Below are 72,089 nucleotides of genomic sequence, written 5' to 3' on the forward strand. Positions count from 1 at the left end.
ACGGGGATCAAGGGCCTAAGTTTGTGGACAGCACGGGATGACGGCAAGCAGGGGTGTCACAAATATATATATATATATATATAGTACTAGAAAAATTAGTTATAAAAAATGTAGTGAATAAGTGTAAGAGGCATAAGTGAACCTTTGTCACACTATGCAAAGTTTACACAAATAAACATTAAAAACATGAAAATGATTGCATTGAAAATTGAACATTAACAATGGTGGGTAGAGTTTTGGAACTTTGGGAGCAAAGTGCAAACCAAGAATAAGTATAAGAATTGCAAATGAAACTTTGGCATACTAAGTGAAGTTCAAAGTTTTAAACCAATAAACATTAAAAAAATATGAAAATGATTGCATAAACAATAAGAATGGTGGGTGGAGGTTTGTGGTCAAGGGGGGCACGAATAAGGCCTCCAAAATCTCACAAACCTTCATTACGAATGCAATCTTAAAAAAAAAATCACCATTTTGTGTTTAAGGATCGAGTTTCTAAGTGGGGGCTATCGGAGACTCCTAGGTGTCCCTGGTATGTCCCACAATCCCCAATGTCTTGGTGGCGGAAGTGTTTGGCCGGGGGACATCCCCACCCCATCCCTACGTTCCAGAGACGCCCTTATCCTCGAAACAGCAGGAAAATGTGGTGTGGGGTGGGGTGGGGAAGGGGCAAGGGGGGAAATGTGCACATCCCCATGTTTCACTAATAATGCCACAAATCTTTTTAACATTTTTTGCATAAGAGTCATCATTGCACACAAACAAAATCAACATATTGCTTAATGCCATGGTTAGCCATAAAAATTGGACGGGCCTCACAACACATTGTAGGATTGAAGGATTAAAACTGAGCACATTCTTACAAGTTGTACAATAGCTAAAGAATACATAAAAAATTACACATGGTTAAGAAATAATTTATAAGTAAGAAAAAAGACATTAATAAACTCTATGTACTAGAAATTAAAAAATGGAGAAAAAATAAAAGAATCACAATTAAAGAGTTGCATGCAGGGTAGATATAACTTTTTAAATTCCATGGGTAGCGAAGAGCACGGAAATGACATTGGCCACACGGCCTGTGGGTATAAAACGCTCAATTCCTTTTTGCCTTGCACTTAAAAATATTAGTTCATTGATTTTTCACTGCCACCCACCCAATTAAATAGGCTAATGCCTATCGGCATATTTAAAATTTGGCAAATAAAGCTTGTGCCATCAACATGTTATCCTCGTAAACAAATTGGTGATTCCAATCACTATCAACGTGCATTTTAACCATAAAATACCTTTTCAGTCTAATAATGCTTGTTTTGAATGCTCTTTCAGCATTGTGCAACAACTGTATTAAATAACATAATTGCAAAAGTCAGAACAATAAACTCTACGCATGCATAAGTTCCACCTCACTATCTGGTTGTTCCAATAATGAATTGCGCAAAGGCAATTCTTCATGCCATAGAGGAAGCTTATCTCCAGGATAGAAGTTTCGTGTCACCCCATCAGAATTTATCTGCACACAAAATAAGCTTGTAAACTAAAGCTTTGCGTCGATCAATGGAATGTGAATGATATTATGTATATTTGTATCATAATCCAATCATGGCATATTTAGATTCCTATCAATGAACTAATAGAAGGTTAACAAATCAAATTTTCTGTAACAACTTGACTCAACTGAACTTTGTAACAGTTAAAATTAAAATTAAAATTTGTTTCGAGTTGAAACAGAATACTCACCACAACAGTTCGCACAACCCCTCCACTTGCTCCATCTCTAGCTATTGCCAGAGAAACAGCTTTTACAACGAGAGCCTGGAAAAGCAGAAAGTTAATTGTGATCTTTGCATCATAAATGTAGAAGTAAACAATTTGAGAATACTTTAAGCTAAACAACAATCATTTGTCACAATGATTACAAAATATCTAAAGCAAAACAAAGCAGCCTGCAATACCCTTCAACACCTTTATTACAAGAATATTTTGATATCAATTAATAGAAAGTCTATTCAAGTAATGTACAAAGTATAAAACCATAAACTTCACGTCTGCAAGTTGTAATAATTCGGTGTACGTGGATAAGGCATTTTTTCTCAGGGAAACGTGACATAACATTCATGAAGACAAATGCATAAAAATGGGACAGACTTCAGTCAGCAAGAGAAAACAAAGAACAGAAATTAAAGCAAGATAACACTCGATCTGAAAATAAAACTATAGCATTCATCAGAAAAACATATCAGACAGGTTAAAAGGCCCCTGTAAGAACCGAATAAAATAATCCAACAGAGATGAAAAGAGAATTCCCACAAATACAACACAACTCCCATTAGAAAAATCAAATCCAATATAAGCCATGAAGCATCAAACTCCTAGCACAGTACCATTGCAGCAACGTATATCGTATGTGTTGCTGGATACTTCATCTGAAAGTTCACTGTACAAATTTCACTTCCCATGCATGAACAGGGTGAGCCACAGACCATCTAGACTTGGTTCTAACCTCAGTGCAGCTCCAGCCTAGGCTAGGGAAACCCGGTGAGAACTCTCAATGTTCCTAGAAACATGCATTTAAAAAAATACCCAGAAAATGATTCCATTGAAACAAACCAACCCACCATATAAGTGAATTTTTGAAGGATGGCTAAAAGCGATAAAAAATATGAAAAATGGTATGTGCCATGAAGGACCCTGTAAACTAAAGCCCTTAAATTTGATCGTTTTGCACTCTAGTTTAGAAAGCAAAAAATAAAAAATGTTATGCCATGTGCCAGTCGAAAAAATCTCTCTTTTTCCCCTTTATTTGTCTCGATGTAACGAAAATAATAACATTTTATTTATTAATTTGATCAAATTTCCACAATCCATAACTGAATCAGTGAGCTATTTCTAGATTTGATTGTGTGTAGCTTTTTGGCATCAACACTTCGGATCACACTATGTGATCCATCATCAGCATTAAATAATAATTTTTTGGCATCAACACTTCAGATCACCCTCTGTGATCCATCATCAGCATAATATGAATTTTCCAGCATTTTTTAGTTTCTCAACTATCAATTAACAAATGTGTTCTCAAATCTATAGTTGCTTTTGTATATTTTGTGCAAATTATAGTTATTCTTATATATTTTTTATGTAAATATTGCACACAGCCAAACCCAACTCTACCGAACACAGAACAAAACACCAGTGAAAACCACCAAACTTGAACCAGCAACATAGCTAAATTCCTTTATACAGAAAAAAAGAAGACATGGTGTCTTTAATGATTTATGTCGAAAAGGGATCTCCCACCTTAATTCTTGTAATCACAGACGTGTTACCATGATTGAAGAACCTAATGAATGACTGTCTAACCAAGACACAAGTAAACAACACAAAAGACTTCAATTAAATTGCAGAAAGATAATACATCACAGATATCTCTAGACACACTATTACACCATGGTGCAAGGCCAAACTCTTTCATCACAAACTTAGCATCAATATTTAATATAAAGGGAAGCCGTCCAAGGGGTTCAGATCAAGTGGCTAAACCATTCAATTTTCATTGTGGAGCCCCAAGTTCGAAGTCCCAAAATGACATCTAAGGTGGAATTCTAAGTAGTTTTCCACTTTTTGACTTCTAGTAGTATTCTCGTAGAGAGCTAAGTACTATATTGCTCATAAGGAGCTAAGCATTTGTATCAATTGACTTAGATGCCTGCTTGAGCTATATCTGTAGACTATCAGAAACATTCTTTTAAAAACTAAAAATAGTTGAAGCGACTAAGTTGACTGACTACAAAGGTACTTACTTCAAATAAAGGGGGACTGTTACCATGTGATATAGAAAATAGAAGAGTTTCCCGTTCATTGCTTGTATTTCCTGCAACAGCCTCTTTATCAAACCTCTCATCTCTTTGGGGCCAAGATAGTTTAAAACACCAGAGATTCCAATGCTAATAGCCTATCATCTACATATTCAAATGGTTATCTACTATTTTGAATATAATTGGAATGCTCTACCAGATCACAACCCCACCTTAAAGGCCATGAGAAAAGAACGATTTGGCAACCATAAAAAATAGTAATTGCTGTAGCTTGATCTGTAAACCAGCAAAGGCTTTTTTTTCCGCAGATCAAAACTGGTCACGGGCAAGGTTTACAAAGAGCAAAGGGTAGGGCACAGCTCAAAATCCGTAACTAGAGTTTGTGAGCTATGTAGTGGCAGCTAGGGCAAGATAAGGGCTAGGTTTTTAAAGGAATGAAGCAAACTAGCAAGTTTTGCAAAAATAAGCTACATTTACAAGATCTCACCTAGGGTTTTGAAATAGGAATGGAGTTAAACATCAAGAGAAAAGGAAAAGGTGAGGATCCATTCTAGACATATGACATCAGTCTAAGAGTGTTTTACTAATTATAGGGAACATAATTTTACAGTTCAAGTTGCACATGGTGATGATGCCAAGTTTCTAGTAGTATAAGTTTGTACTTCCCTTCAACAATAGTCAATTCTGTACATATTGATGATGTTTTGTTTGGTTTTTATCTCGGAAAGAATTTGCTTTCATTTTCAGTGCTGGAGAGCAAAGACCATGATATAGAATTCAAGGATCGGCAAGTTCTTATCAAACAAAAGAATCTGGCCTAGATGTTGCACACGTTGTGGGGATTAGAAAAGGCAATCTATATAGGTTACAAGGTGACCATTTCTATCAGCACTGATGAGTAACATCAATGAGTTAGAACTTTCTAGCTTCCAAGAAGTTGTAAATCAGCAAGTTTGGCAAGATGCCATGGTGCAGTACACCTCTACTACAAACAATGTATGAGACATTGTGCCAAGACCACAAGAGAAGTCAATTGTGAATCAGTATTGCAGTTTGTTAAACCTTTTAACAACTCGAAACCACATAAAACATGAAGAAAACAATCATCAAAACACATACACCAGATTTTGGTGGAAAACCCTTTCGGGTAAAAAACCACGGCATCAAATGGCTTTCATTAACATAAATGGACACCAACCCAATGGGCACCAACCCTAATTACATAGAAGAGCACCAACTCTCTGTTTTGCTGAAGCACCAACTCCAGAAAGAGAACACTCTTAAAAACAAAATTCAGTGAGATTTTTCTGAACATATACAGCACTTCTTTTACTAGCAAGAGATATACAACATCCCCAAAATTTAAGATATTCAGTAACAATACATTAAACACTCTATAACAGACTTTTCAATAGCAAACCTCCTAAGAATCTTGATTCAATATGAAGCCACAAATACCAGCATTATCAATAGGATTTCTGCCTTTACATCTGTCTACACCAATAACCGCACTTTTCTCTTCTCATATTACTTGAATCCCCTTTTTGATCTCCACTCTCAGCACTACAATGAAACAGCTCCAAAATTATTTTAAAGTATCGCATCCATTACTGTCCCACCTCTCCATATGGCATATCAGCTATTGTTCTTTTCGCAACAACAAGCACTCAACCTGACTCACCTTCCTCATAAAATATCCTCACCACATTCAAAAATGGCTCTCCAACTTCAAAAAGACAACAACCGCTTTGAAAACAGACGCCAACCCTTCTTAAAAAAGTAACTTCTTTCTACAAGCTCTTCCTCCTTCAGAAAAATATATCACAAATACAATCGAACTCCAAATTTATTGATTGTCCCATGAACTCATACGTGCTAGCCCCCCCAAAAAAACGTCTACACCACCACTTAATACGCCACACATAAATACGATTTATAAAAATTACTAGCTGAACCAGGGAACAACATGAACACGACTCAACATAAAATCATGACTCACAGAAAAATGTCTTTTTTAGCCGGGCACTATATATGTATTAAAAACAATATCAAGCACTACTTACAGCCATATCTCCACAAAGGATAAAGTCGTGTTTGCTTTTACTTGTAGATAGATCCCTGACACACACCATCCGTTACCTTTTTCCCTTACGGCTTAATTCATTCAATACCTTTTTGTCATTAAAGGCTTTGTGCGTTAAAAAGCTGACCCCCAATGTTCTTCTTGTCATTAAAGGCTTTGTGCGTTAAAAAGCTGACCCCCAATGTTCTTCCATAAACACAATATCACCGTAACATCAAATACGTTAATTTTCCAATTTATCGAAAGGCTGAAAAATATTATTGAATACATTTTTATTGACAACATACACCGTAGCTCCACTCCCATAACTTTAACCTCTTTAACACATCATGATCAAAAAGGAATATTGAAGTCAAGCCATTTTTGGAATCACTAATTGTAACGGCATCCTTCTTTAAAGGCTTTTCACGAGTCAACAATGGCATGGCAGCAAATCTGATGTAACAGCTGACACAGTGACAAGTAGGCACTCACATTGCTGAAGCAGACATATATGAAGCTCAAGCTAACAGCCAAGCAAGCAACTGAAGCAAGTCAAGCAGCTCAAGCACATCAAGTAGCCCAAGCACCTCAAGCACCTCAACCAAATTTGAGAAGATCTAATGAATAAACAGCAGCTCAAAACACACTTCAAACTCAATCCAATATTACTTTGAGTAATCCTCTAGCCTGACAAAAATCACTTTCATCAATGGCAAAATGTCGAACAGATTGAACATTGCATTAGAAATTATCAATTATGAATAATAGAATTAATTATTAAGTATGAATCGGGAATTAGTTCAGTAATAATTGATAATTGTTGGAAATATGACAGCTCCCAAGTAGGGGACATTAGAAGAGGGAGTGAACTATGTGAAAACTTTTGCTCCAATCACCAAATACACTTCCATTAGAACAGCTATGACTTTAGTTTCATTTATGGGATGGAAGATACATTAGATGGGTGTTAAGACAGCTTTTCTTAATCATTGAGAAGGAGGTGTACACAGAGCAGCTTCAAGGCTTTGAGGTAAATGGGAAGGAATCCCATGTGTATGCTTAAGAAAGCCTTGTATGGACTCCAACAAGCACTGAAAGACTGGTGTTCTATGATAGATGAATATCTAGCATGTATGGCCTTCACCAAAAGTGAAGCAGATCCTAATCTATATTATATAACTGTTTGGAATGATCTGTTTATTTTGGTGTTATATGTTAATGATTTGTTTATTACATGTGCAAAGCAGCTCATTGCAAGGTGCAACACAAATATATCTACCGAGTTTGAGATGAAAGACATCAGCTTGATGCATTACTTTATGAGGTTACAGTTTTAACAGAGACCAAGAGAGATTTTCCTTTAGGCAGGGTAAGAATGCAGTTGAGATCCTGAAGCGATTTTGGATGGAGAATTGCAAACCTATAGCCACACCTATGATCATTAATCTGAAGAAAGTATCAACTTCAAATTCAGAGGTGACTGATCCCATGTACAGGAAGTTGACAGGTTTCTTGATGTATTTGGTCAACACCAAATCAGATATATGTATTGCAGTGAACACCTTGAGTCAGTTCATGGTGGAGCCTAGGCAAGAGCAATGGGAAGCAGCAAAAAATCTGCTCACATATTTGAAGGGCATGGTGGAGTATAGTCTGAGATACCTTGGAGATAGTTAAGTGAAGTTGCAGGGGTATACAAATTCTGATTGGGCAGGTAGTGCAGCAGATAGGAAGAGCAACTCAGGGTGTTACTTTAGCTTGGGTTAAGATATGGTATCCTAGTTCAGCAAGAAGAAGACTTCAATGGCACTAAGCATAGCAAAGGCACAATACAGCAACTAGTATTACTACTTGTGAGGCCATCTGACTTTGCAAGTTACTTGCAAGGTTGTTTGAATAGGAGTTGGACCCCATGGTCATTTACTATGATAGTCAAAGTTGTGTGAAACTCTCCAAGAATCCAGTGTTTCATGACAAGTCCAAGCACATAGAGATCAGATATTACTTCATCAGAAGGGAGCAGTTAAACTCTAGCACATCTCCACCGATCAACAGGTAGCTAATATTTTGACCAAGCTTTTAGCAAAAGAGAAGTTTGACGCCTTTAAGAGACAAAACTTGGATTGGTGTAAAATTCCTTCCTTGCTAAGAGGGAGCCAAGAGTTTTTAGGCTCAGATAAAAACTTCTGCACCAGTCCAACATGAACATGGACGGAAAAGCTCAAGTGGTTCAAATTAAGTCTATTTCACATTTCACTATGAAGAAATAAAGTGAAAGTCCTTTATTTAGCTAAATAAGTCTAAAGAATATTTAGTGATTTAATTAATATTTAGTGATTTTAGACTTGTCTTCCGTCCTGTCCTTATAAGGGATAAGGATGCTTCCGTAATTAACACTGATTTTTGGAAGATTAGATTTTTAGCTAAAATAGTATAAAGATAGGAGCAAGATAGAAGAATGTAAGGCTTCAAAAAAAAATTTGAAGGACTGAGAAACTTAAGTTGTAACATGCCAGAACAACTTAGTACATGTTTATTTCTGTGCAACTATGAATAAAATCAATTGTGAAGATTTGCATGTAATTTTTTCCAAGGAATGAAAGAATAATTCAAACGTGTAATTATCTGTGTATGTTTCTGCATTTGAAGTTTTCATTATTGTGCAATTTATATAATGTTATCAAGCATTAGGGCATAATCACCAAGTATTTTGAAAAACTTTCTTCACTTTGATGTTGTTGTGAGATAAATTTATCAACAAGATTTACACACACCAAGAGATTTTCTTGAATTTTAGTCCATGTTCAAAAAACCTCGAAGATTTTAATTTGTGGATCTGAAAGGAAAATAAATTTGGCTACATGTAGTAATGAGAAAAAGAGTACATTGTCAAAGAAAAGCAAATAGGAATGTACATAACAAATGAACTAAAAAGCTTAAGGCTTATTAAAGCATCTAGGCATGAGTTATCAAAGCAAAGACTGGATTCAAGGGTGAAGCAAGTGATTGTGGGCAAATCAAATAATCCAATATTAAAATCCAAACCAAGTTAATGCAGAACTTCTTGTTTTCCTTCCAAATAATTATTTATGCATAATTATGGTTAGGCATACAAACAACTAAAAACCCTTCCAAGAAATGGACTAAGTTCACCCAGAAACAAAACAGAAATGTATAGGGGTATAGATAATGGATGGGGAAGCCAATTTTCAAAAAACTGGGCATGGTTACTAAGAGGTGCAGAAAATACAAAATATTTGAATATATGTAAATTTTAGAAAACTAAAAATATTAATATACAATACGCAGTGCATATATAAATTTAAAATGATACAAAATGAATGAAAATTCTATTTAAAGCAGACAAATGAGAGTAGGATATAAGGGTTAGTCAATTAGAATTATATCATAGTGACAGAGGTGACTCTGACATAATTTTTATTTTTGTTTTTGTTTTCCAATGGGGAGACTTGTTCATTTCAGTTGGTCAAATGGGAGACTACGGAGAGATGTACAATGACATCTTTGGGAATCAAGAGGTATCTCCATAATCATCAATGTTATCAGAGAATTTCTCACTTCAACTGAAATGAGCAAAGCTTCTCCCTCAAAGACAGAAATTTTGGTATGTCAAGATAACAGGTATTCATGTTTCTTAGTAGATTTTCAATAGTGCAATAGCATAGGCCAAGATTTAGAAGAAAACTTTAAAAATCTGCAACAAATGGATTAAGGATACAAAAAATAATGAAATGGTACATCAGAACAAGAATTGGAAAAGATTGACCATCACATCTTGAGTGAAAGTTGGAGCACTTACCACCTTGATGACCAAGGCACAAAGGGGGAAGCATGCTCCACGTAAGTATGTGGTAGCAATGCTCAATTTAGTGATATATAGCAAGTGTAAAAAAAGGGGAAAGAAATGACGATAGAAGATCAAAGAGAAGATGAAAGCAAATACAGAACCTTATCAATACTCTCAATGTCACCATCATTTAATAAATGGCATTTTTCAAAGAATGACACAAAGGATTAAATAGAAGAAGCAAGCAAACACAGCTATATCAACACTAATTTTCATAATCATTTAAAAAATGTCATTTATACATAGATGACACATGGAGGATCAAATAGAACAAGCAAGCATAGTTGGAGGTATATTGACACTCTCAATGTCGTGATCACTACAAACCAGCATCTCCCCTTCCAGTCCAAAATGACCTGCCTATGATCTCTAATTCCAAAGACCTTTCCAAGTCACGTCCAGATATTATTAATTTTATAATGTTTTAACTTTGTATGTTAACTTAAAAACTTTGTTAACTCATTTATCCAACAAAAAATAATTTAAACAGGACCTATTCAACTGAAATTGAAACCACCTATATGCACATATATGGAGACAACCACATGGTGCTAAATAGAAGCGAAACTCAAGTTAGCAGATACCTCAGCCTCTTCCTTGCTCAATCCCTCCTTCCATGCCTGGTCAAGGAAACCATACAAATAGCTTGAACCAGATCCTGCAGAAATGAAGGGAACACAAGGAAATGTCAGCACTTATCAACTCAATATCAAAGATCAAAAAGAATAAATTTAAAGAAATCAATGCAAACTTATGACCGAAAAATGAAAGTGTTGGCAATCTTATTCTAAAATATTGAGACAACCTTAAGTTTTGGACAGCAGTAACAAAAAGGAGTTTTCAGCTCCTAGAAGAGAAGTTAATATCCCAACATGCATTGGCATTACCAGAATTTAACATAGTATTTCAAGTAGGCTGTGATACAAGTGAGACAACCATTAGGAGAGTATTATGTCAAGAAAGTAAATTCATAGCCCATTTAGCCAAAAGAAAGTACTCTGACTGTGATCAAGAGTTTTGTACATTATTCAGGTACACAAAAGTTGGAGGCACTACTTGCTTCCAAAGGAGTCCAAACTATACATCAATCATTAGGCATTGCAATACAGTAAAAGCCAAGGGAAACTTAATCAAAGATATATGAAATGTATTGAATTTCTACAAAGTTATTCAGTTTTTGTAAAATAGGAGTGGTAAGTCTAGTTGAGTGGTATGGTTGTTGTTGAGTAGAATAAGGATTAAAGTTACTGGTTTTGATGCAATGACACAATTATATGAGAATAAAACAGATTTTAAAGAAGAATGGACCACATGTAAGAGCCCAATAGATCAAGACAAAACACCATGGTTGAATTACTTCATCCAGAAGGTACCATTATTCAAAAAGAAATGCTTATGCATACTTTGAGTATCCATAAAGGAAAATTTAATAAGAGAAAAACACACTGGAGGTTTGACAAGCTTACTCAACTACTTGAGGGTAAGCAGGCCATGTGGATGGAAGGCCCTCTGGGGTGGACGACCTGGATGGAGGCCTTTCAAGAACATGAGCAGACATGATCCGGCTTCGACACAACATTACCTCACCCATGATCTGGCTTCAACAGTACATACTGCAGATATATGCATAATTTTGTGTAAATTTTGTGTATAGTCCTATATAGTTTTCTGGATCTGCGATCCATATGTACACTCAGCTGTAGCTAGTTGGACACTGGAAATGACAGTTTTTTGTACCGGTTTTCTACCTATATGCAATATAAAAAATAAAAAATAAAAAAAGCTATTTTGGAGTGGATGAAACATTTAAAAAGTTGAGAGAAAATTAATATAGGTCTAAGACAGGCAAGGACATGACAAGAGAAGCCAAAATACAGGAATATACAAGCCATTACCTATTCTTGTAAAGCCATGGGAGGAGGTGAGTATGGACTTCATTCTTTGTGCTAGCTTAGGCACTAACTTAGGCCGAATTTGCCTACAATAATTGAATAAACAGAAACACAGCTAAAACTCCCTTTCCAAATTGTACATGGGTACAACCCAATGGGGTTAGACACTGTTGTGACCATTTCACACATCGCCCCATTAAAATGGGGACCCCCTCTTTTTGCTCGTTCTGCTTGTTCTTTTTCTGTTCTTTTTAGGGTTTTGATAGTTTGTCAGTTGTCTGGATTTAGGGTCAAACCTTAGGGTTTCCGTTACTGTCCTTTCAGGCCAGAATCCAGTTAGTCCTGAGAGCTTTTTAAGCTTCCTTTTGTAGGATGCAAATTTTGAATGAAATGAATTCGCCAGAATGGTCTATTTTCAATTGGAATTTTGAGTGCAGAGTCTTAATTTGTCTAAGTGTTGATGATGAAATGTGAATTTTGTCCAATTGAGGAATTTTGACCAAATTTTGAGTTTTTTTTTATTTTTGATCCTGGGCATGGGGAATGATTTGTTTTTGCCTTGGGAAGTGATTAAACTTGTGAAATCTTGATATTTTGGCCTGTAGGAGCAAAATCGCTCCTGTCCCTCAGTGAAGGACCGGAGCTCGTTTTCAAATATCTTATTGTCCCTACAGAGTCGAGATGAATTTCGAATTGGAAGTGATAAAGAAAGGAGTGATCTTTCCGTTGAATATAAATTGAAGAATTTCACGAACACGGAAATGCCTCAGGGAAGAAAATCGCTCCTGTCCCTCAGTGAAGGACCGGAGCTTAAAATCAAATATTGCTTTGTCCTTGCAGGATTTTAACGACTTGATGATTTGAAGAGGTCCAAGGGGATGTGTTTTATCAAATGAATATAACTTGAAGTGCCGTCGTGAAGGAGAATGACCCAAATATGCAAAATCGCTCCTGTCCCTCAGTCAGGGACCAAGGCGAAATCCATTGTAGCTCCCGTCCCTCTCCAAGGGACCAGAGCGAAATCCTTCATAGGGCATGTTCTGGGCAAAGATCAAGCAAGTTTTATGTTTGAAGGCAAGAAAGGAGGTGAATTGAACCTGTTGAAGACAAATTGAAGATTACCAAACGTCAACAAGGGACCCAAATGCCCAAGTTCGCTCCTATCCCTCAGTCAGGGACCAGAGCGATTTTTGTCTTAGACAAATTTCTTGCCAGGTTACAATGAATTCCAAGGCATGGATGAGTGAGGAGGTACGTTACGAACCCGTTGAAGATAATTTTTGAAGATGATAAAGTGAAATGAAGCCTACAGGACCAAGATCGCTCCTGTCCCTCTCCAAGGGACCAGGGCGATACAATGATAATGTTGCCTTTTCTTCAAGTCCAAGGCACTCCAAGTTCGGACATATGGTGGCAAGGACGTTTTAAAGCGTCTCAATCAAACACAAGGCATCAAAGGTCACTAAATTGAAGGATTTGCACTAAAACACCTAGTTCGCTCCTATCCCTCAGGGAGGGACCAGAGCGAAATTCTCATAAATGCCTAGATTTCAAAAGTTTATCAAGTATCAAGTGATTAAGACGAATCAAGGGACTTTATTCTGCACGATAAAAAGTAATTGCAAGTTGGTCGAAATAAGGACTAGCTCAAAACCTTGAAGTTCGCTCCTGTCCCTCTCCAAGGGACCAGAGCGATATCTATTATATTTGCCAAATCTTTCCAAAATCACGTTAAGTCAAGGTTTTGCAAGGTCGCACAGGGTCAAAGGTATCTTTTGAAGATGATATACGAAGGTTCCAAACGTCAAAATGCTATCAATTAAGCCAAGGAACTTATATCGCTCCTGTCCTTTGGACAAGGACCAAAGCGATTTTCATTAAAACACTCATGCTCCTTCAAAATCAAAACAATGCAAAGATAGGCAAGATCGAGGACGTCATTTGGAAGACTCTGAACAAGAAACAAAGATTGAAAGTTTGCAAATTTGAGCCAGGACACCAGGATCGCTCCTGTCCCTCTCCAAGGGACCAGGGCGATATTTGCTAAAGCACTTGTTGTCATTCGAAGATTATGTCAAAACCAAGTTGCAAAAGGATTGAAACGTCTTTTGAAAGGTGATGAACGAGGAGTTAAAGTCAAGAACGAAGAATTTCAAGCTAGAAGACAAGGATCGCTCCTGTCCCTCTCCAAGGGACCAGGGCGATAACCTTCCAAACATCAAATACGCCTTGTAGAAGTCAAGTGAGACAAGCGTGGAGTAAAGAAACAATGTTATTATTCACCTTATGATGAAAATTTGAGATCGAAGATATAAGATCAAGGAGAAAACATCTAGATCGCTCCTGTCCCTCTCCAAGGGACCAAGGCGATAGTAGTCATAAAAGGCATTTGTTCACACAAGCAAGACACTTTAGCTCGAAATCCCTAGCGAAAATGCCAAGTTCAACGTGGAGATGAAGACTTTGAACATCAAAAATGCAAGAATCAAGACCAAGATGATGGATCGCTCCTGTCCCTCAGTCAGGGACCAGGGCGATGAGGTTTGTAATTTTCCACTCTCCAAATTTTGGCGCTCAAACACATTTTTGAATTTATTTAAATGCTAGGAAAATCGATATTTAATTAAAAGCATTTAAATAGCGCATGGTATTCATTAATTAATTGTTTGTTTTTTTTGCCTTGTAAAGGAAAATCGAATTTATTGATAATAAACGAAGGCATTTAATAATTAATTATTAATTATTAATAAAAAATTAAAAAAGAGCGCTTGGTTTATGAAAGTCGGCCTTCTATTTTATTTAAAAATTGTTTTAAATTGCCTTATTAATTACCAAGTCGGCCTTAAGGTGAATATGAGGTGAGCGCTATAAAGGGAGGTGAAAGACTTTTATTTTCACATTATCATTTTATCATCTCACATGCGATCTTGAGGGAGAAGTGCGAATTGTGTTTGAAGAGTGCGAATTTCATTTCAAGCAAGGTGGTGCGAATTTATATCCAAAGGTGGCGCAAATATTATCCAAGGAGGTTCGAATTTGTCCAAGGCATTGGAGATCACATCAAGGACATATCAAAGGTGGCGAAGTTGCTAACTTGAGGAAGAGATCACGATGAAGACCATCTAACATCAATTTTGCCTAGGCGATTTTATTCATTTTGCATTCTAGAGTTAATTCTCTAGTGAGGTATGGCGATGTGGTTTTATTGTTTTAATTTTAGATCGTCATAGCTTAAATTTTGAATTTTGTATTTTGAATTCCAGTTGCTCGATCGTTATTTAGGAAATGATAACTCAAAGACTTATCATGAAGTTTCCTAAAAATAATCTAATCTATGTTATATATTGCAAAATCATGTTTCTAATTTTGAAATGTTGTGTAGGCATCAAATGGAGATCTCATCAAGGAAAATCAAGCCGAATCAAGGACGATCTTCGCCGGGACGATCAAGCCAGGACAGGGGCGACCTCTTTCAATCCAGCATTCCAAGGCGAGGTACATCATCATCCTGCACATCAAGGACACAAGGAGTTAGAACAAAGGCTCGTTGAAGAAGTAAATAGTTCCAGATGAATTAATTAAAGCAAGCTTCTCAACAACATCAAGTTGAATATCTACCAAGTTACAAGTGTCAAATGAGGTGGCATCCTAGTCATCATTTCTCCAATCAGTGAGGTCCACCTCAGCATGTCCAGATTCAATGTACTTAACTCATGGAAGGTGGCACAAACTCCGATGTACCTACCCCGGCTATCCATTGGTCGATTTTTCTAGAGAGGACATGTGTCCAAGCAATACAATTTTATCATTGGTCAAGCATTAAATGTTATGTAATGGTTGTAACAAACCCTAATTAGGGTTTTCATTGTTGAATCTTGGCCATTGATCTTGAATTGATCTAAGCCATCAAATTGTATTGTGGGCACTATATAAGCCCTGACATTTCATTTTGTAAAGAGGTTAGATGAGAGAATAGAGATAGTTAAGAGATTAGAGAGATTAGAGTTTAGAAGCAATTTGTTTTTGTAGCAAGATTGAGTTTGAGGAAAGGAATTCAAGCAATTGTTGTACATGATGACTTGGAAATCAATGAAATATTGAAGTTATGGTGTTTTGTTGCAATTTTCTTGGTTATCTTCATGGTTGTTCAATTTACTTGAATCATGCTCAATCAAAGTAGTGTGTTAATTTGAAGGGCAAAGTGTGAGACTTGATCTTTGGTAGGATTCGTAATCCAAACCACTAGCTTCTTGCTGATTGTAGGAACGCCTTGTGTGGTCGACTGGAGAATATCTGAATCACTTAACTTTCAATCATCATTGTATCTTGGATATGTACCTTCGTGGTAGTGTCTTTGATCTTTGATGCGTTGAAAATCATTTTGTTACCTTAGAAGATCGCATCAATTTCAATTGAGTTGTTATTTTATGGCGAAATTGAAGTTGGTAGAATCTTGCCAAGTCTTGTCCACATGAAGTCATTCTTAGGGTTAGACTAGATTAGACTCTTTGCAAAACCCTATCCTTTTGTTATTTTTTGAAAAGCTTCTTAGTTTAGTAAAATTTCAGGCTTTCGGAGCATAAGACCCCTTGAGGATACAGCAAATCACATCATACCACGGCGAGCTTGTCCACATGTAGAGACCCTACTAACCAGAACATTGGAGTCATCCTAACTGATCCTTCATGCGAATCTTCAGCAGTTAGAGACTTTATTCAAGAGAGGATAAGATGCCTTTAGGTATTTTATTCTGTGTATGATGGTGTACAAAACACACGTCAACAGACACCTCAAGAGATACTGCTGATTTAGACAGGAAAAGTGCAGCAGCAAAAGACTTCGGTGAATATACACATGTATTGCACCAAAAAGACAATAAAAACTTGAATAAGAGTGCAGAGGAATACAAGGAACATGCTGACTATATAAGTAGAGAGTACGAATTTCAAGATAAAGATCTTGTATTAGCACATTTGCAGAAGGAAATATATCCTCAAGGAACACACAAAAAACTAAAATGGAAGACAATTGGATCAAACAGGGCCTTGGGGAAGTTTGCAAAAAACACCTATGAGTTGGAGCTCCGTGGAAGTATCAATACTCTACCAATTTTTCATATTAATGATCCATATTGTTTTCATGTAGGGCAGAATTATGAAGAGGAAAGTGAAAATAATACAAAACAGAAGAAAGCATGGGTTCAACAAATGCCAAATAAATTAAAGGATGAGGTAGAAGCCATCATTGATTTTAGCATAGCCAAAAAGGCAAGAGAGCAGGAGTACAAGGAGTACTCAGTTAAGAGAAAGAATAAGACAATACAAGAAGTCACTTGGATGCATGAATCGGAAGTAACTAAGCAGGAATTAACAGTTTCAGGATTATTCAAAATAACCATGAGTTGCAAACTCATAGATAATTTCAATCTACACAGTGTGTATGATGCAATAGCATCCAAGCTTCTAGCAATCCTACACAACAAAAAATAATTTTCTTTTCTTTCCCTTGCCAATTTTGGGCTAGCTTCTTGTTAACTTTGTTCTGTTCCAGATATGTTCATTTTCTGCTGATCTTCCTCAAAACTAAATAAGGTTGGGTGCAATTTCAGTTGTGCACTTATTATTTAAACTTTTTTAAATTCTAAATTTAGTTCATGGGAGGTGGGCACCTCTATGCTTGACATTGCATTTCTGATTGCACATCTGCCTTTTCTATTTTTAACAAAGTAGCCGGATGCGCCATGCCCCTCCTCAAGCACGTGTACCGCCCTACCTGATATGATATGGGTACAATATGGATTGGATACCGTACACATGTGTGCCCAAATAGCACTAATTTTTCAGCCATATTGGATACAATGTGATTTGATTTTTTAAAAGTTTGATGTGAACCTTCCTATATTCAATTTAAAATACCTTCATTCATGCAATTTTATTTTTTTTTCTATTTCAGTGAGCCTTTTCTTGGGTCTTCTTTTAACGCAACTATACTATTTTTTTAACATTTTAGTTTTTAGTTTTACAGATTATAAATATTAATTAATTACAATTTTATGTTTATATTTAATATTTATATTATGTTGTTTAAACATTAAAGATTTTTAAAAAATTCTTTCAATATCAAATAAAATTCATTAACATATTTTTAAGTGCTTATTCTTTACTAAATTATTAACATTTAAATTAAAATATTACTTTAATTTGTACTTACTTATTTTATTATGGTATTTAAATTTTTATTAAGATTTAAAAAATTAAATATGAAAAAAAATTTATTTTAAAGTCTACATTGTTATTGTTTATTTAGTTCTTTATAATTAAATTTTAACATTTTAACATTTTTAGGTATTTTTCTTCTTTATATTTAAATTTTACTTCATTTTATTTTAATTTATATTAAAATGACATTAGTATTAATTTAATTATAGGTCTTGGTTTGTATATTTTTTTGTATATTGTAAATTGTTGAATTAACTTATAATTATTTATGTAGCAATTATTTGTCTATGTTGCTTTTTAAGTAATGAAAATCTCCTCTAATAACATTTGTGGCTCCTGCTCCACAACTCCGCTCTACTCCAATCCATATCCGATACCATGTCCATGTAACTTTGATTTTTAATCCAATCCCCACTAATTTATTTCATTAAAGTGGTATCTAGCACTTACCTCCACCTTAGCTTGGCTGCAATCTCTAGCCCACAGCCTTTTTCTTTATGGATGCTACTATTAGCGGTTCAGCATAACCTCTGGCTGGCATATGAAACTTGGAATTGTCAGCTTGATGAAGGAATCATTAAATTTCAATAAGGAAAGAAAAAGAAAGAACAGATTTTCTTTTTCATTTCAGAATGATTCGTGTGAGAAGTTCAAAAAGGAAATGGCTGTGAAGTCTAGTTGTTAGGTTTCTTATCACATTTTTCTGTAATTTTTTGTTAGCTTCAAAGGAGAAATGATGGCCTTTTTGGTGTTGAGAATTTTGTGAAGGCTGTTATATTAAAGAAGATATGATAGCATATTAGTTTACCTACCTGTGTTCAAATTATTCAACAGTATTTTGGCTTTCAAGGCCTGTGTGCCTGTTGTGTAATGGTTGAATCCGAAAGGGACTACAAATTTTATTCGATTCTGGTTGTGACCATGGCTACAAGTAGTCATGAAGTCTTAATTTCTTTATGATTAGTTATTGTCTGGCTTCATTTCTATGCAGTAATTTATCATATAATTTGATGGGTGAGTGTGCCCTGATTGTTTTCATTTCCCTTTGAAAAAGGAATAGTTGACATCCACCGCATACTCAGTCTGCCCTTTAGAGGACACTCAAGTCTGACTGGATCATTAACTAGTAATACGGTCTATTTTTGTGAGTACAGTATCTGGTTAGACTCTACATATTGTACCAAATTTAGGTTTAATTACTAACCAAAATGGATTAAGACTATTTAATCCCAGTACATCGTGAAACTTGCTACAAGCACAAATTCTGAACATGAAGTTTGAAGGGGCAGTTGCTGAAACTTGAAGTCCTTGTTTCCAAATAAATGCAGAAAAGGAAAAATGCATTCAAAACCATAGTTACGAGACTCAGACTCGGCTCAGACTCAAAAAGAATGACTCGAATGCAAGCTCAGACTCGGGACGGTGAAAAAACTCGGTGAAGACTCAACAGAGACTTAGCAAATTGAAAAACCCAAGAAATTTACAGATTTTTAAGGATTTAAAACTTGTTTCATGCACCCTGTTCAGGTAATTGCGTGATTTATTAAATGAATGAAGATGTACATATAGCAATTACAAAGACGATGTTTCTATTACGAAACAATCATGAACTGAAGAAATTAGAAACTATCTAATATGTACAATATATTACATTAACGACCATTAACTAAATATTTATAAAGATATTATTCTAATACCCTTCCTTAATGGTCAATCTGTCAACTACACCAAGTTGCTCGTTAAATTTTACAAACTTGTCCAGGCTCAAAGACTTGGTAAGAATATATGTTGTTTGATCCTATGTCGGAACATATAGCAATTGAATTGATCCGTCTTCAACCAACTTAGGAATGCAGTGACAATGAAGTTCAACATGCTTGGTTCTCTCATGGAAGACCGGATTCTTGGCCAATTTGAGCACCCCTTGATTGTCACAGTAAAGGGGAGAAGGACCTGCTTGAGACATCTACATGTCTGAAAGCATCCTCCGAAGCCAAACTACCTCACAAGCTGCCTTAACCGTTCCTCGATACTCTGCTTCTGTCGAGGAAAGAGCCACTGCATGCTGCTTCTTGCTAGAGCATGTGACTACACTAGATCCCAAACTGAAAAAATTCCCAGATGTTGATTTTTTGTCATCAATGGAACCTGCCCAATTCGAGTCTATAAAACCAACGAGTCTAGGATCATGACTTTTGCTGTACAGAAGACCAAAATCAAAAGTGCCCTTCACATAACGCAACACACGCTTTGTTGCTACCCAATGATTAGTCTTGGGGGCTGTCATGAAGCGTGAAATGTAGCTCACTGCAAAAATTAAGATCAAGCCTAGTAGCAATAAGGTAGATAAGACTGCCCACCAGTTGCTTGAATGTTGATTCATTCACCACAAGTGAATCTGATTTGGTTGTCAGCTTCGGCCCTTTCTCCATAGGTGTGGATGCAAATTCGCAGTCTTGCATCCGAAACTTGTCCTATAGACCGCAAGCATACTTTGACTGAAATATGAAGATACTACCTTCAATCTACCAAACTTCAACACCTAAGCAATAGTGCAAAAAGTCCCAAGTTTGTCATGTCAAAGGACTGGCACAAACTCTATTTGATCTGCAGGTCATCAACATTGGCAACAAGAATAAGAATATCACCACCAATGTTTTTGACATACAAATTAGAATCAAATGGACTCCTCTAAAAGCCATGAATTGTGAGGTACTTGTCAATTTTGATATACCAAGCTCGAGGAGCCTGTTTCAGGCCATAGAGTGCTTTCACCAATTTGCACACCTAGTGTTCTTTTCCAGCAACCTTGAACCCCAGAGGCTGCGTCATGTAGACTTCTTCCCACAACTCACCATTGAGGAATGCACTCTTAACGTACATCTGATGGACTTTCTAACCAAACTAAGTTGCTAAGGCAAGGACAAGCTGAATGATGCATTTTTGTCTCGAGCTCACATGTTTATCATCTTGGATTCTCGCCAAAAACCGCATTCAAACAATGTCATGTTAGGTTTTTCCTTCTCCAACTCGATCCAAATCCGATTTGATTCAATCTGCTTTCCTAGGGATATGATCTTCATGACATCGATCAACCAGCAAAGCTTCGCATTCCAATGTGCATTTTCTAAATCTGGAGGTCTGCACCATGCTTTTCTGCTTTTCTCTGTTATACACCATTAATGGCTTTGTTGTTTCCTTCAGCAAATGGGTATGAAGATCAAATCTATTTGCATACAAATGAGATGCTGAAAGAAGTATACCAGATGCAAGGCTGAGTTGCCAGATTAACAAGTTGACAGACAACATGTATTCACAAGATTGAGGTTGAACCGGTAAGGGTTTGTACCAGTAAGAGGGTTTGCTGGATTATCAAGTGTGAACCGACCCAATGTCGGTAAGTTGAATGCTGAGTTGGATGCCAACATGTGCAATACGCAGGTGCCAAGTGGCAAGAAGGCAGAAGTCGGTGAAGGTGTTTATATCATCGAGGCATGGTAGGTGTTTTTACTCTTGAGCATTTAATATGGAGCCCGTGTGACCCATTTCTTCATATGATCTTGTCGGATTTTATTGACCTTCTCTTTTTCTTTATGATTTGATCCATCATTGTTAACTATCTTGTTATTGTGCTATTCAATGGGTTAGCTTTGTTGGAATACAATGAATCCAAGAACACTAAGAGGGGGGCGTGAATCAATGTTCTACTGGTAATATAAGATTTTACCTTATTACAACATACACATATAAACCGGTAAATGAAAAAATATATAACCTAAAGTAAATAAACCATCCACATGAATGAACACCATAACACTGAATTTTATACGTGTAAAACCTCATATGATCTTGTCAGATGTTCAAAAAATTGTTCAAACACAATCAAATCCAAAAACATTAAATTGATAGTTACATTGATTGTGGAGAATCTTTGCCGCTCATCATTAATCGATCTTGACTGTTGGTCTCTCTCTGGATTTTCTATAAATTTAGGCTCTCATCTCTCATTCAGAAAACTTGGAGATTTATCTTTATTATGTTTCCCTTACAATTTGGACCATGTTTAGGACTCTCACCTTAGCGCATACATCTTCATGCTTGATTGAGACCTACTTATGCCCCCACAATGCAACAATGGTCATATCATATCATTTTAACTTGTTGGACCCTTAATCCTGGCCCAAATATGGGGTAGAACCAGGGCCTCATTAGGACCATGGTGCCATGCCATGGTCCTCCTTATTTGGGGCACAATTTAAACCCTCTGCCTTATCTTGAAAATGAGTGGGAAACCTTCCTCTGTGTTGGCCTATGTCAGAAAATTAGCATAATTGATGATGGGAGAGTATATAAGGAGGTCTTCCCCTCTCATTTTGGATATATGGCAAAATTGGGAGCACTACAATCAAGAAATCAAGCATTCAAGCATTAAAAGCATTGAATTATTCATCATCAATGGTTACATATTCTTCATCTATCTATTGTGGAGCAACTTTACATCATTCCTATGCATGCATGTGTGTGTGATTAGGGTTTTGTCATGTTCAGGCCATTTCATATAACATATGTGATTACATTCAAAAACAAAAGAATCATTATCATTGTACCCCCTAGCAACAAGACAAGCTTTGTACTTGTCAAGGGTTCCGTCAGCTTTGTACTTAGCTTTATACACCCATTTGCAGCTAATGGGCTTCTTCCATGGAGGAAAATTAGAAAAGACCCAAGTGTTATTCTTCAAACGCCTATGGTGTTCAGCTTCCATAGCCTTTTCCCACTCGGGAATTCCTTTAGCCAAAGAATATGTTTGGGGCTCAAAAATACTATGAATGTCAGCCATGAGAGCAAAATTGACTGTATTTTGTTGCTTGCACTTGTTTCTGGATGATCTACCCTCAATGAGCTCATCAGCATGAAGATCACTTATGCACTTAGCCCACCATTTAGGTCGAAGAGTAGAAGGACCAACATTAGATGCAGGAGGAATAATTGGAACGAGATTTGGAACAGGTTCAACAAGTGGAAGATCATCGTCATTCAGAGGAAAGTCAACTTGAGCATCATCAAATTCAGATTCTGCATCGTCCCTCCCATCAAGTGAACCAAATGGAAGATGGACACCCAACTCAGTAGCCTTCGAAGGCTGATCCTCAGAATTCTGCACAGACAAGGATAGTTGAAAAGGTCCTCGTTCTTCATCAAAGACAAAATCACGACTAAAGATGAGACGATTAGTGTCTACATCAATAATCGGTAAGCCTTGTGGTTGTCACTGTACCTTGTGAACATAAGTTTATGACTCTTGGAATCCAACTTGGAGCACTTGGTATCTAGAATCCAAACATATGCTAAAGAGCCAAAGACTTTCAAAAAGTGGTTAAGTGGCGTTTGATGTCGTGCGTATCACTGAAGTTGGAGGAAGTGGTAGAACAAAACTCCCCCCCATTATCTAGCCTAAGAGTGACTATGGTACAGCCTAACTCTTTTTCAACTAAGGCCTTAAAATTTTGAAATACAGTAAACACATTTGATTTCTGTCTAAGAAAGTGCACCCACATTTTACAACTGAAATCATCAACAAAAAGTAAGAAATACCCAGACCCAATAACAAAGGGTGTATTCGTTGGTCCACATATATCAGCGTGAACCAACTATAGTACCTTGGAGGTTTACCATGAATCACCATCCTTGCATGGTGTCCTGTGCTACTTCCCAACCTGACAAGCTCCGCAAACTCGCTGATTTTGAGTCTGAATCTCAGGTAAGCTATGAACTAAATCCTCCCGAACAAGCTAAGAAAGATAGTGAATGTTTAGGTGATCGTACCGCTGATGCCAGAGACTATTGATAGAAGATGATTTAGTTGCAAAGGCATGCTCCAGAGAATCACCCGTATACACAAGTCTGTATAGACCATGATCCTCGATGGCAACAGCGACAATAGTGCGAGTCGCACAATCAAAAATCGAACACTTGTGTGAACTAAATACCACATCAAGTTGAGGACAGTGACGCATAATCTAGCTCACGGAGAGAAGGTTTAGTTCCATGCCAAGAACATAGTATACATTGAGGAAAATAAGATTCCTCCCACCAAACTAAATCTAAACATTGCCCTTGCCAACAACAGTATACTCTTCTCCTCCAAAAATGACTAAATCAGTGAAAGCTGAGAAGTTTGTGAACCAATCACGCCGATGAGTGAAGTGTCGAGATGCACCGAAGTGTATGTACCAAGCAGAAGACTTCACATGATCTACAGGTCTTTTCGCCATGAAGCGTAAAAGGCAAATTCTTTCTACTTCGAGTGCTCTACAACACTAGCCTCAGGCTGAGACCCTCCCTACTTCCACTGTTCGGAAGCCAAACAATCTCGACAGTCCTTTATCAGGTTACCATACTTGTGGCAATAGTTACACTGGACTTTCTTCTTCTTCGAGCTATCTTGAGACTAACTAGGGTCTTTCTGCTAAGAGGACTAAGATTTGCCTTTATCCTTGTGAAAGGATTTGGCAATGAAGGCTGGTTATGCGGAGGACGAAGTGGCACTGCTACCAAATTGTTGTTTCCAATGATTCTATTGCAGAAGTTTAGTGCACAACTCTGGAAACTTCAAGGCAACATTAGTTGAAGTAATGTTGAGTGTTTCTATAAAGTGCTTATAGGATTTAGGTAGACTCTTCAAGGTGATGACTACCATATCATCTTCCTCCATTTTCCGACCAATTGCTTCCAGCTGATCTCGAATGTCCTTAATCTTCGTCAAATGTTCCTGTAAGGACATACGCTCATCCATCATGATAGAAAATAGTTGGTTCTTCAAAAAGAACGCACGGCTATTGTCTAATGTCTCATGGAGATACTTCAGAATAGTCCAGATCTCTGCAGTTGTCTTGTCGGATGGCACTTGAGCCAGCTAATCATCAGTAACTGAAAGTTTAAATAAGCATGACCGCTTCCCGATTGCGCTCATCAAACTTATCCTGATCTTGTCCAGCCACGATAGAACAAGACTCTTTACCCAAAACGAGATCATCTAAGCGACGATATTCAAAGATCATTATCATCCGCTACTTCCATGTGTTGTAATTTATGTCGTTAAATTGTTGACTGCCTTCCAACATTATGTTGGTCAAAGACGCCATCTTGCACACTTTCCAACACAGAAAACCAAATTCACTAAAGAGGCAAAAAATTGATTTGTGAACACAAAACTTGAGGCACAGATTCCAATGCAAAAACTGAGGCAGGTTCAAGTACAAACTTTGAGACTAAAATAAGTACAGCTAGCACAAATCCGAAGGTACGAATTTCAATAGACCTAGAAAATTCCGACGAAGACCCAGAAAAGTATGGGAAAAACCCACAAAGAAAAGTTTTTTTTTTGCTGTCAGTTCTAGGTGTAAAAAATACACAAAGGATCGCATAAATAAAACCCTAGGCTGATCGTAACAGAAGCCAAATCAAAGAAAAACATGGTCGAAAATAAAACTGTCACCTCCAAGAATCCGCAGAAAAAACAAACAATTTTTTCATTGTTTAGAAACCCTAGACGATACGAACACAAGCCGTGATGCGAAAAATAAACTCGTGGATTGTAATAAATGACAGGTCTCAAAGCCTTCCGCAAACATGCAAACACTCAAAAAATAATTCGCATGGGCTTGCAGAATGAAGAAAAATTTGCGCACTGGGTAGATGAAACCCACAGAAGAATTTTAAAAAATCACAAACTGACAAAAAACAGGTACAATTTCGCGGCTAGCATAAGCAAGAAAAAACGCGATGCAAGAGGCAGACGAAATTTGCATGGGCTCGAAGAGTAGAACACAGTCGCGAAGTCAAGTTGCAGGTAGAGAGGAGGGTCGCACAGGAGCAAACAAACTAATCCAACCCACAAACAGGCTCACAAAAAAAAAATAACAGAAACGACTTTGTGTTGGTTAGAAAACCCTACGCAACACACAAAGTCGTCCAACTGACATTCACGATTTTGCACAAGAAAATCTGCAAAACTATTTTCGATTTTTAGAAAAAATTTCACTTCGAAAAAAAAATTTGAGAGTAATTTTGTTTTACCTGCTCTAATACCATGTTCAAGTAATTGTGTGATTTATTAAATGAATGAAGATGTACATATAGCAATTACAAAGACAATGTTTCTATTACGAAAAAATCATAAACTGAAGAAATTAGAAACTATCTAATATGTACAATATGTTACATTATTGACCATTAACTAAATAATTATAAAGATATTATTCTAATACACCCTTTATTAAATAAACCTTAAAGACACAATAACACCATCAAATAGAAACTAATTTGACCACATACACAAGTATACATCAATCACATAAGTATAAAAGCAAATTGTAGCTGGAGGAATTAGCACTTAGATATATAAATATTGTCAAATGTATACAAAACTCATGGAATATGAAATCCATGACATCAAAAGTTCCAAACAAATATCAAAACAATAACTAGAAGACTATGGCTAAGAATGAAATGATTATTTGTTATTCACAAAGGAGATGAAAACTCCTTAAATAGAGAATACAAGCGATGTTTCTATAAAAGAAATGATTGAGAACGAAAGACAGAAAAGAAACTTGCTAAAACTAACTAGATGACAAACATATAGAATAGAAAGATACCAACTAAACTACTTAAATGACATACATGACTACTATAACTAAATATTACAATATTACTTCAATACTCTCCCTTAATGGTCATTCTACTAACTACAACATTTGTCCTGAAATTTTACAACCAGCCGATACAACCCATGATCTTCGATGCTGACCGCAATGGTTTTCTTCTTGACCTCAAATCTTTGGCTGCCTTCCAACATGATATTAGGTAACGAAGCCATCCCTCCCGTTATCCAAAGACACACAAACCAAGATTAGCTTCTCAAAAAACTTCAATTTTTATTGATTAAAAATCGGCAAAAAAAACCTACGAAACCCGGGGACGCGTCCCCTACCTGAAAACCCCCGTCCCAGTCCCAGGGACGTTTCGGGGACTTGGGGACGGCCAGGGGACGTCCCCCCCCCGTCCCCAAATTGTCAAAATTTTGAGGGGACGTCCCCGAAACGGGGGGACGGCTTCCCTAGCTGTGGGGGACGTCCGTACGTCCCGGGGACAGCTGGGGACGGATTGGGGACGTCCCAGCCGTCCCGGGGACGGCCAGACGTCCCCCACATCTAGGGCTAGGGAAAAATATTAAAATAAAAAATGTCGTATTTTCAATTTTTTTTAATGATGTTTTTTGCGTAATTGAGGGAGTGAAATATCTCATGAAGGGTTTTTTGCCAATAGAAAAATAACACCTGATGCCTATATAAAATAATAAAAGTATTTTTGGCCTCGCGGGGTGCTGCCCCTCGACCCCGCCCTGTATCGCGACAGGGAGCGCGCAAGGGGCGCTGCCCCTTGATCCCGCAAGGGGCGATGCCCCTTGACCCCAAGTTGGGGGCGCTGCCCCCAAACCCCCATCAAAAAATATAGTGGGGAACTGCGCTGATGGAAGTAGTGAAAATTTAACCTTTGAGTCTGATTAGGCTCCATTATGTATTTTATTTCTTTAATATCTATTATGATATGCATATTGACAATGTGAATGAATTGAAATTCTGAATTATGAGTGCATATTGAGTATTGAGTCTATTGATAATGTTGTATGTTCGATGTTTGCATTCTAAAATGTTTTCATAGTATCATACACATGCTATATCCATGTTTTCATATGAATATAATGTATAGATGCATGCTTTATCCATGTTTTCATATGAACATTTAGAATTTTCCTATATATTTTAAATTTTCCCTATATTTTATACAGCCGTCCCCTTTGCCGTCCCCCCCGTCCCCAAATTTGGGAAAAAAATTTGCCGTCCCAGAAACTCGTCCCCCCGTCCCCCCATCCCCCCGTCCCGGAAACTTGGGGTAACATAGAAAAAAACTGAACCCTACGATTTTGTTCAAAAATCGTCAAAAAAAGTAGTTGTAAACTTGTAAGACAGCACTACGATTTTGTGGAAAAATCGTCAAACCCTCGATGTGATGCTAAAATCACACACGATTTTATGAAAAATCGGCAAAAACCTTCATTTGTATCAAAAAAACAATAAGAAACCATGATTTTGTCTTCAAAAACTTCTGGAAAATGTTTTACAGATTTTTAGGAAAGGAACCCACAAATTTTATTACAAAAATCAGCCAAAAAAACTAAAACCCTCGATTTTATTTTTCGAAATATTGGGCAACAAACTTCTAGAAATTTTGAATTTTTATACAATAAAATGATAATTCGTTGTTAACAAAGGAGATGAAAAATCCTTAAATAAAGAGTACAAGCGATGTTTCTATAAAAGAAACGATTGAGAACGAAAGACAAAGGAAATTTGCTAAAACTAACTAGATTACGAAAGAAAAACTTCTTAAAACTGACTAATTGACTTACAGAATAGAACGTTACTAACTAAACTACTGACCATTATACCTAAATATTACAATATTACTTTAATACAAAGGAGCCTGCATCCTTCCTATAAAGGCGTCTAAGGTAGGTACTAGACAATGTAGCAGCCATAATAGTTTTTTAACTATCAATATGCAGAGATTTGCAACAAGGGAGATATTATTATGTAGATTTTTATGATCATGATTCATCATTGGCCTATTACTTGCTTAGACTTATAGTTTGATGGGGGTTTGTGAGCAACACCAAAACAAGGTTGAGGTTAGCACCCCTCATGAGGGTTTGAGGGTGAGAGAGAGGTAGAGAAATAGGTCTAGATCTTAGGGAAAAAGGAGAGTGAGATATACTAGAATAATACTTTATTATTTTATTATTAATGCTCAATATTATAAACTTAGTGTAAATATTTTAATAAGATCTTGCTCGATCTTATTGGCAGTTTCTTTTTAGAAACTTGCCCTCTTGTAATTCTTTGTAATCCTATTTATTGAGCATTTGCTCATTGTTAATGTACATTCAATTTTTTTAGGGTTTGAGGGTGAGAGAGAGAGGTAGAGAAATAGGTCTAGACCTTAGGGAAAAAGGAGAGAGTGAGATAGAGGTAGAAAGAAAGGATAGAGAAAGAGTGATAGGGAGAGAGATAGGTCTATATTTCAAGGCAGATAAAGTGAGTGAGGGTGAGAGAACAAGAAAATGTTGATAGGAGCCTGCTGATTACTGAAATTTGACTGTCGGAAAATTTATAAGGCCTTCTAAAACCTAGAATTTGCATTATAATACCTAGAGATTTGAAACCACTCTCAAACATATTGCCAATAAATACATGAAATATAACAGAGATTTGAAATGTGACTTATACTCAGATGTTATATTTCATGTATATTCTGATGAAGAGAATGAGACTAACTTGAAGACAAAGATGGTGAGTTAAAGTTATATTTCATGTATATTCTGTGGGCATGTCATAAACCAAAAAAGCATTGAAATTGGAAATTTCAAAAAAATAGAGTCTGGCTGAGTCCATGTGACGGGACTCACCCAGACTCGGCAAGTCTGTCCCAAACTAGACTGAGTCCTAGTTCGAGCCCCTGGGACTCACCAGGCTTGAGTCGAATTGAGACTTTCCAAGTTTGGGTGAGTCCATGCAAGTCTCATTTCTATGAATCAAAATAAATTTTAAAAAAAAAAATGTGTAAAAGTTTAAACCTCAGTTCCCAGTTCAGGTTCGAGTTTGGTTATGGGTTCTATGTTTGGGTACTGAATACAACAATATTTTTTCCTAGGTTCAAGTATGGGTCATGTTAACATGAATATAAAATTTTATATAATATTTATCTATAATCTTATAGTTTTTAAAATATATAAAAATAATCGTAATTTAAAAAGGAAAAAAATATTGATAATTCATTTGTTTAAAATCAGAAGGCAACATTATTTAAAATTAAACAAAAAAAGGCCCAATAAAGAACAGGCCGTGATGTTTAAAAGGACGATTTCCATAATCAAAATTGTTGCAAGCCTCTTGCATCCAAATTTCTTATGAAAACAGAAAATTGATTTCTGAAATGAGGATAGATCAATATCAAGCTCTGATCTTGGTAGGGACAACAGTAATGAAATCCACCAATTTCCTGATATTCTTAACCCTAAAACCAACTCACCAACTCTTGAAGTAGCCAAGAGGCCTGAGATATGATTTTGTTCGTCCACAGCAAAAAACCAGAACACAGCATCCAATTCATGTGTTGTTTCTGTTAAACCCAGAACACCTATTGAACTAAAAACAGTTGGAAAAAAATATAACACAACCAAACACAATTCGATGATTTTTTTGTCATTTTATTTTTTTCCGATAATGCAGGAAAAAAATCAGTAAAAGAACATTGACTGCAACTTATTAAAAAAAAATGAGAAACTGGACAATTGGCAATCTCTACGACTAATCATAATTTTTTCACAATTTTTCCACGATGGATGACACTACTTCTCGAGGCATGCTTTATGAAAGCATGGACCATTCTAAAGAAGCTATTAAAAAAGCACTCAATAAAGTAGAAGCGAACTGCCTTCAAATATGTGATACAATTGATTCCAAACAGAAATCAATGCACACCCTTGTGAATGCAACAGCTTGCTACTTGGAGCCTAAACTATTTCATATAAATAGACAAAGTGATAGCAGAGCTATGGGTAGGCATCATGAAGCCAATTGGAGGTTTGAACCATATCCAACAATTGCAAGTAAAATTAGAGACTAGTGTTAGAAGTATAGGTCAGAAGATGGGATGTTTTGATTAAAAGCACCCAAGTATGCCATGTCATGTGTTCACATTCATAGATACAAATAGCAAGGTTCCTATGAAGAAAACACGTGTAAGGTATAGCACTTTAATGTTCCAATATTGAGAAAGAGAAGCTCATCAAACAATGAGAGTAATTAAATCTTCTTAAACACCATTCATCCTAAAAATTTGAACAAGTTATTTGGAAGGTTGGGAGATCTTGTTTACATTAGCAAAAATTTGCAATTGTTCATGAACAAAGTGACAAAAGACTTCACCTCTTCTTCACAACTCCACTTTCCAAAAGGCATAGCCCAATGCAGACAATCCTAATTTTCTTGGTGATGCATCTAGTGATGGTGATATTCAGCTAATTCAAGAAAGTGCTCTAGATGATTTTCAATATTGTTTATGCTTTAGACTCTTGACTCTTGACTTCAAAAACATATCTAAAATTGCAATTTTGTAGGTCTTTTTATGTTTAAACTTCAATCATCTTGTAATAGTTTACAAGTTTGGAAATCATTTTATATGATTTTCAAATCTATTTAGTGGCATTTGGCTATTCTGAAAATCTTGTGGATTTGTTTCCTAGTTTGAAACTTTTTATTTTTTGAAAATATATAGGTTTATATTTCTTCAAACTTAATCATGATCTTTTTTTTAAACAATTGACGAATTTGTTGTGAATTTTTTGCTTGCTGAGCTCAAAAAACAGACCTTGTGAAAAAATACATTATGAGTAGTATGAGTTGCCACTGAACAAATAACTTTTAAAACTCAGTATTTGTTTCTAATGCATTTGCATTTCTTGTAATCCTGGTATTTGCTCAGAAGCTATTTTCCAAGCCTCTACCTGATTGTGGGCGTTGTATTTTTCTCTTACAAATTTATATGACCTTGATTGCTTCAAACCACTCCGTCCTTGTACAGCCAATTTCATACCATATAATTGCAAGGACTCTGCCCTACAGCCAATTTCATACCATATCATTACAAGCACTCTGCCCTACAGCCAGTTTCATACCATATAATTGCTTGCTCACTGTGTCAAACAGAAGCTAACCCAAGCCACTGATTTCAGATGATGGTCTCTATGAGTAAATATATGCAATTGCTGTCACAGAGCTCTGAGGTGAACCAAAGGAGTTTCTCTCTCCCTCAAGCAAAAACAAGGAGAATTGTTTGCTTATACTATGTAACTCTTTCCACTATGATAGTATGAAACATTATTCCAACTGATTACAAAATATCAGATTAATCTGTTTCTAATATGAAGTATAGATAGTCCTGCAGTTGCTAGTGGGTAAACGGATCACCGGAAAATGATAACAAAAAAAAAGAAAAGAAAAAATATATCCTACCTCCGATAGCAAATGGTTGCTCTAACATTGTCCCACCAAGAGGTACTGCAAAAATTTTTCCACCATTATATTTGTCCCACCCACCAACTATAAGGCCGGTCTCGAGCATGCTCTGATAAATTGCAATAAGCATCACAAAACATATTATACTTCATCAGTTCAAGTACATATTGAGAACTCAAATGTATTCCATCATGAAATATAATTGACGTTTTTATCAATTGGAAAGAGAAGAAAGAGCATCCATTTTATTGTCACATTTAAAAAATACAAATTTTGAACATCTACCAAATATGTGATAGGAAGCATGAAGAATCAAGTTTTCTTTTGAGTCCCAATGATCCATGATCAGTTTCAATAAATTTCTCTGTAAAAAAATTGCAGAAAATAAATACAGACATGAACATACAATTTCAAAACACCTAGAACTTCTCAGTTTTTTTCTGAGCACAAAAAATGCAAAGAATAAATCCAGAAGCAAATCTACAAGTTCTACACATTCAAAACTTTAGAAAAGTCTGAGCACTAATCTGTTATTTCAAGACTGCATGTGGTTGTGCACAGTTCAAAAAATTCATCATGATAATAAACATATCAAGGGTGCAAGATTTTTAAAATGTTTAAATGTTTGTCTTTGAAAAGCTAGGAAATTTAAGAACAAGATTGACAGATACTGACACATCAAATAACACAATGTCACGTACTCTAAAATCCTGAGCTATTAGTAGTTGGTTTTAAAATATTATCTAGTATTAATTAATGTCACTTGGAAATTTGCAATCCAAACTGAGAAATGGACAAGATGAAGAATGTAATACTTTAATGCAATGAGGGATTTTGCAAGTTTCTAGACCGCTAGGGACTTTCGGATTCTGAATGACATTCGAGCATCATGAAGAATGTTGCAATGATGCATGGAAGCCTCATCTTTAGTAAAAAGATCTCAAAAAACCCATTTATTATTGTCACGAAATGATGTACGAAAGGATGGAATCTCAATAATAAGTAGAGCTATTTTGAGTTTTGGAAAGGAATTGTCTTTTCCAATATAGAATCATGCAATTTCCAAGGCATCATAACACCAAGCATGTACCACAAAGGGCAGGGAGACCCTCAGATCTCAAAGTATATTGAAAAAACACAATAGAAAGAACATTATTTTGCACTCCAGTCTCTGGAAATGTTAAGTGAGGTAAGCAACTACGGAGAGTCCAAAAACAAGAACAAAAATGAGCACTGCATCTTTACTCAAATGAAAATTGGTCAATTTCTAAAATATAACTCAGATCTGGATATTTGAAGCAAGAAACCATACTCATTTCTGAGTATCAATATGTGAAAGTGAAAACATTACTTGTGGTAGTTTACTAATTTGTTTGATTCAGCTCAACCCTCGAGACTAAATAATGTCCAGGTATCATTTTCAGATTATAACAAATCCAAAACTAGATAGTGTACATCTATCAGTTAACTGGAAACTGAACAACCTCTTTCAAATAATTATATAAGTGTCTTGACAACAAAAATGTTTCCACACAACTGATACAGAAAGAAAGGGCACTTGAGCAATATCAAGAGATTGACAAAACAGAATACTCATGAACTAGACCAACAGGGAGCAGTAAAGCTCAGGGCCATGAGAGACAATGAAAAATCATAATGGGTCATTGCATATCTGATTAAAACCAATACTATTTAATTTTATCCAAGCTTGCAAAACTCCCCAATTACTCATAAAAATCACGAGTAAAAGCTAGCCAACTGGCCCAATAAAAACTCAGTGATTTTTGCTTGAAAAACTCGTGAGTAAATGAAAAAAATTGCGATGTTTCCTTGAAAAACTCATCCAATTTCATATAATTTAGATTTTCTCATAGTTCCATGGAGCTTCCTGACGGTGGGGAGGATGGGGGGAGGGGTTTTGGGGCTGGGGGACCAGGGGCCTAAATTTGGAGACAGTGAGGGGACGGCAGCAGAGCGGTGGTGGGGTGCAGTGCTGATATAAAAATAGAGGTGAGTTGAAATCTTCAAGGCAAAATCTGCAATTTAACATCTTTGTGAATGCCCCATGAAAGGCCAACTAGTTCTCATGTAGTTAAAGGTTGCAATCAGTATGTAATGGCATATGCCATATAGCAAGTGACCCGGTGGTGTCCCCAGCAGAGGTGGTGGTGTTGTGGGGGGGGACGTTTCCCCCAAGTGCCCAAGTCTTGAAAACGTCCACCTACAAGGGACATGGGCTTTTTCGAGGGCGGGGGGGGGGGGGGGGGACACTTCCCCATATAATGCTAAATTGTGTTGCTTGTAGTTAAAAAAATGACTTTCATTGGTGATGAAGGTTGCCCCCAACCTCCCACAAGGGGCACTACCCCTTGACCCCGTTGGGGCCATTGCCCCTAGACCCCCATGAGGGCCACTACCCCTCAACCCCATTAGGGTCTCCACTCCCAAATCCCTATTATTTATTGGATCTGTCAAATAAGAAACTTGATTACAATGAGGAGGTGAGGAGGAATCGGGATATAACTCTTGAGTGTGCTTACTTAGAATTTATTATTGCACAACTTGCCAAAAATCTCTTTGGATGGGGCAACTCCTACGTATGACATGGTTAGCTATTCATGGCCTAGTAAGTGCACTTGATCCAACTCCTCTCCAAGATGCAATCTTAAAGGCCCCACAACTCAAGACCACAAAAACGAGGGATAAAAGTTACTACAAAAACATATCATAAAAAGATAAAACCTTCTATAAGAAAGATCGGTATCAAAAAACATTTCCTCCTAAAGATAACCATGAAGAGCTTCAAAGAAAAAAAAAGTGTTTCCACTACAAGGAGAAATGGGAGCATGGACAAATTTGTAAACATGAAAGAGTTTCAAAAAAATTGTGTTACAACTGTAAGTGGAAATGGGAGCCAAGACATAAGTGTGGGAAAAGAGGCCAAGTATGCAACATAGATTCATTATCTGAGGAAGAAGCATGGAAAGAAGAGAGGGAAAACCCAAGCAAAAAAAGAAATTACGATAAGGAAAATTATGGAATCTTAGCTGCAATCTCAAAAGCATCCAAGTACCACCCCTTTCGAATTCATAGTGTTCCAAAGGGACAAAAAGTATCTACCCTTGTGGATATAGTGGGGCAACACACAACTTTATGGACAAAGAATTGGTTACAAAAATGAATCTAGAAACAGAAGATTTTGAGGGCTTTATGGTAGCCTTGGTTGATGGATCCACTACCCCATGTACAATAAAGATTCCACAGCTAAGAATCACCATGGGAAAGCACCCAATCAAAGAAGACTTCTACATTGTAAACATGGGAGACACTAATGAAATCTTGGGCGTCCAATTGTTGCACTCTTTAGGACGTTTCTACTTGGACTTCCAAAAAATGGACCTTCGTTTTCAACATAATGGACAAGAAGCCCCCTTACATGGACCATCTGATAGATCGTAGTTTCCTCCAAAAGGAAAGGAAAGAACCTTTAGACATGGACAAGTGGAATGAGCCGCTCAATGCATGATTCTTGACAAGTCTTCCTCCCAAGGCAATGCCATACACATTGACATCCAACCCATCCTAAAGAAACATAAAAGGTATTTGGCAACATCCCACTAGGACTTCCTCCCAAAAGGGATTTTAAACACACCATAGAACTTGAAGAAGGGGCTAAACCTATAATCACTACACCCTATAGGCACCCCAAAAAATTTAAATAAGAAATTAAAAAAACTATTGAGCTGCATGAAATGGGTCACATTCTGTTGGTGTTGGAAATAAGCCACACTCGAACCGACGATGGACTGGTCCAAGAGGGGCCAGTAGCTCAGTGGTAGAGCACTCCAACAACATATGGAAGGTCCTAGGTTCGAGTCCTAGCTGGTCCATGTCTCAACATTGTATCAGAGCCAGGTCCAGGCTGGGAGCCCCAAGCACACGAGAGGTGTGGCTTAAGGGGGGGTGTTGGTGTTGGAAATAAGCCACACCCGTACCGACGATGGACTGGTCCAAGAGGGGCCAGTAGCTCAATGGTAGAGCACTCCAACAGCATATGGAAGGTCCTAGGTTCAAGTCCTAGCTGGTCCATGTCTCAACACATTCAACCTAGTTCTAGACTTATTCCTCCTTCGTTACTAGTTAAAAAGAAGGATGGCACTATGAGGATGTGCATAGATTATAAAGCCTTGTACAAGAAGAATATAAAAAAGCTATTATCGTATCCCCAAAGTTGATAAACTAAATGATGAACTTCATGGAGCAAAATACTTTTTCTAAAATTGACATATGGTCTAATTACCACCACATTAGAATCAGGAAAGAAGATATCCCTAGAACCCCTTTAGATGTCATTATGGACACTTTGAATTCTTAGTCCTACCCTTTGGTTTAACCAACGCCCACACAACCTTGTAATCAATCATGAATCACTTATTCAAGAAACAACTAAGAAAGTTCATATTGGTATTCTTGGATGACATTTTGATTTATAGTAAAACACGGGAAGAACACCTTAAGCATATTGATGAAGTCCTAGGAATTCTTGAACAAGAATAACTATATGCTAAAAACTCCAAATGTGAATTTAGGTTAGAAGAAATCCTATACCTAGGACATAAAATCAGCGCACAAGGGGTAAGTGTGGATGAGGAAAAGATAAAGGCTATAAGGGAATGGCCAAAACCAAGAACCCTAACCCATCTAAGGGGATTTTTGGGCTTATACGGCTACTATCGATGTTTTGTCAAAGGATTTTTTGAATTGCTGCTCCACTCACTAACTTAACTTAAAAGGGAACCTTCACATGGAACAAAGTAGCCCAGCAAGCTTTTGAAAGACTTAAGGAGACCACGAGTTCTTGTCCCGTTCTAGCCGTGCTTGACTTTACATTACCCTTCAAGTAGAGTGTGATGCTTCCAGAGAAGGCATTGCAACAGTATTCATGCAAAACAAACACCCAACTGCATTCAAAAGCTGCAAACTAATATTAGCTGAAAAACATACTCCATTTATGACAAAAAAATATTAGCCATTATGCATGCACTGGCCAAATTTAGGCAATATTTAGTTTGCGGAAAATTCATTGTAAAAATTGATCACAACAATCTAAGGTTTTTCCTATTTCAAAAGAATTTAAATGACCGTTAACAAAATGGGTCAACAAGTTGCAAGCTTATAATTTTGACATAGAATACATGAAAGGGAAGAACAACATTGTCATTGATGCACTATCCCACAAACCCTACTTATGCTCCATAACAACCATATCTGCAAATTGGAAGAACTAAATTATTGTTGAATATGCCACAAATCCACAAGCAAATGATGTCTCCTAGAAGGAACTCTACCAAATGAAGCAACGTTAATGGAAACGGCACACCCCAACCCCTGGCACATGTACTATCATATGTGGTACAAATATGGAAACGGTACGAACACCGTACCGCAAAAAAATGTTTCAGTACGTTTTGAGAAACTTGTCATTTTTTTATCCGTGCTGGATTTAGCAAGTAGATTTCTAAGGAAAAATTACTGATTTGAGTTTATAGAAACTTGATCGAGAGAAATTTAGGATTTTTTTTCTATAAATGAACATGGAACTATGTGAATCATAAGGCAATTTGGGAGTTCTTTCTGTAAATAAACCTATGTGCATTTTAAGTTATAGCCTTCCTATGCGTGTGTTTTAAGTTGTAGTCTTCCTCTGCATGTGTTTTGAATTCCAAACTTCTTCTAAGTGTAATTTTCATGTCTGCATGGCACGCTCTTCTTCCTCCACTCGCAATCGCATACAAATAGAGAAATGTTCATATAAAGATTGAAACTTTGTTATTGCATTTAAATTTTATTTAATTGATTTGTTATTTAAATTTTATTTCATCAATTTATTTTACAATGTTTGTATTTTAATTTTTTTATTTATATTTAGCTTTTTTTCTTTATTCATATTGTTTATTTATATTTAGTTTTAATTTATATTTATATTTAAAATTTACTTAATTGTTAAAAGTAACTTTAATTTTTATTTTTTACTTTTTTTGATAAGTCGCAGCCGAAGCGGTAATTTTGGCTTTTCCCTGTAGCTAAGAACCAATCGAGTAGACTCAAACCCAAGACCTCCCATGTAGGAGGCTCACAGCAAACCACTGCATTGTGGGGTCATCCCCTTTATATTTTAAATTTTTTACTTTATATAGTTATCTAGTTGTTTTTCTTTATTAATTATTTTATTTTATATTTAGTTTTAAATTTTTTATTTAGATTTAAATTTGACAATTATTGTGCAAATAATTATAGATTTTGAGTTTGTAATTTGTATATTTTTATAAAATTAAATTGTTTTAATTTATATTTAGAATTAAATATTATTTAATAGATTTAATAGTAACTTTACATTTTTAATTTTTAATTTAGATTTAGATTTTTTCTTTATTAGTATTTTTAATTAATATTTAGTTTTAATTTGGATCTAAATTTGACAATTATTGTGCATATAATTATAGATTTTTTATAACCAGAAATTGTATTAAATAAATGTGCATGTGTTTTTTATGAATGTTGTATCCTATCATATCCAAATGAGAGGTCTCGAAAAATAGCCATATCTGTATCGGATATCATACCCCTATTGGTATATGTATTCGTGTCCGTGCAACTTTTAAATGAAGAAAATAAAGTGGTGGAAGAACTTATTTTATACAAAGAGGATATATCTTGTACCAGGATCAAAGATAAACAAGAAAATCATTAAAGAATACCATGACAACAACAACCCCTTAGCCAAACACCAAGCATATTATAAAACCTATAAGCAAGTAAGAGAGATATTCTTGGAAAGGTCTCCAGAAAGACATCCTAAAACATGTTCAAGAATGCATGACGTGCCTAAGAACAAGGTAGACCTATCCAACAGGCCTCCTACAACCCCTACTCGTATCCTATCCACAAACTATAAAGCTCTCTAGATACGCGATGTGTTCTTCAAGGAGATTTTCAAACAACATGGTTTACCCAAAAACATCGTTAGTGACAAAGATAGCTGATTCCTTAGCTTGTTTTGGCAAGAACTTTTCCGACTAGCAGGAACAAAACTCACAACAAGTATAAGTTGCCATCCACAAACTAATAGGCAGATAGAGATTGTCAACAAATGGTTGGAAGGATACCTAAGAAATTATGTTAAGGGACAGCAAAATTCATGGATCAAGTGGTTACACCTCAAGGAATATTGCTATAACACCACACATCATATGTAATAGGAATGAGTCACTTCAAGGCCTTATATGTATACGAGGCAACTTCATTGGATATCTAATCCTCCCAGGAAGTCATGTACTAGGAGGCGAAGACTTTGTGCAACAAAATGAAGACATTAAGAACACACTTACAGGTAATCTACACCAAACACAAAATCAACAAAATATATATGCTGATCAAAGAACTGAAAGAACATTCTTAGCTGTGGACTTAGTTTTTCTAGGGTTACAACCCTGTAAGCAATCGTCAACCAAAGTAGTGCCAAAAAGCTTAAGCCTAGATCATATGGGCCATACAAGATCCTAAGAAGGATAAGAGATGTTTCTTACAAGTCGGAGCTACCGGCAAATAGCAAGATCCATAATGTCTTTCATGTGTCTCTATTCAAGAAGGTGCTGGGACAGCATGTTACTCTATATTTAGAATTACCCCCACTCGATGATGAAGGCAAGTTAATATTGGAAGAAAAAGAGGTTAAGGAATAAGACTATACCTAAGTATCTGATTAAATGCAAGGGTCTACCTAAAGAAGATGGCACTTGGGAACGAGCCAAGATCTTTGATCATCCAAATTTAAAATTGCTTGAGGGCAAGCAATCTCGGGAAGGGTGGATTGTCATGCCACTGCCATGAAACCTATCCTTAAGCAAACAAAAATAACAAATAAAAACAGATATATATATATATAAAGATCTTTCCCTTATTGAATGTATTAAATAATATTAGCATATTTGCTTATTAATGGTCGATAATGCAATCATAGTTTAGTTAGTTACTAATTTCGTCTTTGGTTAACGATTGTTTCTTTATGAACATCATCCTTGTAATCTCTTTACATAGAGCTTTCATATCTAGTGTTAATTATCCAATTACCATAATATGGTATTAGAGAGGGAATTTTCAACTCATTAGAAATTGTTCAAAGATTTTTTTTTCAGTTTTGTTGAATTAAAAAAATTATTTTTGCAGGTTATCTTTTTTGAAAATTGAAGGCTTCTGTTTTTCTACAAATTGCATTTTTTTTTGGTGGGGGGGGTTCATGGTCAAAAATCACGAAGGATCTTTTTGCTGAAATTCGTGACCCTTTTCTACTAAAAATTTAATGGGTTTTTATTTCATCTCGAAATTGTGGGTTGTATTTTGCGATTTTTTCAGACCTATTCGCATGTTCGTATCTATGCGGCCTTTGCATGCAAAAATCTGCAACTTCCTTTTGTGTTTTGCATGGGCATTTTTCTGGGTTTTCTATGCTTTCCGCGAGCATTTGAGTTTTCATTTAAGCTGCGACTCTCCCGTGCAGATTTTCTGCCGCGCGTTTGTGTTTCTCATGAAAATGTGATTTTTTTCGTGTCTGTTTGCACTCGTGTGAGGAGGTTTTATGCACGCAATATTTTCTTTTACCTTCTACACATCTGAAATAATGGATTGTAATCCACAACAAGAGGATTTCTTTGTGGGTCCTATTCATAATGCCCTAGAGTGTTATGCGGGTTCCTCAAACCCAACCTAGGGTTTTTACGGTTCTCTTGGCCTCCGGATTTCTGTTCTTAGGATCCGTGTTTGTTTGCAGGTTTCATCAATGCCTAGGAATTTGTCTCGAATTTTGTGCAAGGTTTTCAGCATGATTTTTTACCTTGGGATTTGTGTTGGTTGTTTCTACTCTAATTTTTTATCAAATTCTTCTGCCTCGCTTTTTGTGCCTTCAAAAGGTTGACCTAGTTTGACCTCGATATTTGTGATGGTGTCTTTAACCAAAATTATATTGGAAAGCAATCAGAAGTTCAACAGCCGCAACTACAACACTTGTAAAAAGCAAATGTTGACTATATTTGAATATAAACGTCTTGATGAGGTCGTTCTAAGTACTCAATCTCGACCCTCAGCAGCAAGAAAAGATCAAGTCAGGTATGATGAGTGCAACCGCGAAGCTTTCTTGCTCCTCAAATTGTCTATCACTAACGATCAATTGCCACAAGTCCCTTCCAAGAAGACAACTACAAAGATCTGGACCCACTTGAAGGATCTCCATGAAATGTTAGACAAAAGCAAAGCGTTCTTTTTGAAGAACATTCTCTTTTGGATCATGATGGATGAGAAGATGTCTCTCCAGGAGCATTTGACAAAAATCAACGATATTCGCAACAAGCTAGAAGCTATCAATCGAAAAATGGAGGCGGAAGATCCTATAAGCATTTCATTGAAACGCTCAGTATCACATCCACCAATGTTGATCTCAAGTTTCCTAACCTCTGCAACAAGCTTTTGCAATAGGATAGATGGAAGCAACAGTTGGGGACCAGCACCAATACTTCCTCTTCTAAGCAAGCTTTCACAGCAAAAGCCTCTGATAAGGACAAGGGAAAAGGTAAGTCCTTTCAGCAGAGGCCAAAGCAAGCCTCTAGAGAATCCTAAGAAGAACATTTAGTGTAACTATTGTCATAAGTATGGCCACATGAAGAAAGATTGCAAGAAACAACTGGTATCTGAGCAATCCAAACAGGGAGGATCTTAGCAAAAGGATCACACTGATATGCATTTTGAAAAGGAGTTTGCCTTCTATGCGTTCATGGCCAAACACCCATCTGATCATGTGAAATCATCCACCTAGTACATCGACTCTGATGCCTCTTGGCAATTCACACATCGTTGGGATTGGTTTATAGAGTACATGTCTTTCACTGATACAGTGATCTTTGGAGCACGCAAAGAGTATATTGTTGTCGAAAAGGGCAACATGAAGATTCAATCTAGAGGGGGAAATTTAATATTTCTCAATGTATACTTTGTACCTAGCATGGAACAGAATTTACTATCAGCCAATCAAATTATGCGGCATTCTCCTAAGCTAGATATTGTCTTCAGTTCACACAAGTATAATATTGTTGGCAGGGAGACTCACACTACAGTAGTTGTGGGTCTTGAGAACCATGGTTTTTATAGACTTGTTGACACTGGTGATTCTCAGGAGCACGCCATGGCAGCCAAAAGTATTCCCATCAGCAATCTTTGGCATTAGCGGTATGGGCACCTAAATGTGCGCTATCTCTCTCAACTAGTTCACAGGGTCTAGTTGTTGGCTTGCCTGAGATTCAAACTCAGAATCATGCAATTTGCGAAGCTTGCCAGGCTGGAAAGCATCATCGGAGTCTGTTTTCAAATGGTGATTCTTGGAGAGTCTCCAAGGTATTGCAATTGGTTCATGCAGATGTCTGTGGACCGATGAACACTCCCTCAATCACTGGATCCAAGTATTTTCTGTCATTTGTTGATGATTTCAATAAAAGAATGTGGGTGTATTTTCTTAAAAACAAATCAGAGGTGTTTAGCATGTTTCGGAAGTTTGAGGCCTTGGCGGAAAAAGAGTCAGGCTGTCAAATAGTCACTCTTAGGTCAGACAATGGGAAGGGGAGGGGGGGCATTTTGTTCTTCTGATTTCTCCAAATTTTGTACAACACATGGCATTAAGCATCAGCTTACTACACCTTACACCCCTCAACAGAACGGTGTTGTTGAGCGGTGAAACCACACAATCACCAAAATGGCCCGGTCCATGATGGAGCATAGACATGTTCCAAAGAAATTTTGGGCTAAAGCAATTTACAATGCAATCTACCTTCTGAACTAGTCTCCTACACAAGTCATTAAGAAGACTCCAGAAAAAGCATGGTCTGGACGAAAGCCTAAAATCAGCCACCTAAAAGTCTTTGGCACCACTACTTATGTTTGGATTCTGTATGCCAAGCAGACAAAGCTAGATTCCAAAAGCCAGAAACTCAAGTTTACAAGTTATAGTGATAATCATAAGGCTTACAGAATGATTGATGTAGACATTGATCGTCTCATCTTCAGTCGTGATGTTGTGGTTGATGAAGAAAGTGGGCCCTTTTATCTCTCTTCTCCTACTCTAAGCCTTGAGGATCAGCCTCTAAAGGCTAAGGATTTGGGTGTTCACCTTCACCTAGCTCCACTTGATGGGAGGGATTTTGATGACTCTGACTCTAAAGTTGTGGAGTCACCCACGCATGATATCGCTCTATGCAACTTTCCTCGGGAGAATCTAGATCAGCATCCAAATGAATTTGTTCCAAGTACCCCAAGTGATGTTGCTCCTCCTTAATTAGATGTTGGTACTTCTACTTTCCGACTTAAGATATAGGCCACAACCATTAGTGATCTTCATGATGATGAGCTTACTGAGGGTAGATCAAATAGAAGTAAACGCAAGCAAAAGAACGCAGTTAACTTTGTGCTCGTGGCTAACATTCACAATGTTTATGAGCCTCAGATATATTCAAAGGCTAAAGGAATACCCGAGTGGGAACAGGCTATGGAAGCTAGACACTAGAGTTTTCTAAAGAACACTTGGGTCTCGTCGGATCTTCCACCTGGGAAGAAACCCATTGGCTGCAAATGGGTATATAACGTAAAGTATAAGGCTGATGGAACCCTTGATAAGTACAAGGCTCAATTAGTAGCTAAAGGGTTCTCGCAGAAAGAAGGCATTGACTATGAGGAAACATTTGCTCCAATAGCCAAAATGAGCACGACTCGGCTTGTCCTCTCTATTTCAGCCCAATTTGGATGGAACATCCATCAAATGGATGTCAAGAGTGCATTCCTCAATGGTGATTTGGAGGAAAAGGTATACATGACGCAACCTTCTAGTTTCAAGGTTGTCGGTAAAGAAAACCTGGTATGCCGATTGGTGAAAGCACTCTATGGTCTCAAACAAGCTCCTTGAGCATGGTACATGAAAATTGATAAGTACCAAGTTGATCATGGTTTTCAAAGGAGTCCTTCTGATTCTAATATGTATGTCAAACAATTTGGTGATGATATTCTTTTTCTTGTTGTCTATGTTGATGACCTGATCATTACAGGGAGCTTGGCACATTTGATTAGAGAAATAAAAAAGAATTTGTGTCACTTCTTTGACATGACAGATTTAGAACTTCTACATTATTGTCTCGGTGTAGAGGTTTGGCAGACAAATGGTCACATTTTTGTTTCTCAGTCGAAGTATGCTAAGAGTTTGTTGGGTAAGTTCCAGATGAATGATTGCAAACCTACATCTACACCTATGGAGAAAGGGCTGAGAGTAATAGCCAAATCGGATTCACCTGTGGTGAATAAATCAACGTTCAGGCAACTACTAGGCAGCCTCATCTATCTCATTGCCACTAGACTTGACCTCAATTATGTTGTGAGCTACATCTCTCGCTTCATGACAGCCCCTAAAGCTGAACATTGAGTTACAGCGAAGCCTGTATAGAGATATGTAAAGGCCACCCCTTTCTTTGGCATTTTGTATAGAAGAAGCAAAGATCCCAAGCTCATTGGTTTTACAAACTTGGATTGGGTAGGTTCTATTGATGACAGAATGTCTACCTCTGGGTATATTTTCAGTTTGGAGACAGGTGCAGTCACATGGACCAGCAAGAAGCAGTAAGTTGTAACTCTTTCCTCGACCAAAGTAGAATATTGGGAAACTGTAAAGGCAGCTTGTGAGGTAGTTTGGCTTCGAAGGATGCTTTCTAACATGCAAATTTCTCAAGCAGGTCCTTCACCCTTGTACTGCGACAATCAAGGGGTGTTGAAACTTGCCAAAAATCCAATCTTTCAAGAGCGGACCAAGCAGCTTCATTGTCATTTCATCCACAAGCTTGTAGAAGATGGATCAGCTCAGTTGCAGTATGTTCCAACTAAGGATCAAACTGCAGACATCCTCACCAAGTCTCTAAGCCTAGACAAGTTTGTAAAATTTAGGGAGCAACTTGGTGTAGTTGATAGATTGACCATTAAGGGAGGGTATTAGAATAATATTAGCATATTTGCTTATTAATGGTCAATAATGTAATCTTAGTTTAGTTTAGTTAGTTTCTAATTTCGTCTTCAGTTAACGATCGTTTCCTTAAGAAACATCGTCCTTGTAATCTCTTTAAATAGAGCTTTTGTATCTAATGTTAATTATCCAATTACCATAATAGAATGATCGAACAAGAAGCCTCCACTTATGATCGATGATCCATTAGTTATCTTTTACAAATCCTTAAAAACAGCGATCCCAAACAACCACGATGGAATGAGGAAGTATGCGGTCAGTTTAGAAGAGGCGGCACTTAATTTAGAGAAGACACCTCGTTTGGAAAAGAGGTAAGAAATGTGACTATTCATCCTTGGTGAGGGCTATATATGGAAGAACATCATTTGGAGCAAAGGCATCGAATCAGATCAGAATCTATATAATCTGCATTCAGGTAAATCAGCTATTTAACAAAAGGATTTGATATGAACATGTGGTTAAGTCAATTATCTATTATATCTCTAATGAATACTTGAGTTGTTTGTTGATTTGATTTTGAATTATCAACCTATCTAAATTCTTATAGTTAATAAACTAATCAAGTTATCTTCCTACAAGCAATCATATACATGAGATTGGTAAAGAAACATGTTAGGGAAAGGCAGTAGACCGGTTCCCACAATGTAAGTAGACCAACCCAAGTTGGATGGACTGGAGGTCCTGCCACTTGTGGGCCAAGGGGTTGAATTGTCTTGGTTGGATGTTCCACGCCCTTGGGCTTAGTTGTGGCAGACAGTTTCCCCCTCCAATACCTAATATGGTTGATTGTTGGAAGTGAAACTCTAGAGCAGATCCAAATAGGTGATGTTACTCATCATTTCATTAATGTTAATTGTTCATTTACTTTTATGTTCAATAGCAATAATATGATTCAGTTATAGAATACTATTTGTAAACAAATTGTATTGTTGAAATTGTTACTTTTGGGCAAAATCAGTTATAGCCTAATAGGGGACATCACAACATGACCAATTATGATTCAATTTGCAGATTGTTTGGTACAAGATATTCTTCAATACAAAGACAAGAAAGATTTATCATGATAGCAGTTTGTCTATCACATTGAAGCTCATATGCTCTGGTTGAGATCACACAGGGTCTGAATGAGTGGTTTTCATCCACTAATTCAGTAATGTGCATCAGTGGGATTTCATCCTCTGATTCCCGGCCTAGACGAATTTCTTCCTTACATTATTTGAACTGAAGTTCAATGCTCCAACAAGGAGCATAAATCAGAAAAATGAAATATTCATGAATGCCTTCCCTCTTCTCCTTGCTTTGTCTCTCGTAAGTAGAATTTCCTAGATATTACTCAAGCAGCCTTCTTATTATGACACTAATAGTTGCATGATGGGTGCTTGAGTTTATCTTGTTTTGATTGCAAAGAGGGGTCATAAAATTTGGTAGTGTTAAAGATTGTTGAAAAATATTCTTTTGTAACTAAATAAATGAAAACAAACACTTTTAACACACAAAAAGTTGAAATTTCAAATAAGAATACAGCCTACAAAGATAAAATCAATCAATGGAAATAATTGGCGCTTCTCAACTTCAGTAAGAGAAGCTAAAGACTTTGTATTTAGGTGGCATACATCAATTCAGATTAGTTGTCGGGTTAGTAAGACAACCATCTAAAACATGCTATATCCTTTTCTGGCTTGTTGAACTAAGCTCATGTTTGCATCAATCTTGAATGGCTTATAGAGATGTATCACAAGAACTGTTATCAAAAAAAAAAAGGAATTCATAAAGAGTAAAAACAAAATTATTTCAAGAAATGTGTCATTTATGTTCTAACCTTATTTTGATATGACAGTGTACGTATCAAGTTAGCAGCAACTTTTACAGTAGCTGGTTGCCCGAGTTGAATTCTGCAAAATAAATACTTGGATTTCATATCAACATGTTTTTCTGTATATATAATGCAAACAAACTGTTTTGACAAAGGTAGAATAAGTAAAATTTGAAAACAAAAAAAAAATTGTATTTTGCCTGATAATAATAAATGTACATGAATGATTATTGATAAAGAATTGCCCCACAAACATTCCAGCTACCAATTGAAAAGATCAATTAATTAAGAAGATACTATCATTGAGGTTTCAATGGATATCATATTTACAGCAGTATTAATTGAATGTGCAAATGGTTAATTACTCAAACATGGAACTAATGTGGGTTTGAGACCATGCCCTGTAGAGAACTTTTTAATGACAGATCCTTAACATATGAAATGAAGAAGCTAGTGGAAACTCTTGGTAAAAGTAGCTACAATGGAGTCTGAAGATGCACTAATTTTGAAAAACTGAAAATTTTGATAGGGTTTCAGGCAATTTATCTGTTATCATATATGATGTATTTCTGGGCCTCTGGCCAAAGAGTTATGACTCGTTAAAATTAACCTTTCAAAATTGCAAATTTTGCTTTCTAAAGCAGTAAGCCTGAATTGTAGAGGGAAATATGTTTTTGACATGTCTTTACTGTATCTGATTCAAAAAAATGGAGAATTAGACAGGCAAACATATAATAAACTCGTCAGCCTGATAGTTGCAGAGCTATAAGAAGCTTTTGTGCTCTGTTAAGTATTCACTATTCCTATTAGATGTTAAAATGTGCACATTGTAAATCAGTTTTTTTATTGCAAAATCTTTGGTAATGTCTAGGCTAGTAAGTTTCCTAGTTTTCAGTCATCTCATTTCACTATATTTTACAAATTAGCATTTAATAAAAAAATATGCTACTAAAAGGAAACAAAATTTAAGAACCAAAGAAAAAAGATGATAAATATTTGACCATTTTTTAAGTTTGCAGCACAATAGCACAATTACAAAGAGTGTTAAGGAATTAAAAAGAAAGACAAAATGAAAACATGTGATACCCAAATCATAATTGATAGGATGGTATTTTGGAGTTTAATATAGTAAGTAAAACAATCATGTTGGAGTGAAATTGATACAAAGAATGGGATATTCAGGTGGCAGATTCTGTAAATATCAATAAGGATTTATTCAACCACATATCTGAACTGAAAACTAGCAATGCAGGAGACAAGGACGGAAACAGAACTTGTTAAACAGATGAGCAAACCTTACCATCATCAAACTTTTTTAAAATAGTATTGGTGGAAAACCACTTACACAACTGTTAAGGAGATAATACATTTCATTGATACTGCTGAAATTAGAGGGATAGATATTGCCTTCTGAGGAGATATTATAGAGCATGGTATCAAGATGTACTATTTTTTAACATGAAGAATAGTTATCAATCACAAGATTGTCAATACAAAGATACTAAGACGGGTATCAAGACAAGAAAACAAAACAGTGATTGTATGAAGTCAAAGGAAATGGTAAAAATATTTAAAGAGGCAGTAAACAAAAGGTATATTGCACAGAGTCTTAAATGGCAATAAGGTATAATCAAAATCCCTGATTTATTCTTCAAGGAGGGTGACAATGTCATGAAAATATTAATGGTGGATAGTTGTGAATATTTCCTCAGATATTCTTATGTTTGTACCATGTATTTCACCACACTAGGAGCTCCCTACCCAAGCTCAAAAATTAAAAAGTTAAATGCACATCCACCCAATGACACATTGCACTGTGGTAGGCTTTCTACTGTAGGAATTGGCACCATGAAAATCACCTATCATTTTTTATATGCAGGATATATTTAAAACTGAAATCTATAGAAAACATGCAAATGCAAGGAACTTGATCCCGAAAAAGTTGGAAAAGAAACAAGATGCACAATATTTGAACTATTACACGAATCTTATCAAGCAAGAACAAAGATAAAACTAAATGATAAAATCAAAGTGAATTACCAAAACAAGATGCATGATATTTGAACTATTACACGAATCTTATCAAGCAAGAACAAAGATAAAACTAAATAATAAAATCAAAGTGAGTTACCAAACACAAGTAGCTGTGAATATTTCCTCATAAATTCTTTATGTATAAATATCACACCAGAAGCTCATTACCCAATGTTTGAATATGAAAAGTTAAATACACCTCTACCCAACAGCACATTTGCACTTGGGTAGACTATGTACAGCAGGAAATGGAAGCATCAGAAGCACCCACTCTCTTAAAGATGCAGGATATATTTAAAACTAATCTTATCAAGCAAGACCCATGATTGATCGCACAATAAAAAAGACTGACCAAAAACACAAAACTACATATCTTTCATATAACTCAAACCACTTATTATTCAACTGCAGCATAATAAAGCCTTTATAGAGACATGAAAAAATAGAAAAAGAAGAGAGGGGAGGTAGACAGAGACAGAGACGGAGACTTCTGCTTTTAGTTTTCCTAGCCACTCATATCAAACAAGAAATATATCGGAGGTATCGAAACCATACTAAATGAAGAGAACAAAATTTAATATGACACGTTAATATAATAACTAATATTGTTTTCTGAGATACCACAAAAACTTGTAAAATATGATGGGAGACCTCTATTTAATTGAATCAAAAAGTATATGTCATTTTCTTAAAGTAATTGTTCCAAAACATTTTACAATTTTTTGAACGTCTTGTTTCCTATCTTTTAATGAACACGACTACTATGGGCAGAGGATATGAGGTGTATGTTTTTAAGTCACATGTATCCATACTTGGCTAAGCATCAAAATTAAAATACTAATTTGAAATAATTGTCCACATATGCATCGGCATGCTTATGTAAATTACATGTTCCATTAGATACTATTAATCAAAAAGTGTTATATAAGCCTTACACATGTTGGTGTAGAAAGTAGCGAACATAATCAGACACCACTTGAGAATCTGCAGCCTATAAAATAGAAAAAGCAATAATTAGATAAATACATAAAGAATCCCCTTGAGAGATTTATTTAGAAGACACCATATTTATAGTCAACCATAATGCATTATATGATTATCAAACATGCAAAAAAAGACTCCAAAAATGTTACTTTTCACACTACCAAAAGCCACAAGAATAGCAAAACAAAAGATAAGACAATTCTCAAGAATTACATGATGAGCCCATATATATATGCCCATATCATACATACTTTAGTAGATAAATAAGAGCATGCATTTCATACAGTAGTTATCGCACAAGAAACAGTGAGCAGATTACTTGCCATGTGATTTGATGAACTACAATCAAAGACCAGATAATTTACAATGTGATTTGATGAACTTAAAAAATGGTCCATGTTGATGAACACAAGGTAAGTTTTTTGCAGGCACAAATATTTGGTATGGAAAATAAGAACAGAACCCATTACCATTCACTTTAATGAATTGACATCAGCATTGCCAATCCACATTAAATTTGGTCATGACTCGTGGTTAAATCTCACAAATATTGCTATAACATTGACCAACCAAGTGTCATACAACACGGGTAAAAAAAATGGGCTATGTCAGCTAGAAACCATGTCACTCCAGCTAACCTCCACCTTTATATGCTAGCATGCAATACCAATGCTAAACATTCAATAAGAGGCAGAAAAGTTCAAAAACATTAAATATTCTGAAAATCAACATGAGCCTGTGTGGATACAACTTAGCATCAACATCCACATAAATGTAAGAGCACTCTACAAACATCAATTGTAATTTGCAAATAGATAAAGAAGGAAACTTACAGAGCCTGATCGACAGAGATAAACATTATCTGTAAGTTTAGTAATCTTATCCGACACTCGATTTGCTACATACATTCCTGCACATGCATTACAAAAGATTTCATATGTTTCTGCAAGCATGAATAAACTTTTAAAAAATATCAAATAGATTGAAAAAGGTTAAGAAAAGCTCACCCGGAAACAGCAGAAATAATGAGCCTAATTACTCAAAAATGCACTGTGTAAACCATTTCTTTTCTACCACATTTGGATTATAAGTATAACCATATTAATAATTCTGCATATGCCACCTAAGCTCTACATCCAGGAAAATGTAGCCAATCTTACAGAGAGTAAGAGCTAAATCACTTCAAAATTGTCTACATGTGGCTGCCAAGCTTCTCTAATAAAAAACCGGTTTAATGAACACTTAATTGATATGTACTTTCTCATATTCGACTTGTTGAGACATGGACCGGCTAGGACTCGAACCTAGGCCCTTCCATACGCTGCTGCAGTGCTCTACCACTGAGCTACTGGCCCCTCTTGGACCAGTCCATCGTCGGTCCAGATGTGGCTTATTTCCAACAAGAACACCTCCCCTTAAGCCACACCTCTCGTGTGCTTGGGGCTTCTAGCCTAGACCTGGCTCTGATACCATGACGAGACATAGACCAGCTAGGACTCGAACCTAGGACCTTCCATACGCTGCTGGAGTGCTCTACCACTGAGCTACTGGCCCCTCTTGGACCAGTCCATCGTCGGTCCGGGTGTGGCTTATTTCCAACACCAACAACTTGAACCTAAACTTAAGCTACTGCTCTACTTGATTGAACATTTTACGGTACTAGAGAAATGAATGTTGTTAAAAATTAAAGAAATAAAAACAAAAAGTTGAAGAAATTCACCACACAACTCAATTTTTTATCCTAGAAAACCCCCAAAGGGAAAAACTTAGTAGTGACAATTGCACATCTACTGTTTGTACTTACCCTTGATGATCAACATATACAGCTGAATTTTCTTAATTTTGCTCACTACAACACTCAAACAAGCCTTGATGATATAACCCAAAACCCTCATGCATTTAAATAGATACTTCAACATCCCCCTTATGCAGTAGAAGGATCCACAAATAGAATTGGAATAAAAAGAATCAAAAGCGTTTATTTCAAATTCTGAGTTTTTCCATCACGACAAAACCACCAGTTTTGGTGCCTTAGTCTCTAAAACTACATCCTCTAGAAGTATTGCTTCGTTATCACCAGCCCATTCCTCCAATAAAGACTTCGTCATCCAACAACTTATCACAGAATACATCTTCGTGAAAGGGGGCAGATCAAGTCTGAAAGCATTCTCACTGATTGCCTCCAAGATGGAAAATGGCCCATACCTAAGATATTTTTGCTTGCCCTCACAACCTTTCCTTGCCTAGGGACAGTCCCATCTTATCTCCCACCCATGTTGATCATGTTTGTCCTTACATTTCTTGGGTCTTCACAAGCTGTTCCTCAACTTGAGCTAGATTTGTCCAACATGCTTAACATATTTCGATGCTTTGGTCATCTCTAATTCTTGCCATTCTTACTCTTGTTGATGTTCTAATGAAACATCAAATGGACTTTAGGGAAAACTATGCTTCAAAAGATAACTGATTTGTTGAAGAATTCCCCTATTGTAGGGATGCTGAACGTAGGGTAGAGACTCATCTCACCTATTGTTAGAACCCCATATGATCTGCACCAGAGTTCTATTGACCACTTATGTTTGTCCATCCATTTGTGGATAGAAAGTTGTACTCTTCTTGAGACTTGAACCTATCAAATTCCACAAAGTGAACCAGAATTTACCAACAAACCGTATGTCTCTTCCTGAAATGATGGACATGCAAAATGCAACCATATATGAGCAAACAACATTTCAACAGCTTCTTTTCTGTGATAGTCTTCCAACAATGAGGTAGTATGCACATTTTACTAAATCTATCTACCATGACAAAGAAGTTGTCATGTCCATGCCTAGACATAGGTAGCCCTCCTATAAAATCCATAAAAGTGTTTTCCTATGGAAAGACAAAGAATGGGAAGCTCTATGCAAGGTTATGCCATTAGAATTTATCCAAATGCAAATATCTTGTGAAACATGACAACTCTGCTATTATATCGCAACGATTTGTTACTCACTATTACATTGGGTGTGCAGATTGGAGGCTGGGTTTTTCCCAAGGTATATCATGTGTTGTGGTTATATCATACCTCTTTTTCATTTCTTCTTCCTTTCTTGTGAACTATCCAATGTCATTACTCAATTGAATTTTTTATAGAAATGTTCACTTGCGGTGTTCTCCTGATTGGATTAGATAGAATTGACATACTTTTTCCTTTCGATATCTACTACCACATTTGTGCTCCCTTTCTTATATGTGATCACCAAATGGAATTGTTGTAAAAAAGCATCCATCTATAATGTCCTGCTTATTGCAAGTTACTTTGAGCTTAAAAATACTATAGAGATTGCTAACTAAGCATGCATAATAGTTTAATTGACAAATAAATACCAATCTCCCACAAGGAACTGTCCCACCCCCAAAAAGGAGATGTTCTGAAGATAGGGACATCCCCAAGACTCAAGGATATTCACAAAACATCCCCTCACCACCACCTACAAATGAGAGCATCTCTAAGGCATCTTGTATAAGCAAGCAACATCTGAAGTGTGTCCCCTCTGCGACAGATGTCAAGGGATACCTAGGCATCCCTCAATTGTCCCAATGATGTTGCGGAATCCCACATGAACAAAGTTTCTCTATGTCATGATAATGATTTTGATTGTATTAAAGCTTTGAACAAATAGACAACATAATGGCATGTACAAATAGTTGATAGTGGAGGAACAAAAAAATATTTACATGGTATTAGAGGTCAAATAGACTGTTGAATCAATTGTCATTACTTTTGTTTACTAGGATGCACACTCTTATCTTAAATTTTATAAATTGGTGATCAAATGTTTCTTAATTCATAATTGATACACCTTAGTAGTGATGGTTGTGTTGTGGTGGTTGTTATCAAATTTTCTTAATGTTTGTGAGTTTCTAATGACCATTGTGAGGATTTGCTTAAAACATTGAAGAAAATAAATAAAAAGTTTCAACAATGAAGCTACTTCTATCTTCAACCACACAATCCACATCGTTTGGATTAATGCAATTTCCCAAATTCACCATGAGCTCTCTGAAAAATAAAGATTTGATTAAAAATATTGAGATTTGGTGTCAAATAAAACAAATGAATCATGGAGAAAAGTTTATATTTTAAAAAAAAAATTATTATTTATTATTATTATTTTCATTGTTAAGACAAGCTTTTTACACTGGCCAAAACCAATCAAAGCCACAATTAAGATACCTCATCACCTCTAGAATTAACTAGCAACTAATTCAAACTTAGATATCAATATTAGATGTTTTCAACTTAGATATCCATATGAGAAGTCTAAGGGACACTTATGTATATCAACATTTAATTCCAACTTTGATATTAACATTAAAGTCTAAAAGTCACTTGGATATCAACATTAGATTACAACTTACATATCAACTTTAGGTATCAACATCATAAGTTTAGAAGTCACTTAAATATCAATGTTAAATTTCTACTTAAATTTCAGATTGGATGTCACTTTGGGATTTGAACTTGGATCTTCACAATGAGAACCTGATGATTTAACCAATTAAGCTCAACACCCTTGACTACTAATAAGTTTAATTGATAAATATACCATAATAATATTATTCATATGTATACATACATACATATGTGTATGTTTATGTATATATGTACACATATGTGTTTGTGTGTGTGTGTGTGTATATAGAGACACACATAAATACATATTATGCATGTATGTGTGTGTATTTATAACTATATATATAATTTGCACTACAAACTACCCCCTTGCTTAAATTTTGATCCATAGTCCCCTATCCCTACGTTCTCCCAATCCAAAATTCAAAGGATTGCATGAAAATACTTCCTCAATTTCTTAATATCTTAATCTAACACTTATAATTCACTGTCAATACTACATATCCTCTAACAACTGAAGTAAAAACAATACTACATATCTCTAACAACTGGAGTAAAAAACCTTTAAATGATAACAAATGGACTTACCTCTTTACACATGGCATATTCACTTGCATCACCTTCTACCTCAAAGAGTTGCTATAAATAAGGAAAAACAAGCACAAGAGCATGACTAATTTTGTCTTTTAACAATTTAGGTGCTTTACCATGTTCTCTACCCCAATGAAAACTTCTCCCCAAGTCTGCAACTTTACATAGAATTAAAACTATTAAAAGAAAGCTCAAATAAACCTCCTCACGTATTGGACAACACCTTAAAAACTCATAGTTGATGTAGCACTCATTGGTGCAAGCCATTTTGTGATGGCTTCCACCTTAGCAAGATTCTTCTCAACACTCTACCTTGGTATACAAATGACTCTTAACCAAACTCAAAATGTTTTATATGAATGGCATATTCTCATCTTGCACTAAAATCAAAATATCAACTAAATACACAGTCACACGTGAACTTATGACATCTCTTGACACATCATTCATTAACCTCAAGAAAGTAGTCAATGCAATACATAATTGAAAAGAAAGAACTAGCCATTCATAGAGACCTTGCTATGCTTTAAAAGCAATCTTCGAAGTGTCCTCCTTAATGTGAACTCAATAATACCGACATTTGAGATCTAACTTAATGAAGTACTTAGCATCTTGAAGTAGGTTCAATAAATCATCAATCCTTGGAAGAGGATATTTATTCTTTGTGGTGATCTTGATCAATACCCTTGTAGTCTATGCAAATCCTCAGAGGTCTATCCTTCAGATATCTTTTTTACCATAGCAATAAGTGAGCCACATGGTGAAGTGCATGGGTGATTGACCCTTTGCTCTATTAGTTCTTGAAGTTGTCTCTTGAGCTCATTGCTCTGAGAGCCAGTACAAGTTGATGTTTGGTAGAGGAGATTTAGGTATAAGTTGGATCTCATGCTCCACCTTCGTTCAGTTGGACTAATCGCTAGCATCCCCCTTCTAATTCGAGACATGGACTAACAACCTCCCATGGATCCATTTATCTCTAGCATTGTATTGGGCATTAATAGGTCGATCTTTTGGCGCAGCGGCAAATGTGATCCAACAATTGGTATCAAAGCAAGGTCGCAGGTTTGAATCCCCTCAGGTGATGCTAATGGGGGGATTGTTGGACTAATCACCAACGTCCCCTTTCGGATTTGGGTCATTGACTAACAGCCTCCCATGGATCCATTTATCTCTAACATTTGCATTTAGCATTAACAAGTCGATCTTTTGGTGCAATGGCAAACGTGTTCCAACTCCTTGGTGGCAACCCCTTGGGCTCATGGAACGGTTCCTAAAAAGATAGCATTTTATCCAAACCCTTCAATTTAGAGTTAGACATTGTAGGAATTCTAAATTCATTTTCTAGCTTATCTTTCAAAACAAAAGTGCTTTGTTTCTTAAATTAATTTGAATGCTCAGTTTGAATTTACCTTTTCACCTAGTTCTTTGCTTTAATGACCATTTATGATGTATTTTAACTCCATCCTTGACCCACCCATATACATTAGCCTTGTGAAAATTACATCCACTTTATCTTTGTATTGTGAAATCACACCAAATTGAATTTTGTATGTTTTAGTTACTTGCATTTTCATACCCTTTTTCACCCAACCCAATGGATATGAATATGAATGATCATATCTTTTCAAACCAAGCTTTTTAGCAATATTACTAGGAATTAAGTTGCATTGTGAACCAAGATTCACAAGTCTATTTACTATAGTTTTCTTTGTTTGTATCATCCTTTCTACATACTTATAGTGTTTGTAGCTATGCATCCAAGCTTATCATCAAGATTGGAACCATCCTCTATCTATATTTCTCCTTCAAATTTAACATGGACTTCTTTCAGTCCTTTTTATATATTATTTTTTTATTGCAATTTCCAACACTTTACCTCTATATCACAGTGGCTGCAATGAATCTTTCGATCCTTATATTAATGTACAACATTGTTAGTCTTGTTACCCTTCAAATTAACTTTCTTAAAGAACTATTCTTTGTCCTTTGAGGATTGATTGTTGCCTTGGCCTTGCTTAAAGGACTCTCATTCACCTCCCTTTTTCTCCCCTTCTACATGGTAGGTTTGGACATAGGCTTCATCCAAGAATTTCGGCCTTGTAGTAATCATCCTTGTTTGACTATGGCCATGGAGACCTTTGTGATACTTGGTGAGAATTTCCTCCTCAAGATCTATGCCCAAAAACATGGTCTATCATTGGAATTCCATAGTGTAGTCCTATTCACTTTGCACTACCTTATCTATAATATGACTTATTTTTCTAATGAATCTTATGCCCAATTGGACAAAAATTCCTACACGATAAAACTTTTAACTCTTCCAAATTCAACACAATAGCCTTTTTCTTACTTTCAGAAGTAGCTAAGTGACCTTCCCACCATACAAGTGCATGACAAGACATTTTGAAATGTGCAAAAGAAATCTTTTGTGCTCAATTTACATTATGCACACTAAAATAGATTATCTGTCTAATCCATGAATCTAAAAAACTCAACATTTACTTTCCCGTCAAATGATTTTATTTCAATTTTGGTTTGTGTTTAAATGAAGTTGATATAGTTTTCCCTTCTTTTCTTCCCATGACCTTTCCTCAAAAAATAATTCTCTATCAAGTCTCCAACATCATTTTTTTTGGCTAGAGCTCTCACCAACAAGCCAATGGATGAATGCTCTTGGGCTATTATTCTTTGTTGTCATGTCATGTTCTATTGTGGTTGGCTTATCCATGTTCAGTCTTTCCATGTGACCTCCCAAGGCAGTTGCTCATGCATTGAAATCACCTTCCACCCTCATTTCTTGATGCTACTTAAGGGGATTGGTTTCCAGATTACAAGAAAACAGCTCTTTGACCTTTGAACATCTAGTCACTGTCATATAAAACTGCTATGTTACCAAATTGAACCACAATTTCTCAAACTCAACTTATAGAAATTACACGAACATAAATTTCAGCCACTATTTTACATCTTGAGCAAATGACACTATAAGAGGAATGAATGTTGATTGAAATCAGAGATAACAATGCAGAAAATTAGAGAAATTCACCACATAACAACTCGAACTTTTATCCTGGAACACTTAAAAAGGGGAAAATTCAACTTAGTAGCAGCAAACGGAGGTCTACCCTAAATATCATTGATTATCAAGAACGAGCACATCAGTGAAAGCTGCTCCAATGGCTCACTGTCAAGCTCCAAATGACTTATAAAGATGAGTTTTCCTAATTTTGATCACAACAACACTATACAAGCTTCCGATGATACAACTCAGCCTCTGAGTGCCTTTGAATAGATGCAGGAGCACCCCCTCCTGCAATATAAGGATTCTTCAGGAATCAAATTGGAATGGAAAGAGTAGGACTACACGTTTTAAATTTTCTCTCAGATTTGCACGGGTCAGCATATATTCAGTCCAAATTTATTCTAAAACATTTCAAGAGAATAATCCAAGTGAAATCCTCATAAATAAATTGAGTACAGATACATGCCGAGAACTGAGTACTGGGGGCTATGAAAAAGTCAAACTAACAGAAAATTACAAATTCAATAATTGGATAGATGAAACAATTTACCTTCCTAATCGATTAGATTTAGACCTCACACATTAAACTTGTATTTTCAATTTTCTGTTCAGCTCTCTGTCACAAGTGACTTTAAATGAGTTAATGATTAATTCAGCTAGGGCCTTCGTATTGATCTACTTCGAAGTAAAAAATGCCAAGTGCTATTCTTAGCGTCAAATGGGATGCACACAAGGGGTAATGCACAAATGTTGAGCGTTAACTCTTCAAAATTGTTGCGACAATATCTAATAGAATTATAATAATGCGATTAAGATTAAGTTGGGTAATCCACGACGTTCATTCATACGCGGTGGAAGTCTTGGCTGTGTTTCACGGAAGATGTATATACCCCTCGCTCAAAGAACCCAAGCAAGAGTCTGTCCTGAGAAAAACTTTACCAAACAAAAAGTAACCGTTGTCCTCAAAGAAGATGTAGAGAACTTACGAGACAAATAATTCCTTGGCGAACAATTTCTCAACATTCGTTGTAATATTTTGAAAATCTTGATCCCGCACCATACACTTTAAAAATAAAAATAAAAAAATTACCCGTGCTGGTTCGAGAATCTGCACCGAGCACTACCCCTCCATTGTAGGTTACTCCAATAATGGTTGTCTGCAACCAAAAGAAAAAAGTCCTTTAAAAACAATCTTACTCTTCGGTGTTCAAAACCCTGACAAAAAAATTGTCATACGTTAAGGAGGAAAAAGGAAAAAAATCTTTACGCAGACAAGGAAAGGAAAAATCTTACCCCCATAGAATGGGCAGCGTTTACCCAATCCATATCCATGAGAAACCTTTGAACGATACTTTCAAAAACCCTAGTTAATCAAATGAACGAATGACCAACTCAAACAGACGAAACTATCAGGCTTGTAAAATTAAAAAGGTATGGCTCTGAGCTTTTGCTCCACAACGCAGATGACTTTATGCCCAAGTTTTCTTCTGTTTTTCTGAAAGCGTTAACAGGCCAAAGCGAAACTAAACAATTAGCTTTAAATGTTGTGAGATCTAGAAACTCAAAGGAGCCAAAGAGAGTAAAGTGAGTAAAGTCTTTTTCTCCTATCTTAATCATATTTCTCAATAAATCAAATCTTTTTAATCTAAAACAAATATTTTTCTTTTCTTAAATAAACATTTAAATTTTTTAATAAAAATATTTTTCAAATGAATTATTAGCAATATGATTGGTTAATATCTTCCAATTTTTATTATAGCCTTTAGGTGAATAAGGAGAAATAATAAATATTGATATCTTTATGTAGAATGCAATTAGAGCCTACCTTTTTTTTTAATTGTCAATGTACATATCTTAATTGTGATAAGTTGTGTGTGTATGCATATGCATGTCAACTCTAAAATCCATCACATATATTCAATAAAAGAAGATTATATTGTTACTTAATTATCACAATATATTAATCAATATATAAATACATAAATGTTTAAGAATTGTTTCCTATGAAATTAAATACCATGAAAACCAAAATAAATAGTTTGGTAAAATACAAGTTCATGTAAAAGGCTAATTTTGTGTCCAAATGTGTAAGTCAATAGTTGTTGCTATAATGAGAACTTAAAACGTTTGGTTGAATAGGCTTTCATTGTATTGTATACACTTGGTATTTAATGAATTTTAACTTGTAAATTCAATGGCAAACAAAGAATACTTAACTATGTTCACTTATTGGGCTTCCATATTCAAATTATTGCTTCTAAATAGTTTAACTTGTTGGTGATAAAGAGACTCAATTTAAGGAGCTCTAATGAAGCCAGTGAGAGATTTTTTGAGGCTTGTATTGTGCTGACTCATGTTCGACAATATTAAATGGTTTGTCTATTGAGATTCTCTACATCTTCACATTACAATTTCATAGTTATAAAGTAGGTGGATTGCCAAAATCTAGTTCAACTCCTTCGTAATAATTGCAATTTAAGTTGAAAATCCTATTGTCACTTTTTTTTTAAGATCATTCAACTTGCTTGGAAGGTCATACCCTTGACTTGATGCACATGCTAATTCTCATGTTGATTCGAGTGACTGGTTTCACTTTCTAACATGTAGTGCATAACTCACCCATATAGTCCTCACAAATTATCTCTCATTATGTTTAGTGACTAGTCCCCTTGTCAATATCATTATCCATATTTCATGATTTGGGAACTCATGTTATTGACATAATGTTTTTTCATAATGGTGAACTTGTTGTATTATTCAACTTAGTCACTCACTAGACACAATCTATTGAATCCTATGTCCCCCAATCTTTGTTATTTAAATTTTCAATAGATGCCCAGTAGATTATCCTCCTATATTCTACAATTTCATGGAAATATAAAACAGAGTAATATTTCTTAGTGGAAATAGAAGATCCAGAACAAATTTTACGTGATTATAGAATTGACTCTCTAATCGAAAAGCACTTTGACTCTTCTTGTGTGTTTCAAGAATTATGTGGGTATGCAAGTCTATGCATCAAATTTAGTTATTTAAGTTAATCATTTAATATAGTTTCCCAGACAAGGGTTGTTGATTGAACTAACTTATGATGTGTTGTAATTTCTCAAAGTGTAAGAGATCAAAGCTAGTAACAACACAATAAAAAATGTTTACAGTTACAACATGGTGCTTCTACTTCACATAAAACATGATTATGTCAAAGATGTATAAAGAAAATTTCTAAGATGCGTAAGAAATGAGATTCATCATACATATTACCACAAAAAGGATCATTTGAAACTGAACTTCGATGAAGCCTCCAGGGGGAACCTTAGCCCGTCTGGAGTGGGCTTCATTGTGAGAAACGATTATGGTGATCTAGTTTGGGGAGGTTTGATTAAGCTCCCTAACGACTCTAATAATGATGTTGAATATGTGGCCCTCCTTGACAGCCTAAGAATGTGTAAGGATCAGATACTCCTTAGTATTGATATTAAAGGTGATTCCCTAAATGTAATTTGAACTAGAATTTTTGGAGATGCTCCTAGTTGGAAATCTAAAATTTGGGTTAATGGCATACGAGCAATGCTAAAAGGAATGGATTTCTCATTAAAACACAACTTTCGTGAGGCGAATAGGTATGCAAACTTTGTCTCTAACTATGCCATCAATCAAAATATCAAGGGAATCATCTCAGATGATATTATGGCATGGGTTGGCCTTAATCTCTAATGATAGTGTACCTTTGATAGAGCATGTATGATGAGGATGCAAATATGTGGTGCAAAGGAGTTGTGCAAATATTTTAATGGGATTCTTTTGGATCTCTATGTGGATTTTATTGGGAGTATCGGATAGATATGACTCCTTACATAACAAGTTCATCATCATGTCTATAAAATTGAGGCCACAAATACATTGAGCAACAAATAAAGATGGAGGGGTCGGGGACGGGGCTTGCTAATCTTGACATTCTTTTGATTCCAAAATGTGAATGAGAGTGCAAATAGGCGTTGATGGATGCACAATTGAAGGATATTTTCCCGTTGGAAGGGGACAAGGCAAAGGAGGTAGTGAATAAGGTGTAGGGCAATGTCGGTCTCTCTTGTGGGCATGTCTAGAATGTTGAACTCTTGGAAAGCTTTGTATATATCTTGGCTTGGACCACAAAGGACGATGAGGCTATGGAGAGGGCCATCAAAAGGGTGATTTCTCCCCACCTCTAGGTCCCAACCATGAAGGCCCTTGAGAGGCTTAAGGCTCAAGCCTTTAAGGGTTTGGTGGTTGATGCCTTTGTGATTTCAAGGACATTTTGGAGAACAAGGATATGCATGATACTATTATGTTTTGAGAGATGGCCTGAGCAGGAATAATTCAAATGGAGACATGTGAGTATATTATGAGTGTTAACGGGGACATGTTCTCTTTCAAGCAATTGAGCAAGGCTTGGAGATGATAGAGGCCATTAGGACTCTATTTGCTTTTTGTTGAATGTACTCTCTTTTTTTATGTGATCAATGAAATGGGTGCTACCCCCTTGGTAGCAATTTGCCAAAAAAAAGATTTATCATACATATAAGGGAACTTTTGATCTCGCCATATTCAATAATAAAAGAAAGCCCCCCCAAAAAATGAGAAATTTTTGGGACTAGCCTTAATTTGTGCTTAACATAATTAATAGAACAAATTGTACATGAAAGAAGTGACTAAAACCATCATTGTTCAAATGAAGATTTTTGAAGTGAAGAACATTGGAACTCATATGATGACTACACGTCCCAACTTTCACTAATGATCAGTCTTCTCAATTGCATGTTGGGATTAGTAGTTGCACACTATAGTTAATATTACTCACACACTTTTTTAGTATTATTATTATCAATTTGAAAGTAAAAGATCTTCTTCATTATATGTTAAAATTTTAGTTTTGGTTTTCTATATGTCAATTAATCTTGAAAATCTCTACAATTAGGTTAAGTCTAGATGGTACATTTTGTTTTAAGGAACATAAAAATAAATTTATGTGATGATAGTGATGGGAATGCAAAGCCCCTTATTTTCCTTATTAGTACCTACAAATGGTAGTGCATTCTTGATCTCCTGACTAGTTATCATGAGTTGTCCATGTCAATAAATAATAAAGTAGAATTTATATATGTAAAGCAAATATCTATCTTTTGTAAAGTGATGGTTCATATTGACTCTCTACTTTGGCTAAGATTTATTGTTTGATATTTAATTATTCATCTGATAGCTTTAGCATTTCTATTTCCTAGGCTTATCCTTTACTTCTTCTTCTCTAGAAACATGCCTCTATTTTACATGCTAATTCATCTATAATCAAGTATCTATCTAAAACTATTGAATATCTTAAATAACAAGAAATCTTAGCCAAAGTAGAGAGTCGGTAGGAAGCATCACTAATAATGAGAAAGAAAAAATGATGTACATATTTGTGAGAATTTGCCAAGATCTAGAGGCAACGAAAAGCACAAATAAGAGAGAAAAAAAAAAAGATGATAGGATAAACTGTATTCTATCAAAAAAATATTGATTAATTGGATCATCAATTGTTACATACAATGAATATGAGCCTGCATATATAGGCAAGGCTATATGGATAAGTGAGCACACAAACATGACGTGGCTCAATGAGAAACAAGGGTAGGTAGGAAATAGGTGTGGTAGGTAGGAGAAACAATAAAATATTCCACATGAGGTGGATCACCCACTGAATGTGGAATTATCACTCCATAATAAGTGGATGTGATAAGTAACAACAAGATCACAGCATAAAAGGTAGAAATTCTCCTACACACACTATCCCAATGCGGCACAAACACCCAAATGTCTCCTCCCAAACTACTATGAAATGCATTATCCTAAGTAAACTTAAGTAAGGTATAATAATATCCAAGATGAATAATTAATTACACCAACACCCCCCTTAAGTGCAACTTAGGGGAATGCACTTAAGTCTACAATGCAACTAAGCAATGCAAGATGGGTTTCGGCTACATGGCCATGTTAGGTGCCCGTGTACAAATCCTAATGCACACAAACTAGTGCAATCTCTCACAAATAGAGAAAGAGAGAAAAACCACATGGGAAAAAACTCCCCCCCCCCCCAAAAGAGAGATGATGAAAGCACACAATGCTCTCAATGATAAATGAGAAGAACAAAATTTGTCACCCCCATAAGAGAGAAGAGGAGACCATGAATCCCCCCCAATGTAGAATCTCCTACAAAGATGGTCCAATGATGTTGACCAAAATACCTTCCCATTAGGAAGAAAGAGAGCAAATGTTGCACCAATAATGTCAAAGTGTGATAAAACCAGGTACCAATGTCGATGATGATGAATCACTCACTGCAAAAAAATGAAGATCAAGCATGGAGACAACCTGCTTTGAGCATCATCTGGATACTCGTAAATAGAAAAAATATCGGTACAATCAAAGTCTCACGAGAGCCATGCATAAATGTGTACAATCTAAGTCTCAACTGGAGCCATGGACCAAGTCTCACAAAATATTCCTAATCTACGTGTACAAGAGGATTACATCAAAATATGTCATCAATGACAAGATACAAAGAGGTGTGGCACTTTATGATAGTACGAGTACAACATTGCTCATGCAAGAGCATACAACATGATATAGTGTAAATCTGGAAACATGAAGATGATGCCACCAAAGAAGCCTTGTAGAGTACTGCAGATGAAGATGCCTCCGATTGGGATGTTGCCAAGAAAAAAATATAGGAGCAGTAGTCAATGAGAAACAGAGGTAGGTAGTAAATAGGTGTGGTAGGTAGGAGAAACAATAAAATATTCCACATGAGGTGGATCACCCACCGAATGTGGAATTATCCCTCCACGATAAGTGGATATGATAGGTAACAACAAGATCACACCATAAAAGGTAGAAATTCTCCTACACATACTATCCCAATGTGGCACAAACACCCAAGTGTCTCATACCTAAACTACTATAAAATGAATTATCCTAAGTAAACTTAAGTAAGGTGTAATAATATCTAAGATGAATAATTAATTACACCAACAATATTGTTTTAAAAAGGAAGATATAAGAAATGAGTGACTACTATTAAAAGAAGAGAAAAGGGTGGCAACACTAAGAATGTATAGGATATTGGCACCTTGAAAATAAATAAAAACATATATTGCAAAATCTATGGAGGATAGGACAACAATGAAATGGATGATTAACCCCATCCCTTGTTTTTTCTAGCTAAATAAAATGGTGGAGACATGATTCAATGTAACCATGAGTGATAGGTTAGTGAGCTAATGCATAAGGAGATGGCTAGAGACCAAGGGTTGGTGGAGATATAATTTTATATGTAGGACTTGTTGACAACGACGTTACCACAATCAATGGCAGGTGACTTGGGGATGAATCACCTCTCTTGAAAAGCAACAAAGGCACTCCATGGTTCCTTTATAGCCAGGTCTTGACTATGTGAAATGACTCAATTAGTTGTGTGGTTGTTGTATGAGGTGTATTTGTTGGTAGTGACAAGTATTCAGTTGTAAGCAAATAGTTAATCAAACTCTCAAAATAACATAATAAGCAAGATTAATGATGTTAGATTCCAATCACAAGCATATTTGTAAGAAGATTTGAAATAAAATTGCTTCTTTATCCCTAATTCTACCTTGTTATAATCTAAATTAAATATCAAAAGATGACAGGGTAATAAGAAATATAATGAAAAACTATTCTAATATGCTTACAACATCCAATTGTTCTCCTCAATTTATTCTTTTTCTTTATCATCACAATCAACAACTTCACCAATACAATCAAGGTGTATAAGAGTTTCACATGGATTTAACGAAATGGAAGGCAAAGCTCTATTGGACTCTACAATTCTTGAATATCAAACACAACTTCTAGATGAATAGGAGCATCTCATCATATGGCATCTTCTATGGTAATGTTCTCTTTTTTTAGCCCTGTGAATCACCTAATATATTGATGGGTGACAACACATACATGAATATTATATTGACATGGGATAAGGAACTTTTAATGATGTACTTTGTGTACCCTCCTTGTCATCTAGTCTCCTTTTTGTATATCGAATTTCTCATACTAAACAAGGTAAATCAATTGAATTAATTAATAATTATGTTCACATTAGGGACATTGAGACTAGAGAGATCATGACTATAGGGATGGTTGATCATTCATCTTTTTTTAATTTTTCCTTTCTCCTAATGATGATAATATTCCTTTAATTGATACACATAACGTTTTTCTCAAGGGTGAATCATGTTTGTGAGGAGGATTTTGGTCATTTGAACCTTGGTATTATAGAGAATAGTATGAGCTTCCTACTCTTCCACCCCTTTCTTCTTCAAATTTCAATGCTTCTCTTCAAGAAATTGATTATAGTTTTTTAGATCTTTCTTCAAGGGATGAATATTTGATAGAGATTTTAGACTTGTTTATGGATTATCATACTATAGATTTGGAAGATACACTTGATGGTTTTTCTCTCCTAATTGATGATAAATTTCTACATAGTTTTTATCTCATCTTTACTGTCTTTGGAGATTGAAATTCATAATTTTCCTCCTTCACTTAATTGATCATGTTTCTTGGTTGAGTTTTATCATGCTTATTTTGTGCCTTATTCATCAATATTGGAGCTTCTTAATTATGGGGGGATACTTTGACTCTCTTTTTCCTTCTTATAGGGGTTCATTAATTGCAATTTTGTGATGTATGTAGTCATTGGGAGTATCTTTGAGTCATCCATACATCATACTTTTTTGTATACTTTCACTCTTTTGAAAAGGAGTTTTGTCTCATTAGGTTTTTTTCCTTATCTCTGTTTATGATAGATTTGCATCATACACAAGTACTTAAAATGGTTTTGTAGTTGGGACCCATAATAAACTTAAATCTTTGCATAATAATATACTCCCTAAGTTGCACTTAAGGGAGGGAGTGTTAAGTGTAAATAAGGTCTTGTATGTAGTGTTTTTGGTAGTTCCTAGTACGAGACTTCTTCACATGGCTTACATTTACTTAGGTCCTAGGTATCCGTCTAGAAGATTGAATAGTTGTCACATGATCATATCTTATCTTTTTACAACTACTTTTAGTTAACGACATCATTTAATATTTGTCACTTTAATTGTCTTATTGTATAGGATTAAGATAAATGTCACAATATTTTCTAATTCTACCTATCACATTGCCTTTATAAGAAAGGTCTCTCATGTACATTGTCATATTCATTGTTGCATCAATAATAAAGCAAGCTATTATTGCCATTATCTCTCTCGTGGAAGTTTTTGGTCTTGTAGGGTTCTTATGGATTCACCAATCAACTCCTACATAATTTTTTTATTCATGTAAAAATTGGCTATGCAGATAACCACCCAAGATCTAGAGGCCTATCGAATAACACAATAATGAGAGAGAACAATAGAGACAAGAACAAATTGTATTATCATCAATGATGCTACTTAGGACACCCCATTGGTTATATAGCCAAGGTAAGTGAATAAGATAATGACAAGTATCATTGTCTCTTAACATGATCATTATAACAAAAATCTATCAACCAACCTAAACTAGAAAAGTGATCATATGATAACACCACTAAAGGTGGATCACCCACCAAAGGTGGAAAGGTGCAACCACGAAAGGTGGATATAATAATGTGATAAAGTGATAAAGTGGAGAAGCTCCAACTACCACTATGCAATTCCCTAAGAAATATTAAGTAAAGCATAATTAGGACCTAGGAAAGAATAAACCAAGGTAAAATACCTTATTTACACCAACAATTTTTATCTATTTTTGGGGCTTTTGAGTCTAATGTTCTCTGTTACATAGTTTTGGACATAAATTTTGTATACAAAGTTGGATCATTGCTTTTGAATAGGCATTGGAGAGTATTTGTAATGTGTTATGCATTTGATTAGGTAAATTTTTAATTTGTGTTGCAAATAGAGGTTTGTACTTGGTTGATCACTTAAAGGTGCTTCAGATTCAAGGTGTGAGTTTGAGCACATCAGAACAATTCAAGAGGAAAAACCTCAAGGGAGTACATATTTTTATATGATATTTATGATGGCATAACTTAGTATCAATTTTAATGCTTCCTAATACCAATATACAAGTGCTTTATAGACTTTACAAGTGTTTCATAGAGTTTTTCTTATTTGTATATGTGTGCCTCATGCCTACAAAAGTCGAAAGATTTTAGTTTTCCCTAAATGGGGTTTCGATGAGTTTGGTCCTCATTTCATGTAATAGGTTTCACAAACTCCTACCTAAGTGCCCTAGGTTTTAAAGTAATTCGTTGAGTTTTGATTTTTTGGAAGACATTTAGTGAACTAGGATTTTGATTAACGATTTCAACATTGTAGAACAATGTAAGTAATCACTTGGACTATCGGCCTATAAAAATCCATGTTTATCGGCCTATGGAGTTTGGGATGTCACATTCCCAATACCCCAAAGGTGTTGGGGGTGTGACACCCCCAACCACCAAACATTATACAAGCTTCATCGTTTGATAATGTGTCTAGAGTTTGACACTCCCAACCCTCGAAAACCCTAGGATAAGGCTTTAAGCAAGGATCATGGATGTTAAATCCTTGACCCCCCAAAAGGGGACTTGGTTTTCTCAATAGTGATAGTTGCTAGTTTTAGTTTCTAGATTAATTGTTTAGTTGTTAGTTTTGGTTTGTAAGTTTTGTCTTTATTGGAGTTGAGGAAAAATCAACTCTACAGCTCCCAAAGATCACCTGCATGCAAACCTGTCATAGAAAGAGAGAAGCAAAAAAGCTATGGAGGCCAGAATTCAGAGATCCAAAAAAGAGGAGTCATATTGATTGTGCAACAAGAATGCAATTCAATAATTACAATTGTTATGAAAATACAAAGAGAGAATCCTTATAAGAGGATACTCAAAATTCTAAAGGTGAAAACCCTAAAGATTTATAAGATTCCTAAGTTTAGCTTAATCATGGAGTATAATAGACTAATAATTAAATAAATAATTATTAGCTAATAAAAGATTACTCTAACACCCCCCCCTTAAGATGAACTTAGGGAGTAGCTAAAAAACAACTAAGGACTAAAAAAGCATGTAAAAAATGCAGGAAAGCAACAATGGGTCCTGGCAACTAGTCCTGATGAGGTACCCAAGTACAATAAAATCTCTGTAAAGTGGAGAAAAAAGAGAAAACCCTATGGGAACAAAAATCCTCTCCAAGAAGAGATGAAAGCTCAAGTGAAGGACTAAGAAGCCTCCAACAAGAGTGTTCCAGAAGATAGGAACAAAAAAAAAAAGCATGAAGAACACCACTGAAGCATGAAATAGCTACAAACATTGTCGAAGAGTAACTAATGATCTGAAGAACCTCCACTGAAATAGAACATGATCAGGTAGAGAAGACTGTAATCTGCATGAGTACCCTAAAATGACACTACTCGAATCATATGGCAAACAAAGGCAAACAACTGAACTCGAAGATACAAATGGCATGAAACTCCAAAGCCTGAAGAGCTGATCAATCAAACCAAGGAAGCATTAGAACCAACAAGACAAACCTCCCCATAATGTTGAAAAGGGAGAGGGACACTTACACTGAAAAGAACGGCCAACAAGAACTGCATGACGAAGAACCAAGAACCAAGAACATCGAAGGTGTGGAGAAAGTACATAGTGTCGTGGAAGGAACACTCGCTTGACACACATCATGAGGCTAATGTCGTGGAAGGAACACTCACTTGACAAAGGTAGATGGCAAACAAAAGGCAAACATCAACCCCCCCACGACACTTTATAAGTAGTGCATGTACAATAAGGCACAAGATGTGCAAGATCCCAAGTATACAATGCATGGTGGCACTGTATCTCAATCCATTTACATAAATAAAATGCTACAATAATAAGAAGAGGCAGAAGACTGGAAACAGAAAGCCAAAGATGAGACATCCTACTCAAAGAAAGAGATCCCGGGACCTGAAACATCCAAGATATTCACTAGAGTGCTAAAAATAATAAAAAATGAATAAAATATACCCAAAGTATAATCTAGAAAGAAAACTCATATGAATGGAAAGAACACAAAACAATCTTTCCAATGATATAAAATTTTTGAAAAATGGAGTTCGGATGCTCAAGTTATGTCTCCCGGAGTGCAAAAAAGAACCTCTGGCTTTGACAGCAAAAAATGCCATCAAAAAAACAAAATCAAAAGTTCAAACCTCAAGATCTGGATAGAGCTCAGAAAGAGCTTTCCGACGATATAAGGTTTTTGAAAAAGCGCCTCCGTATGACCAAGTTATGACCAAAAGAAAAAAACCCCTCTTGTAGGGCATAAAGAGGGTTTTTTTTTTTCGAAATTTTTTTGACGCATTTGCAGGTACAACCGTACGGACTTTTGTGCCTCGAAAAACATGTCAATAAAAAATCATGTCCCAGATGACCTTGTCACCGAAAATAGGCAAATTATATATCAAAATTCATGGAATCAGCCTTCTGAATCGAACTGTGAGGTCCTTTTGGCACCAAAATTTACCAAAAAATCAGCTACCCCTGGAAATGGAAAAAAGCAACTGCACAAACCCTCAAATACACAGATCTGAAGAACAAGGCCCAAAATCTCTCATGAAGAGAACAAAGGCATGCAGATCTGGAGCTTTGATACCATATTGGAGTTGAGGAAAAATCAACTCTACAGCTCCCAAAGATCACCTACATGCAAACCTGTCACAGAAAGAGAGAAGCAAAAAAGCTATGGAGGCAAATTATATATCAAAATTCATGGAATCAGCTTTCTGAATCCAACTGTGAGGTCCTTTTGGCACCAAAATGTACCAAAAAATAAGCTACCCCCAAAAATGGAAAAAAGCAACTGCACAAACCCCCCAATACATAGATCTGAAGAGCAAGGCCCAAAATCTCTCATGAAGAGAACAGGGGCATGCAAATCTGCAACTCTGATACCATATTGGAGTCGAGGAAAAGTCAACTCTATAGCTTCCAAAGATCACTTGCATGCAAACCTGTCACAGAAAGAGAGAAGCAAAAAAGCTACGGAGGCCAGAATTCAGAGATCCAGAAAAGAGGAGTCATATTGATTGTGCAACGAGAATGCAGTTCAATAATTACAGTTGTTATGAAAATACAAATAGAGAATCCTTATAAGAGGATACTCAAAACCCTAAAAAATTATAAGATTCCTAAGTTTAGCTTAAGCATAGAGTATAGTAGACTAATAATTAAATAAATAATTATTAGCTAATAAAAGATAACTCTAACAGTCTTTATTTTTTATTTTTTATTTTAATAAAGTGCAAGTGGTAATTAATAAACAAGGTTACCTTTAAAGTCAATAATATAGGGCCAACTTAACTCATTTCACACAACATTGGTAATATCTCAAGAAAAGGTGGTGCCAATGAAGTACAAATTCAATGAATACCTTCCTCCAACCAAGTTGGTATTAGTAGATAGAAATGTAACTCATACTCACTTGGGGCATATAGACTTACAAGATTTCCTAAGGAGAATATCAAATCCAACTGGAAGGTTAGTTTGGGCTATATCCCTGGTTGGATATGAATTGGTACTAGTTGTAGGCTTATCAATTTTATTGTAGTCTCTAGAGTTGGTGTTGGCTTGTGCTATGAATTACAAATCATAAGAAAGAAGAGTCTATAGCCCTTTGGAAGAGGTCATTTTGGATATCTCCCCTAACTCAATTAAGGAAGTATTTGGCATCCTATGACATGATCCATATGCCAAGGTTATAGTGGTATGTGAAGAACAATACTATGAGAATGAAAAGAATCTGATTGGCATACATCAATGAACAATTATTTGAAAAGGAGGAGAACAGACAATAGTTGGAGAAAATAAAGACAATTTGTAAAGATTACTTGCATATAGATGTTAGGGATTATGGCACTCTATTGAGTATAGTAGCCAACCTACCAGATGCCAAGGAACTTAGGTCGTGGATGCTCCTGTTCATAAAGAAAATTGTAACAAAAAAGGAGTACATTGATTAAGGGAGAATGATAAGTGCCAATCTAGATGAGCAACTAGTCAAGGTAAAAATTGACCCTAAGTTCTACATGGCATCATCCTTGGTCTACTAACTA

At 35.9% G+C, this 72,089-nt stretch overlaps 1 protein-coding gene across 1 annotated transcript; it reads right to left on the minus strand.

Annotated features, from left to right (window-relative positions):
* Positions 1-1,084: 1,084 nt before the first annotated feature.
* Positions 1,085-59,506, minus strand: LOC131027444 (proteasome subunit beta type-6). The gene is made up of 9 exons (XM_057957516.2): positions 59,235-59,506; positions 59,032-59,098; positions 50,763-50,839; positions 49,881-49,936; positions 46,918-46,990; positions 31,997-32,108; positions 10,333-10,406; positions 1,741-1,815; positions 1,085-1,513 (listed from the first exon to the last, which is right to left on the minus strand). Exons 1-9 carry the CDS (start codon positions 59,271-59,273, stop codon positions 1,385-1,387), a joined length of 702 nt encoding a protein of 233 aa, XP_057813499.1. The 5' UTR covers positions 59,274-59,506; the 3' UTR covers positions 1,085-1,384.
* Positions 59,507-72,089: the final 12,583 nt, after the last annotated feature.

This window comes from Cryptomeria japonica, chromosome 4 (genome assembly GCF_030272615.1).
Source record: "Cryptomeria japonica chromosome 4, Sugi_1.0, whole genome shotgun sequence".
Lineage (NCBI taxonomy): Eukaryota > Viridiplantae > Streptophyta > Pinopsida > Cupressales > Cupressaceae > Cryptomeria > Cryptomeria japonica.

Coding starts and splice junctions, on each gene's coding strand:
- LOC131027444 (XM_057957516.2), bottom strand. CDS start 59,273: ATGGATATGGATTGGGTAAACGCTGCCCATTCTATGGGG. Junction 1,816..10,332: donor TGAGCAAGGAAGAGGCTGAG/GTATCTGCTAAC, acceptor CTGCTTTTCCAG/GCTCTCGTTGTAAAAGCTGT. Junction 1,514..1,740: donor GGGTTGTGCGAACTGTTGTG/GTGAGTATTCTG, acceptor TTTTGTGTGCAG/ATAAATTCTGATGGGGTGAC.